General features: G+C 53.8%; 3 protein-coding genes across 11 annotated transcripts; all 3 read left to right on the top strand.

Annotated features, from left to right (window-relative positions):
• The first annotated feature begins 6,603 nt into the window (after window positions 1-6,603).
• Window positions 6,604-26,157, top strand: GRAMD1A (GRAM domain containing 1A). Of its 2 annotated transcripts, XM_081107449.1 has the most exons (19): window positions 6,604-6,785; window positions 12,715-12,925; window positions 13,013-13,033; window positions 13,473-13,557; window positions 13,698-13,801; window positions 13,879-13,974; window positions 14,810-14,890; window positions 17,828-17,940; window positions 18,083-18,233; window positions 18,770-18,968; window positions 19,975-20,115; window positions 21,229-21,347; window positions 21,421-21,563; window positions 22,158-22,261; window positions 22,340-22,513; window positions 22,608-22,695; window positions 23,794-23,901; window positions 23,985-24,105; window positions 25,706-26,157. In XM_081107449.1, the coding sequence occupies exons 1-19, from the start codon at window positions 6,778-6,780 to the stop codon at window positions 25,796-25,798; spliced, it is 2,160 nt and encodes a 719-aa protein (XP_080963575.1). In that variant the 5' UTR covers window positions 6,604-6,777; the 3' UTR covers window positions 25,799-26,157. The 2 variants fall into 2 exon arrangements, with proteins under 2 accessions (XP_080963575.1, XP_080963576.1); XM_081107450.1 differs by lacking the exons at window positions 6,604-6,785; window positions 12,715-12,925; window positions 13,013-13,033; window positions 17,828-17,940 and having other exon boundaries at window positions 13,065-13,557.
• A 2,766-nt stretch (window positions 26,158-28,923) lies between these two features.
• SCN1B (sodium voltage-gated channel beta subunit 1) lies at window positions 28,924-40,692 on the top strand. Of its 5 annotated transcripts, none has more exons than XM_081107453.1 (7): window positions 28,956-29,329; window positions 30,753-30,800; window positions 30,938-31,104; window positions 31,830-32,070; window positions 39,289-39,430; window positions 39,919-39,990; window positions 40,078-40,692. In XM_081107453.1, the coding sequence occupies exons 2-6, from the start codon at window positions 30,776-30,778 to the stop codon at window positions 39,983-39,985; spliced, it is 642 nt and encodes a 213-aa protein (XP_080963579.1). In that variant the 5' UTR covers window positions 28,956-29,329; window positions 30,753-30,775; the 3' UTR covers window positions 39,986-39,990; window positions 40,078-40,692. The 5 variants fall into 5 exon arrangements, with proteins under 5 accessions (XP_080963577.1, XP_080963579.1, XP_080963578.1 ...); XM_081107452.1 differs by having other exon boundaries at window positions 29,273-29,329; window positions 30,709-30,800; XM_081107455.1 differs by lacking the exon at window positions 28,956-29,329 and adding an exon at window positions 29,683-30,260.
• A 1,380-nt stretch (window positions 40,693-42,072) lies between these two features.
• On the top strand, window positions 42,073-59,730 carry HPN (hepsin). Of its 4 annotated transcripts, XM_081107459.1 has the most exons (13): window positions 42,073-42,541; window positions 43,095-43,164; window positions 48,720-48,821; window positions 48,904-48,945; window positions 54,715-54,844; window positions 54,917-55,039; window positions 55,184-55,224; window positions 55,465-55,630; window positions 55,730-55,920; window positions 58,414-58,509; window positions 58,702-58,844; window positions 59,005-59,169; window positions 59,384-59,730. In XM_081107459.1, the coding sequence occupies exons 2-13, from the start codon at window positions 43,149-43,151 to the stop codon at window positions 59,420-59,422; spliced, it is 1,254 nt and encodes a 417-aa protein (XP_080963585.1). In that variant the 5' UTR covers window positions 42,073-42,541; window positions 43,095-43,148; the 3' UTR covers window positions 59,423-59,730. The 4 variants fall into 4 exon arrangements, with proteins under 4 accessions (XP_080963585.1, XP_080963584.1, XP_080963583.1 ...); XM_081107458.1 differs by having other exon boundaries at window positions 54,715-55,039; XM_081107457.1 differs by having other exon boundaries at window positions 59,005-59,718.
• Window positions 59,731-60,948: the final 1,218 nt, after the last annotated feature.

Below are 60,948 nucleotides of genomic sequence, written 5' to 3' on the forward strand. Positions count from 1 at the left end.
AGCCAATATAAAAGAATTAAAAACCTGTTATTCTATTGATATGAAGTTCAGAAATAGGCAAAACTAAACTAGGGTGTTGGGGAACGTGCACTCAAGTAGTAAAACTCTAAAGGAAGGGATTATTACAGAAGTCAGGATGTTATTTGGAGGGTTCGATTGGGGAGGACTTGGGGCATCCAGGGCTGAGGGCAACATGCTTTTTTTTTTAACCAGGTGTTTCCTTTATAATTATACAGTGAGTGGTATGTATATTTTATGTTCTTTCCTGTGTGTATTAGCTATCACAAAAAGGCTTTTAAAAACAGAAAATACCAAATGAAAAAAAACTAACAAACCATAAAAGAACTTTTCAAGAAACTTTATTTTTAAAAAGTACCTAACACATGATGGTAATAGTTGCACAACAATGAGAAAGTACTTAACACCCCTAAACTCTAATCTAAAAATGGTTACTATGGTAACTTTTATGTTATTGCATTTTATCACGATTTTTAAAAATACCTAAACACACAGAAGTGACATTAAAACATACTAATAGCCCAACCTGTGTGGCTCCATGGTTAAACAGCAACCTATGAACCAGGAGGTCACGGTTCGATTCCTGGTCAGGGCACATGCCAGGGTTGTGGGCTCGATCCCCAGTAGGGGGCAGGCAGGAGGCAGCCGACCTATGATTCTCTCTCATCCCTGATGTTTCTATCTCTCCCGCTCCCTTCCTTTCTGAAATCAATTTTTTAAAAATATGTTTTTAAAAAAATACCCAACTACCTGGAGAGTGACCCCAAGTGAACATTTTGGGAAACTCCTTATTGTAAAGATACCAGTTGCTGGTTATAGGGTAACAATTAAATTCCAATTGTTGATTTTCCCCTCTTGGAACTTGACAAGCTGACTTTGGTGAAGAGAAACAAGATTGAAGACTTGCTTTACCAGATATCAAGACTTACTTTAAAGCTAAAGTAATTGAGGCAATCTCTTATAGGCCCAGGGCTAGACAGATCCATGGAACCAAGCTGAGCACACAGAGACAGACCTGCACAGGTGAGGCATGCGTGGGACGCTGGCTAACCCAGGAGTTACCCAAGAAGCACACCAGGAATACTCAGGGCAGCTCTGGTCATCAGGGCAGAGAACAAGAAACAACCCTGTGTCCATGGACAGGAATATGGATAAATAAGTTGTGTTGTATTCCCACAACGGGATATTGTGCCCCAGCCAAAACAGATGAAGTGTAACTATCTACACCCCTATGGATGATTCTTAAAAATAATGTTGAGTGAGAAAAGCAAGTTTGGTATGATTCCATTTTATAAAGCACAAAAGTAAGTAAAACTAAACAATATGTTGTTTAGGGATGTATACCAATGTGATAAAAACTATTAAAAATGTGAGTGGTGCTCTAGCTGGTTTGGCTCAGTGGATAGAGTGCCTGGGGACTGAAGGGTCCTGAATTTGATTCCCATCAAGGGCACATGCCTGGTTATGAGCTCAATCCCCAGTAGGGGGCATGCAGGAGGCAGCCGATCAATGGTTCTTTTTTATCATTGATGTTTTTATCTCTTCCTTTCCCTTCCTCTCTGAAATCAATAAAAAAAAATATATTTTTAAAAATGTGAGTTCGGGGGCGGGGGGGAAGAAACAAAAAAAAACCCCACACAAAAAACGCAAAATAAAAAACAACAAAAAATAAATAAAAACAAAATAATGTGAGTGGATGATATCTGTCTGATGAACGAAGACTCTGGAGGGAGGCAGAGGGGAGGGGCACATTTCATGGTGTGTTGTTTCTCAAATTGGGTGGGTGGGAGTTATGAGGTTCATGTTGCTGTTACACTGTGCCACTCACATCTATGGTACAGACATATTTTAGTATGTGGCGATTATTATGTAATAAAAATGAAAAAGTCAGAGAGAAGTGCCTGGGCCTAAGCCCTGGGAATAAAAGTGAGATGGGAGGAAAGCCAGGCCCTGTGGCATTTTGGAGGCTATGAGAACCTCCCAGAAGGTAGAACACTCTCCCGGGTTCCAGGTTCCAGCTTCCGAGAGCAGGGCAGGCAGATAAGAAGTGGAAAGTGTGTGGGATTTGGATTTGGCCACCTGGAGGGTCTCTAGGCTTGGAGGAGCAGTTCTGGGAGAGCAGTGGAGAGAGAAGCTAGGTTGTGGCTGGCTGCCAGGCAACAGAAGGATGGTCAGTAGAGGCCTAGGATGAAGACAGCCCCTTCCTCAACAGGGCAGTCAAGAGGGAAGGGCACTACCTTCAGCCTCCTCTATGGTACGAACACCCCCACCCCCACTTTGTCGTTTCTCCCGCTGGCCAGAGGGGAACATGACGCCAGTGGACATGCTATTCCAATTGGCAAGGTCACAGCTCTCTGGCCCAGCCAGGACTCCTGGGGGGAGGGAAGAGCCTGTTCTTTGCCCTTACCCTGGAAGTCCAAACCCCGCGAGGACAGAAGGAGGTAGAAGCCGTAAGGTAGGGGTATTGGGGTGCCTGCAAAGGACCCTGGGGTCCAGGCCTGGCCTGTAAAAGTCTTCCGTGAACCAGGGGAACCCTCTCTGGGTCCCACAGTCCTCCTTCCCTATTCCCTGGTAGCTGGGTGCCAAGACGCCCTTCTTGTAAGGACAGACCGACTGATCTGACCTCCCCAGACGCAGGCAGCCTCCAATATCACAGCCGCAACCGCAGAAACTGACCCGGCTTCCTCTCATCTGAGGAGGCCGCAGCCCAGCCCAGCCCAGCCCAGACACCCTCCCGTTGTTAGTCTTGGGAGGGTCAATTGCTGAGCAAACAGGGAAGGGAAATGCTGGATTCTGCCTCTTGATCAGCCGTTACCCAGGCCTGAGGCCTCTGGGGCCCCTCAGGCCTGGCTCCTTCCTGGCCCTGTGTGTGGAAGGGAGCTGGGTGGCGGGGTTTATAGAAAACCCGGGGCTTGGCCTTGGTAAATACTCAAAAAAACAAACAAACAGAAACACCTGGCCCTGAACAGGTTTCATGAACATTCACTGACCACTGACTGTGTGCTGGGCCTAGGCTAGGCCCTCCATATGTCAGAACTGCTCAGCCACCCTAGGGTGTCAGCATCAAGACCTTTAGTTTCCAGAAGAGGAAATGGAGGCTTGGGGTCATGCAGGGAGGACACTGGCAGAGGTGGGAATCCCACCCAAACCTCTTTGATCCCCGCATAGTGCTCTGCACCTCAGCTCATCTCCCCTTTTGGGAGGAGCAGAGCTTGGACAGGACCTGCTCCCTTCACCTCTCTTTTTCTCCCCCAGAGACCACACCTGCTGTCCAAGGCCCCAACAAAGCAGACAGAGACCTTCCCATGGCTGAGCTCTTGCCCCTGCTCCCTGGGGCGCCCCTGCTGACCCAGAGTCGAGACCAGGACTCACTTGTCCCCCCAGCCCAGTGGCAGAGCCAGCAGCCACAGGATGGCAGGGCTGAGGAACTGGCCTCTGAGCCCTGGAGGCTTCTGGAGGTGCCCTCCATTCAGATAACACCATCCAGTGATGGGGAGTCGCCCCACTGCACCCAGGCACTCCAGCACCTGCAGCTGCTGAGGACGCCAGACCTGGAGAGTCTGCCCCAGGACAGGTGAGACCTGGGTGGTGGGGCAGGAAAGGACTTTTCTCTTTCTAGAGCAGCGGTTCTCAACCTGTGGGTCGCCAACCTGTGGGTCGCGACCCCTTTGGGGGTCAAAAGACCCTTTCACAGGGGTCGCCTAAGACCATCGGAAAACACATATATAATTACATATTGTTTTTGTGATTAATCACTATGCTATAATTATGTTCAATTTGTAACAATGAAAATACATTCTGCATATCAGATATTTACATACGATTCATAACAGTAGCAAAATTTATGAAGTAGCAACGAAAATAATTTTATGGTTGGGGGTCACCACATGAGGAACTGTATTAAAGGGTCGCGGCATCAGGAAGGTTGAGAACCACTGCTCTAGAGACTCATGCTCAAGCGTGGGTTTCCTGTGGCTGTCTGCCCAGGTCGGGGCTGATGTTCATTAGGAATGTGTCCTTAGCCTGACTGGAAGTTGTAAAGTAGATGCACAAACAAAAAAAGGCAATTGAGAGAACACATTGGGACAAGCAAACCTGAGCGCAGCTGAGCACCCAGTGTATTTCAAACTATGGATCGTGACCCATTCAAAGACCATGAAACTGATGTAGTGCGTTGCAATTGGCACTTTTATTTTCCAAACAGAATTAGGATAGAATTGGAAATAACACAGCATACGAGGCATAGTGAGTAAGTATGGTTCCTTACAACTTTTGTGACATTACATATATGTCTAAGTGTGTATGGAAGCCAATATAAAGGTATTTCCTGCTGCAGCTCACAGGTAAAAAAAAAAAAAAAAGTTTAAACAAAACTTTTGCAAAAGAACACTATTTCTGGCACAAAGAGACAGGAAGTGGGAGGTTCAAGGCTACAGGGGAAAAGAGGAAAGAGCTACATTGGCCCTGAAGAGAAATATCCACTGTGGTTTCTTCCACTCATGATAAGAATTAAAGTTTATGAAGCAGAGCTCTGTGTGCCAACGTGGACAAATCTCAGACACTGATGCTGGAGAAAGCAGGTTGTAAAATGATACAGTAGGAGCCCAACTGTGTATCTTTTTAAGACATTTAACAATAGTACATATTATATTGCTGGTAGATGCATCCCTCTGTGGAAAAGGATGGAAAAGTGCACAGCTTCAGGGTAGTATGTACCTTGAGGGCAGAGGCAGAGAAATAGGGTGGGATCTGGGCCTTTGGCTGTAACTGTAATCACTTATTTCTTTAGAAAAACATGAAAGGGTCTGAAGCAAAAATGGCAAAATGTCCACATCAATTATATATGGGTGGTGGGGACACAGATGACTGTTATATTTTTTCTTGTTTGAAACAAACAGTCCCTAATTAAAAATGTTAAAATATTTCAAAACAAGAAACAGGCCAAGAGGGTAGTGAGACAGAGGGAGACGATGGAAGGGGGGTCTCTCTGAGATCTGAGGGTGAGAGGCGAGAACTGGGGGGAGAGCTTCCAAGCACAGGAAACTGCAAGTGCAAAGTCTTCGGGGGCAGGAACCTGCCTGGTGAGTTAGAGGAACAGCAGGGAGGCTGGGGGCTGGAGGGAGTAAGGGGGGTGGTGGTGGGGGGGAGACAGGTGACGTCAAAGTGGTGTCTTGGGCATTGAGGCGAGGGCTTCGCTTTTAGCTGGAAGAGGTGGAGCCCCAGGAGAGCGCAGGGACCTGAAGGGGCTCGCAGGCTCCCTCCGGCTGCCTGTAGGGGGCTGCCGGTGCGGGTGGGACAGGAGCAGGAGGCAGGGAGGAGGCTGCAGTCTCCGGGAGGCAGAGGGTGGAGGCCGGGCCGGGCTGGGCGGTGGAGGGGAGAAGAGTTCAGATTCCGAGTAGATTGTGTAGGTGGAGCCCGCAGTTTGCTGAGAGATTGGAGCGGGTGTGAGAGAAAGAGAGGAGTCAGGACAGGCTGAAGTTTGGGGGCCGCCGTCCCCCCACACGGAGATGCTGAGTCGGGCTGTCTGGAGGCTGGGGAGAGGGATGGGAATGGAGTTTTTCAAGAGGAAGGGACAGCCTCTCCTGCAGAGGGGTGGGGAGCATTCTCTCTGCGGGTGCGCCGGGCCAGAGGCTGTGCGGTGGGACTCCCATTCCGTGTTGTCCCGCAAAGGAGTGCGGGGCCAACAGGCTCGGGCGGCGGCGCAGAGCGGCGCGGGTTGGGCCGCAGGGCAGGGGCGCTCTCGCTGCGGCTGCCGGCGGGGTGACTCGGCCTCTCACTCTCCATCTTTGAGGCCGGGCTTCCCAGTCTGTGAAGGGCGCTGCTGCCCTCCCCGCAGAAGCAGTGGGTCCCCAGGACGGGGCCGGTAGCTCCCGGTCACCGCACGATCCGCGCCCGGGAGGCTGGATTCCGACGGCCCGGCTGACAGCCGCCGGGCGCTAAGGGGTCCCCGCGCCCCGGCTGGGGCCTCCCGAGGACAACCCTCCCCGGCCGCGATGCCCACCCGTGCCAGCCGCCCGACTCCTCGGCTTCCCACACCCTCCCTCCACCCGCAGCCCCGCCCCGCCTCTCAGGTTCCCCCCGGGGGAGGGGAGGCTCCCGCCAGGGCGCCCTTGGAGCTGGGGACCCTCCGGCCCCAGGGGAGAGAGTGGCCGCCCGTGCCCAGGCAGCTGCCATGCGGCGTTTCGTTTGGACCAAGTCGGCCTGTGTTGCTCCTCTCTCCTCGGGTTCTCTCTCTCCGCCTCCTCTTCCTCGCTCTGTATCTCGGGCGTCCCAGCCGCCTCTCCACTTCTCGGTCTCACCCCCCCTCCCCGCGCCCCCAAGTCCCTCGGTCTCCACTTGGCCCTGCGGCCCCCAGCGGCCGCTGCCCCTCGGCCGGGACGGGCACCCCCGAGTCTCCCTCTCCCCGCCCCCCGCAGCGGCGCGGTCTCCGGTCTCTAGGCCCCGCCCCCCGCTCTCCGCCCCCCACCCCCACCCCGCGGCCTGGCCTCCAGGCCCCGCCCTCCGCCGGGGCCACCCCCTCCCTCCGGCTCCCGGGCCGGGGGCGGCGCCGTGACGCGCGGGGCGGGGGCGGGCAGGGGTGCGTGACGCTGCGGCGGCCTCCGGCTGCGGAACCCTTTTGTGCGGGCGGCGGGCCGGTGGGGCGGCGGCCTGGAAGGCGCGGCGGGTGTGCTGCCGGGACGCCCAGCTCGGCCCAGCCCCGCTCAGCCGCCCGCCCTGCCCTGCCCTGCCCCGCGGCCGGGCGCGCCCGCCGCCGCATCCATGTTCGAGTAAGGACCGGCGGGGCCGGGGGCGCCGGGGCCGGGCGGGGGCGCGGCCGGAGCCCAGGTCCCGCAGCCTGGGCTCGGGGGGCGGCCTGGTGGGGAGGGGCTCGCGGTCCTTGGGCGCACGCGGGACTGAGCGCCGACGGCGGGGCGCTCCGGCCTGGCTGCTGCCGCCCAGGAGCGATGCGCCAGGTTGGCGGGGCCGTCGCAGCGGGTCCCGGGCTGATTCCGCGGGAGCGCGGCCTGCGGGGTGGGCCCCGGCCCGGCCGGCTCCTGCCGGGGAGGCGAGGCGGGGCGAGCTCACCCGGGGCTCTGGACTGGGCTGGAGGCGGGCAGCTCGCAGGCCCCGAGCAGCCCCTCCGGGTCTGAGCCTCCGCCCACCGTTCTGTCGCGGGTCTGTTGGGGGGTGGGGGTAGGGACTTCCAGGTAGCGGGCCGACCGCGTGCCTGGCCCCTCCGGGGTCCCGCACCCTGATGGGCCCGGTGTTTTCGAATAATCGTAGGGAAAGTTTGTGTATGGGCGTCAGTGTCCTAGCGGGTAGGCCGCTGTGATCCTCGGGCCGCGTGTGTGTCTTTTGCCCCGAATTCCTTGTGTTCCTGTAAGGTCCCTGCGTGTGTCTGATTGTGACTCTGCGTGTGTGTCTGGGGCCCAGGCTGTGGCCCCGGCTTCCGTGGTTGTCCGTGCGACGTGTCTCATCCCAGCAGACGCTGCTGTCAGGTTGGGGTGGGGAGTAGGTGTGCATGTGTCTAGGTGCCTCGTGCAGACAGCTGTGACCCCCCCCCCCCCCCCCGTGTGTGTGTAATTTACATCTGATTCCATCTGTGGCTTCAAGTGTCACTATACGTTGACCGTGTGTGTGACTGTAATGTGTGACCATATGTGTCTGAGGCTCTGTGCTCTTATGACCAACCATCTGCCTCTGAATGTGTCTATAATTTACCTCTGACCCTGTTCACTCTTTGTGCAAAAGTCAGTTACCTGGGTGTCCAAGCATGGCCACACATGTATGATTCAGACTCTCTGGGCTTGTGCCTATAATTTACCTCCGATTCCATCTTGGTGTGAAGGTTCCTGTGTGTGTCCATTTGTGACTTTGTTTTATGTATGCGCCTGGCCTTCCATGTGTGCAGCTGGGACCCTCTGGGGCTTTGTGTGTGTGAAGAGCAAGAGAGAGAGACCCCTGGTGACTCTTAGTGGGCCTGGGGCCCTCCCTCCTGAGACCTTGCAGTACACTTGACTATTTGGAACAATAATCACAACTGCCATTGTCCCCTGGTACAGCTTGTAAAGCATGTTCCCTGCACTGTATCAATACCTGGCCTCCGTGTTGTTGAGATGGGGCCACACCCCTGGGGCCCCGTTATTCTGAGTCCTAGGCGTCTGTGCGGGTGTCAGGGTTCTCTGTCAGCAGCAGCAGCTGACGCCTCCATCCCTTGCCGTGTTAGGCAGGCCCTGGCTTTGTCTTCCCCACCACATGGCGAACACTGTGACTTCATTTCCCTAGGTTGTGCATGTGTTCGCCGGGGTCCTCTGTGACTGTCCTTTCACTGCCTGCCTCTAACTGGGAATGTTGTTTGCTTTCAAGTCTTCTCTGAGATGTTCTCGTAGCTTTATGTGTGAATGTGATTTATCTGGGACTTTCTATGGTTTTCTGTAACCCTCTGCAGCCTCATGTGTGTGTGTGTGTGTGTGTGTGTGTGTGTGTGTGTGTGTAACTTCTGGGACTTTGTGGCTGCAGCATACTTTACTGCTGTGTGTAATTATGCTGGGACTCGTGGCTCTGTGTATGACTAACACACCTGTGGTACTACTGCTGGGAGGGGGTGTGGAGAAGACTTCTTGCCGCTGTGGAGAAACGCAGTTTGCCTGGAGCTCTGGGCCTGTTTAAGCCCAGGAAGCTGGAGGTGAGGTGTCTTCAGTGGCAAAAACCCATTTCTTCTTAGTCCCCGCCCCATAACGGTACTCCAGCCACTTGGGGCTCCTCCCTCTGTCTGCTGCAGCCTGCCTGGTTGGGCAGCCTCAGGGCTGTGTCTGCCCTTGAGCACTTCCTGTTCCTCCTGCTAAGGAGCCAGATCTGGGAGCACAGGCCCGGCCCTGCTCTGTCTGTCGGTGTTAGACCTGTGACAGGTTGAGGAGGGGTCTGCAGTCAGACCAGAAGGGAGAAGATGAGGCCGGGGAGGGATGTGGTCACCTTTCCTTCAGCCCCATCCATAGCTCACCAGTGCCCTTAGGGCAGGGGTGGGCCAACTTTTTGACTCAAGGGCCACAATGGGTTCTTAAACTGGACCGGAGGGCCGGAGCAAAAGCATGGATGGAGTGTTTGTGTGAACTAATATAAATTCAAAGTAAACATCATTACATAAAAGGGTACGGTCTTTTTTTTTTTTTTTTTAGTTTTATTCATTTCAAACGGGCCGGATCTGGCCCACGGGCCGTAGTTTGCCCACGGCTGCTTTAGGGTGAAGTCCAAACTCCTGCCGAGAGCCCACAGCACCTGTGGGTGGGCCTCTGCCTTCCTGTCCTCCTTCCCCAGCCCCACTGACCACCTCACTCTTAAGACCTGCTTAGCTCACTGTTCCTGCTCCCTAAACAGTCTTCGTCCCTTTGCCAGATCTCTCTTTTTATCCTCGGGGTTCAGCCTAAGTGTGCCCTGCACCCCACCCACCTACTTCGCCCTCCTTTATCACTGTGGTCCTCCAACTTGAGCACGCATCAGTCTCCTGGGCCCCATCCCATCTCTGATTCAGTAGATCTGCAGTGGGTCCCAGAGCCTGCATTTCTCACAACTGCCAGGTGTTGCTGGTGCTGTTGGTGTGACCAGTGTCAGTGAGATTATCATCCTCGTTTACATGTTTCCTTATTGATTATTCCCCAAACAGAACATCCAGACCTGCAGGCAGGGATTATACCTGGTTTGCTCACTTCTGTGTGTCCAGTGCCTAGTGCATGGCAGGTGGTCAGTGTGTAGTTAGAGAGTGAATGATCAGTTTGGGGTCAGTTGTGCTGAGGTGTCTTGCCATACTTGTCAGGCTCAGCATAGCATCTTCGACACAGGTGTGCTGGGGCAGTGGCAGTGGCCATGTGCTCCATCTCAGGCTGACAGTCCTTAATGATCAAATCAGAGTGCCTTCCATGTGGTGGGCTGTCTGTCTGTCCTCCAGACAGCCCTGTGAGGTCGGTACTGTTATATTCCCATTATACTCAAGAAGAAACAGGCACAAAAAATCGTTCAGAAAGCTTTAGACACTTACCCAAGGTCACCCAGGGAAGTGGCCAAACAGACCAGCTTTGGCCTCAGCCCTCAGAGGATTGGGCAAGCCATATACCTGGTTGAATCCAAATTCTGGGCAGGATGGGGGAGATGAAGAGGTGGGGAGGAAGGGTTGGGAGGTAGGAAGTGTGTTTTAAATAGAGGAGAAGGAAGGTGTCTTGGAGACATGTCCATTGAGCAGAAAGCTGAAGGAGGCAAGGGAGCCTTGCAGACATCTGGGAGGAAGGGCATTTGAGCAGAGGGACTAGTCAAGGCTGGAGCTGGGGAAGAGTGAGTGAGGGGAGAGGCAACGAGAGCAACCAGCCCTGGGCTTTAGCTGGAGTGAGGTGCAGCAGAGGAGGGCTTATGAGGAGGGCCCTGACCTGCCCGTGGTTCATAGGCTCCCTCTCCCTGCATGTGGGGGGAGAGGGATGGAGCAGGGAGACCTAGGGAAAAGGTGGCTTTGAAAGTTTAAGAGGAGTGGTGGTGGCTTAGGTCACCATCTATTTTACTTATTTACTTACTTATTTCCACAAATTCATTTCACACGTACAGGGGACATGACTGCCTACCCTGGTCCCTGTCTTGAGCCATCCTGGGAACAGAGCAGTAACCAAGACAACAGGGAGCTTACAGATCTGTGGGGGAAATGGAGTTGTCATCACACAGTGACAGCATAGAGTAGTCAGGGCTAGGATGAGAGAAGCATATGCAGAGTGGTTAGAGCTGGGATAGGGGCTGTGGGGGGCAGTGTCCAGGAGGGAGAGGCGTGGAGCAAGAGTCCTGAAGGATGCATAAGAATTTGCTAGGCCAAGAAGAGAAAGGATGGTGTCTGAACAGAGGAAAAGAGCATGTGCTAAACCTTGGAGACAGGAGAGAAGCTTGAGGAGCCCCGGGGGTTGAGGAGCGCCTACCTCCTTCCCAGGGAGACCGAGTTCCCCGTGTTGGAACCCTGCTCTGAATTGAATGGACCAGTGGTTTGCTGCTTTGGGCCTCAGTTTCTTCCCCTGTGAACAGGGTGTGTGTGTGATAGTCGCATCTAATGCACAGCGTGTTGGGGGAGAGTACATTCATCATATGCAGCTGGCCATGATATTGGGTCCTGACTCGAGTCCCTTTACAGTTCCCCAGCTGACCCCACAGCCCTGTGGCCGTTTGTGTTTATTCTGTCCTCTGAGCGCTCTGCTTGTTCTGGGGCTGTCTCCCAGCAGCAGTCTAACCCTCCGAGGCAGGAGCCTCCTCCAGTGGTATCTGCTGCTCCCGGCTCTGGGCAGCGTTCAGGTTATTCACGTAGTCACCAATGTCTATTCAGAGTTCACTACGTGCCAGGTCCAGTTTTGGGTGCTGGGGGCACAGTGGCAACCAGGACCTCCTAAAGTTCACAGTCTGGGCGAGACAATGAACCAACTGAATAAGTGATCAGGGGGAGTTTAGATGGTTGGGTGGGGCTGGGGGCCACTTGAGGAGGGCCACCAGGGGAAGACCATTTGGGTGGAATAAGACAGCTGCTTATGCTGGGCCTGTGGAAGGATATACGGGCACAGGGAATAGAAGTGCAGAGGCTGGAATGGGGGAGTGACAGGGACAACACTAGGCCTTGGGTGCAAGGTAAGGACTGCTTTCAGCTGAATTGAGTTGCAGCCTGGTGAGAACTCAACCAGGAGGGCCCTGTCCTGACCTGACTCAGGTTCATAGGCCCCCTCTGGCTGTGTGGGGAGTAGATTGTAGGGGCTATTGGTGTGCCGGAGGCAGAGCCAGGGCGCTGGAGGTGGGGAAGTGGGTATATAATAGAAATAATGGAAATAGATTTTGGAGGTGGGACTTGCTAACAGATTAGAAATGAGGGGGAGCAAGAAAGAAAATGCTAGGGTTTTTAGCTCAAGCAACTGAGTGGAAAGTGGCTGCTCAATAAGTATTATACGAATGACTAATAAGTTAATTAAAAAAAAATAGCAGGTATACTGAGAGTGCACTGTGTGCGAGCTCTATTAGAAGCACTGTGCATGTATTGATTCATTTAATTCTGCAGACAGCTAGATGAGAACATGTATTTCTCACCCTTGGGTCACTACGTGAATAACCCGAACGCTGCCCAGAGCCGGGAGCAGCAGATACCACTGGAGGAGGCTCCTGCCTCGGAGGGTTAGACTGCTGCTGGGAGACAGCCCCAGAATAAGCAGAGCGCTCAGAGGACAGAATAAACACAAACGGCCACAGGGCTGTGGGGTCAGCTGGGGAACTGTAAAGGGACTCGAGTCAGGACCCAATATCATGGCCAGCTGCATATGATGAATGTACTCTCCCCCAACACGCTGTGCATTAGATGCGACTATCACACACACACCCTGTTCACAGAGGAAGAAACTGAGGCCCAAAGCAGCAAACCACTGGTCCATTCAATTCAGAGCAGGGTTCCAACACGGGGAACTCGGTCTCCCTGGGAAGGAGGTAGGCGCTCCTCAACCCCCGGGGCTCCTCAAGCTTCTCTCCTGTCTCCAAGGTTTAGCACTCTTTGTACCCGAGGTACAAAGAGTTAGGGAACCTGCTCTGGGCCATGCTGCTAGGAAGTAGAGTAGAATAGATGGGTGGGGATCAATGGACTGGTGGGCAGGCCTCCCAAAATAGGCCTGTCTCCATACCCCGGCTTGTTTTACCCCATAACCCCTTCTTCTTTCCCTACCCCAGTACCACCCCCCACTCTGGCCGGAGCACGCCAAGCAGCTCCCCATCTCTCCGTAAGCGGCTACAGCTCTTGCCCCCAAGCCGACCCCCGCCTGAGCCAGAACTAGGCACCATGGTGGAGAAGGGGTCAGATAGCTCCTCAGAGAAGGGTGGGGTGCCTGGGACACCCAGCACCCAGAGCCTGGGCAGCCGGAACTTCATTCGCAATAGCAAGGTTGGTGCAGGCCCAGGCCTGGTGGGGAGAGGGGTGGGAGGTGGGGAATCCAGGGGCTTGTTCTGATTCCACTCCTTTCTCTTGCAGAAGATGCAGAGCTGGTACAGTGTAAGTGTTGGGCAGAGGGACTTGCTGGAGGGGGGGGAGGAAGGGAGGAGACAGCAGTCAAGAAGTGGGAGCTGGGGTCAGCAGACCTGGGGTCATACCTCTGTTGCTACTTATGTGCTGTGTGACCTTGAGTGAATTGCTTAACCTCTCTGGGCCTCTCTCCTTGTGAAACAGTCCCAATCTTCCAAGGCTGAAGGTCACTATGAGTCAATGATGGTGGGTATGTGACATAGAGCCTGGCTTATGTGGAAATCAGTAGATGGGAGCTCTCATCATGGTTACTCTCATGTTACTGGCAGTGGAAGCCAGTGTGAGCTAGACTAGAAGCCTCGGAGAGCCTGTCTGGGACAGCAGAGACTGAGGGGCTCCTGGGAGAACAGTGGGGCAGAATTGAGAGTATGAACCCCATCTGGATTCACACCTCCCAAACTTTCCCCAGATGCTGAGCCCCACATATAAACAGCGGAATGAGGACTTCCGGAAACTGTTCAGCAAACTCCCTGAAGCCGAACGCCTCATTGTAGGTGAGGCCTGATGCCCACCTAGTCTTGGACCTGACCCTGAGCTCCCAGCTCTGCCCTCCCGACCCTCCCCGCCTGGGTGCTAGCCAGGCTAGCCGTGTGACTCAGGTGTCTGTCTGCCCATCTCTCCCTGGCCGCCTCAGATTACTCCTGTGCCTTGCAGCGTGAGATCCTCCTCCAGGGCCGCCTCTATCTTTCCGAGAACTGGATCTGTTTCTACAGCAACATCTTCCGCTGGGAGACAACAGTAAGCCAACACAGGGATGAGAAGGGGCCTCAGGGCAGGGAGGGCTCTGGCCCCTTCTGACGCACCTGTCCTTCTAGATTTCCATCCAGTTGAAGGAAGTGACATGTCTGAAGAAGGAAAAGACAGCCAAGCTGATCCCCAATGCCATCCAGATCTGCACAGAGAGCGAGAAGGTGAGTGAGAGGACCTGCTGGCAAGGCCATGTGGTCACTGATCTTAGCCAGCTCCTCCCTTCTCCCACCACCAACGCCCTGTATTTTCTGCACCCTGATCTGTGCTTGGTCTGTGGCTTTCTCTTTGTTCTTCCTGCCCCTGCCCTGGCCAAGGCTCCCATCATCTCTGACTGGATCTCAGCACCAGCCTCCTACTTCCTTAGTCCCTGCAGTCCATCCCCTCACACAGCTGCCGAGACAGGATTAATGGTAAAATTCTCCCCCCACGTATCTGCAGCTCAGATGTCCTCTCTCCTTGAAAGCCTTCCCTGACACTCCATTCTGTCCTCACGATCTTGCCTGATGGCCCCAAGATGGCTGCCTCACACCCACAGCCCAGACAGGAAAGGAAGAAGAAATGTGGCCGGAACACACACACACACACCACACACACACAGACACACACCCGCTTCACAGCAGAATTCCCTTTGTGTTTTATTGGCCAAAAAAAGATCAGCTGACCACCCTACTGGGCAAAGGCAGCTGGGAAAGTACCCTGGGCTCCTCCCCCTCACAGCCCAATAACTCAGGACTGACCCCATCTGGAGATGTGCCTGTCTCCTGCCCTGGACTGTGAGCTCTGGGGACGGGGGCAGCGTCCGGCCCAGGGACCATCTCCTCATAGTGACTCCAGCGTCCATTGCCGAGTTGGGCACAGGATAAACATCCTGTGGAATGAAGGAAGGAATGAATGGATGGATGTACATCAGGGTGGAGATCAGGAACGGAGCTGGATGGGGATGGAGCGTCCCTCCATCCTTCCTTGTCTTTCCCACACCCCATCTCTCTCCTGCAGCATTTCTTCACCTCGTTCGGGGCCCGGGACCGCTGCTTCCTGCTCATTTTTCGCCTCTGGCAGAATGCACTACTTGAAAAGGTGGGCCTGGATGAGGCCTGGGTGGGGGGTGGGGAGACTTATGGGTGGGCCACGGGGACCATGGAGCCAGGGGTGCCAGAACCGCAGGACCGCTCAGCTCTTCTCCATGAGTATCTGGCCCCACATATTGGCAGCTTCCTCCATAGGCACCATGAGGGGCCACCATGGGCTCTAGCACCAGACCTTGCTCACTAGAAATATGCATCCATGGCCCCTTATTCACCATATTGGTTTTATATATGTGGCAGCAAAATCTGATCTGAGCTAATAATGTGGTTATTCTCCTGTGTGTCAGCACTGCATACTCGAACTTTCTGCCACGATGGAAGTGTTCTCTGTCTGTGCTGCCCAGTAGGGTAGCCACTGGCCAAGAGTCTGTTGAACTCTTGAAAAGTAGCTAGTGTGATTGGGGATCTGCACTTTTAATTAATTTAAACATAAGTGGTCATGCGTGCCTTTTGCCTAGCACAGGTTTAACTCTCACTATGACTATTCATGTGTTTCAGGACAAAAAGTTATTACTGTGCATGACTGGAGTCCAGCTTAGATGTGATCAATATAAAGTTATAGTGTCCAATATAGAATCTGCCAGTGACTCTCGAACTTTATAATTTCAGAACCCTTTACACTCATTAAAATAATTGTAGACTCCAAGAACGTTTGTGTGAGTAGGTTATACCTAGTGAGATTTACTATATTAGAAATTGAAACTGGGACGTTTTTAAGCATAAGAATACACAAGCACGCATTGCATTAGCCACCAGAAAAATGACAGCATGGCCTGTCATAGCCTCTGGAAAAGTCCATTGTATACTCATGAGAAAATAAAAGTGAAAAGATCAGTAACATCTTATACTACTAGTAATGCTTATTATACTTGTGAAATAATTTTGACCTCATGAACCCCCAGAAAGGGCTCAGGGGACCCCCAGAAATCTTTGGGTCACACTTTGAGAACCTCTGACATACACTGCACTGGATATTAAATATACTAGTTTTTATCATGGGCACTATACTATCATTCTTAAATCCCAAATCTTAATTTTGAATCATATCTTGCCCCAAAGGTTTTGAGTTAGGGACTTTAAATTTTTACTTACTGCAATCTGATAGCCTATTGAGTGCTATCTGAGCCGGCTCTCCTGGAATGCCCACTGTGGTTGCATAGGTTTACATAGGATGCATTTGGCTGCAAGTGACTGAAATGCCAACCAAACAATGGTTTAAGAAGCAGATACTGGATTATTTCATAAGGTAATAATAGCTAACACTTCTGGTGCTAAGTGCCAGGCACTGATCTGAGCAGAACATGAATTAACCCACTTAATCTTCAAACCACCCTATGAGGCAGTATGGGTTATTACCTTTACTTCACCGGTGAGGCATGGAGGGATAGACTTGCCCCTGGTCACATGGGCTTTTATGTGACAGTCACGTTCTGGACTCCACTCATCCACTGCGTCACCTAATGCTCATGTAATGACAGGTCTGGAGGCAGGTGGCCCAGGGTGGGTTTGAAGGCTTTCCTATGTTATCAGGATCCCAAGCTCTTGTCCATTTTTCCATACTCTCATCCTCTGTGTGTTAATGTTTTATTCACATGCTTGTTGCCTCGTGGTTACAAAGTGGCTGCTATAGCTCCAGGCATCATGCCCTCATATAAGTGTCCTAAACATGAAGGAGAAAAGGGGTGAATAGAAAGTGGAATTTCCTTTATCAGGGAGGAAAAGCCTCCTTCAGCAGATTTCTCTTTCTATTTCTTTAGCTAGAACTGGGTCACATGACTGCCTTTAGTTGCAAAGGAAGCTGGGTTTGTGGCAAAGGAAAGATGAATTGGCTGGAGAAGATTTTCACCCCAAACAAATCAGAGTTCTGCTGGCAGGGAGGGAGGGTGGCTAGATGTCAGGTTGGCATGGCTCAGGGTCTGCTGCTGCTGGCTACAGCTCCTTGAAGGCCCAGACCCGCTCCTCCAGCAGTGCTGCGCTCACGCCTGTCCTCTCAGGGGCAGCTCCAGCCACTAGGGGCAAGCGTGCTGGGGCAGGGGCTCGAGACGGGGGACAGCACAGTGTCAAAGTCTGTAAGAAGGGGAGGACAGAGGAGGGTGCCAAGCTCAGGCCCCGAAGCCAGATTGCCAGGGTTGGAGTTCCAGCCCCATCACTGAGGAGCTGAGGGACCTGGATAAGTCACTGAACCCCATCTGTGAAAGGAATACTGTCCCTACTTCATAGCAGCCAGAGTTGGGCACAAAATAAGTGCTAGTCAGTGTCATCTCTTACGGGGCAGGGTTGTCCAGTGGTTAGCTCAGGGTGCTAGACCAGCCCCTGGGATCACATCTCAGCACTGCCACTTGGGCACCTCTGTGCCTCAGAGTCATTGTCTTAAAACGACGATTATTGCACCAACTTTACAGAATTGTTTTAAGGACTCAGTAAGTTAACGCGTGTGAAGGAATGGGAATGCCTGGCGTGTGGTAACAGCTCAGTGAGTGCTGCTGCTGTCATTGTTACTGTTACTACTGTTTTGTTATTGTCATCTACCCCTTCTGGCCATGGGCAGCTGAAAGGCCGGGGCTCCTGAGGACCCTGGAGAAATGGGTGGGGGCAGGACAGCATGGGGGGTTGGAGCAGAGGTTCTGGAGGCCGGCTGGGTTTGAATCCCTGACCTCGTGCGCATGACTTCTCCTCCCTGGGCCTTGTATTCTCCTCTGTAAACTGGGACCCTTGACCTGTAGCTGTGTGAATACTGTGAAAACTGAGGGCAAAGTCCTGGGCATCCTGACTCCTCCTCCCCAGGGCTGCCCTGGGCTGAGATCCAGGATGGAAGACCATGCTGCCCCGTGTGGGCACTCGGGGAACTGCTGAGGCTGGTGGGGACGGGTGGGGAGGGCTCTGGCCTGGGAGAGGTGGAGGCCAGCCCCCTTACGTCCTGCCTGCCCAGACGCTGAGTCCCCGCGAGCTCTGGCACCTGGTGCATCAGTGCTACGGCTCAGAGCTGGGCCTCACCAGCGAGGATGAGGACTATGTCTGCCCCTTGCAGCTGAATGGTCTGGGGTGAGTCAAAGGTTGACAGCTGGTTCCGGGGTTGGGGGAGACAGGAGGGGCTGCGTGCAGAGCTCCTGGATTCCTGGGTGGACCGAGGTGGGTGTATGGGGCTCGGGGATACAGTGACCTCATCCCCTCCCTTTCATTGCAGGAGCCCCAAGGAAGTAGGAGATGTGATTGCCCTAAGTGACATCACCCCCTCAGGGGCAGCCGACCACAGCCAGGAGCCAAGCCCAGTGGGTTTGCGCCGTGGCCACATCACCCCCAACCTTTCCCGAGCCAGCAGTGATGCAGACCATGGGGTGAGCAGGAGGGTGAAAGAGAGAGGAGGGCGCTGAGGGGAAGAGACAGGCGAAGGTTAGAGGTGCTGTTGGGGAGAGGGACAGGCTAGGGGGAAAGGAGGGCATGGTCAGAGGGGCAGAGAAGTGGATGGAGGGGTAAGAGGGGATGGATGGAAAGATAGGATGGAGCTTGGGAGTGGGCAAGGAAACTAGGGGCAGGCAAAGGAGAGACAGAAAGATGGAAAGAGTGAGAGACAGAAAACGCAAGAGAGAGAGATGGATGGATAAGTTAGGATATAGGCAAGGCATGGACAGGACAGACGGATAGGTCAGGCATAAGAAAGCTTATGGCCCAGGCATCCAAGATAAGCCTGGAAGGGGCTCTCAGCCCTTGTCTTGGTGGCCCTAGGGCCTCTGCTATAAGCCCTCCATATACATGTGACCTCCAGGAATTGGTTTTCTTACAGTCTTGAATTCTAATGGCCGATGTGGGCACACAGGAGGCCCTCAGGCTGGGATGGAGGTGGGACAAGGCTGGATTAAGCCATTCTCTGCAGGCAGAGGAGGACAAAGAGGAGCAGACGGACAGACAGCCAGATGCCTCTTCCAGCCAGACAGTGACTCCAGTGGCTGAACCCCCAAGCGCAGAGCCCACCCCACCTGATGGACCCACTTCCTTGGGCCCCTTGAACTTGCTGCCCAGTGAGGAGCTGTTGACGGACACGAGTAACTCCTCCTCATCCACGGGGGAGGAAGGTGAGGCAGGTGGCCTGAATCATTTGTTTTAGTCGCATGTGACAACCTTACTCAGTCTGGTATAAACAAGGATTTGCTAGCTCAGTGGACAAAAAAAAATCCAGGGAGTGGGCAGGTGAGGCATTCAAATGGTGTTGTTAGACACCTGGTATCTTCAGTTCTGCTTTAAAGGTAGCAGGGCAGGGTGGATAGGAGCACAGACTCTGAAGCCAGATTGCTAGGGTTCAAATTCTGGCCACAGTGGTTCCTAGCTATGTAACCTGGGCGAATTATTTAACCTCTGTGAGCCTCATTTTCCCCATCTGAAAAATTGGATAAGCACTAATAATATTCACTTCGTAGGGTTGTTGTTAAAAGAATTAAATGAGTTAATACGAGCAAAGTGCTTGGGCCAGTTAGTATTAGCTATCATCATCATCATCATCATCATCATCATCATCATCTCCATTTCTCTGCATCAACTTCATTTCCAGGCAGCTTCTCCTCTTGTGGGAGCAGAGGGAGCCCCTGCCCTGCTCCCGAGAAGCCTGGAGAAGGAAAAGATGCTGCCCAGTGGCTGTCCTGACAGCTCTGGGGTGGGCTCTGAGCGGAGAGCGAGCCAACGCCTGAGCTAATCAATGTGGCTGCCTGAGGTCGCACACTCCCCTCTGAAGCCATCCCTGGCTGCTTGGGATCACACATATCCCTGAACCGATCACTGTGGCCAAGAGCCACAGGCCAGTGAGCCTGTGATGGCTGGAAACGCAGTTGGCTGTGCCTCTGTGATTGTCCTGGTGGCTCTGATTGTCTGGGCCTAGGGCACACGCCACCCTAAAGCCACCCCTGGGGCACAGGGGGCCGAGGAGTGTGCTGTGTCACAGGGTCCACTCTGGTCTAGGAGGCTAGGCCCGCCCATCCACTCCACAGGCCAGGAGTGGGGGGAGTGGTCACCACGGAATCCGAGGAACCACTCTGAGAAAGGAGGAGTGCAGGGGCCTCATTTGCTGCCCTTGTGTGTGGCCCACAGACCTGGCCGCCCTGCTCCCCGACCTCTCCGGCCGCCTCCTCATCAATTCCGTCTTCCACGTGGGTGCCGAGCGGCTCCAGCAGATGCTCTTCTCAGACTCGTCCTTCCTGCAGGGCTTCCTGGAGCAGTGCAAGTTCACAGGTCAGGGCTGAGGTCCCCAGGCACAGGGAGGGTGGGGAGGACCAGCCGAGACAGGCACTGCTGTGCAGGTGGGGTGTGGTAAGGTGCGGGGGCTAAAACAGCAGCCATGAGACCAGAGTGGGCTGCCTCTTACTCGCAGGGTTCCAGCCTGTCTGTGCCTCAGTTTCTTCTGCTTGATAGAGGTATGATAATAGTACCTGTCTTAACAGGGTCTCAGGAGAGTTAGATGAGTTAATACTAAAAAAGTGCCTAGAACAGTAACCGATAGTACACATTTCATAAATATGATGTAATGATCATACATTTAGTGCCCACTCTATGCAGAGACCAGGACAGATGTACCTAGAATCTAGTAAGAATGAGAGGAAATAGATTCTCACACAAATAGGGTGAGTGTCAGAAGGGTAGCTGAGATCTGAGAAGTATCTGGAAAGGCTGCTGGAAGGATGTGGAATTGAAACTAAGGCCTGAAGGAGGAACTTTTCCAGGGAAAGGAGAGGAGGTGGGGGACAGGGACCCAGGAAGCCTGCTGATGCCCTCAGGCTAGAGGCAGGCACTGTGAGAAACGCCTTGAGGCTGGGCCCCTGTGGCCAGGTGTGGCACGGGAAGCCACAGCAGCAGGTAAAGTGCAAGGGTTGACCATGAGACCAGCAGAGGAGTTCAGGAGTCAGATGGGGGCGGGAGTGTCCAGGCCCAGGGCTCTGGGGAGAGCCTGGAGGACAGTTGGACCACCCCTGAGATAGGGCTCCAGAGGATGGGCAGGTTTGAAGGGATGCTGAAGCCAATGTGGGGTCCAGGGGTCCAGGGAACTTTCTGGAGAAGGTGTTCAGGAGGTCACAGGATCCTAGGTCTGAGGCTTAGGGGAGAAGCCAGGACTGGGACAGAGAGGGAAACTGAGGCAGCAGGAATGGATGAGATGGCCTCAGGAGAGGTGAGAAGTATAGGGAGGGGAAAGGTTCCAGCCATCATCAACATATAAGGTTTTAAACGTCTCAAGGAAGGTGTAGGCACTAAGGTGGGGACATGGAGGAAGGGCAGGTTTAGGGGCAAGGCTTACAGCCTATGGACAAAGGGCTGGAGAATAGTTTCCTCATTCTGCTCTTCCTGCCCCAGACGTGACCTTGAGCCCCTGGAGTGGGGACAGCAAGTGCCATCAGCGCCGAGTGCTGACCTACACCATTCCCATCAGCAACCCGTTGGGTCCCAAAAGCGCCTCGGTGGTCGAGACGCAGGTGAGCCAACAGGTGGCCAGCTGGGTTGGGTGGCCAGGTGGGGCAGCCCTGACTCCCTCCCTTGTCCCTGCAGACTCTGTTCCGGCGCGGCCCACAGGCGGGCGGGTGTGTGGTGGACTCGGAGGTGCTGACGCAGGGCATCCCTTACCAGGACTACTTTTACACTGCCCACCGCTACTGCATCCTGGGCCTTGCCCGGAACAAGGCCCGTCTCCGGTGAGCAGCTGCCTCCACCTGATGCCCTGGTGGTTCCAGAGCCTCTACACCCCACTCTCTCCAGCCAGAGTCAGCAGCAGAAAGTTGGTTGCTACCCTGGCAGGCAGAAGTGTTGGTCCCTAAGGGGCCAGGAACATCAGAGGTGTTTGGCCTGAGCTTCTAAGGATGGCGCTGTTGTTGACCAGGATGGGGAAATGGGGAGAAGTAGGTTTGGGGAAGATCAGGAGCTCAGTTGGGGACGTGTTAAGCTCTCTTAGACCCCCATGTAGAGGTGCATGCAGCAGCGAGATGGAAGAGGTTCAAGGCTGAAGAGGGTATTAAGCCTCAGTTTGGGTGGGCAGTGCTGACGCAGCACTTATGGATGGGAGACTTGCCAAGGTAGTGGGTAGACAGAGAAGGGTTTATGGGCTGACTGGCCAGCGCTTCTGGTGAGCAGGGATCATGGGGAAGCCATGGGTGGGTGGGGGCAGGGTGTCTGATTTGTCTATGGGTGTACGGCCCTCTCTGAATTAGGGGGAAAGCACCCCCAGGAATGGGGCGGGGCAGCAAGGCTGGAGTCAGACCCTGACCCCTTACCTCATTCCTCCACCCCAGAGTGTCCTCTGAGATCCGCTACCGGAAGCAGCCCTGGAGCCTGGTGAAGTCTCTCATTGAGAAGAACTCGTGGAGTGGCATTGAGGATTACTTCCACCACCTGGGTAGGGGACAGAGCCGGACAGGACTGGGGAGGGGGCGTGGCCAGGCTCAGACCTGCAGAGCGCTCTTTGTGTCCGCAGAGCGGGAGCTTGCCAAGGCCGAGAAGCTATCCCTGGAGGAAGGCGGGAAGGACGCCCGGGGATTGCTGTCAGGCCTGCGGAGGCGGAAGCGGCCCCTGAGCTGGAGGGGTCACGGTGATGGGCCCCAGCACCCGGACCCAGACCCCTGCATCCGGGCTGGCATGCACACCTCAGGTGTGTCCCTCAGGCCTGGGCAGGGCAGGCGGAGGAGGGGGGCCCCTGGGGAGGCCTAGATGAGTCTCTCTGACTCCGAGTTGCTCTCCCACAGGCTCCCTCAGCTCCCGCTTCTCAGAACCGTCCGTGGACCAGGGTCCCGGGACAGGCATCCCCAGTGCCCTGGTGCTCATCAGCGTTGTGTGAGTAAGGAGGCTGGGCTTTGGGGTCAGACAGGCCTGGATCTGCATCTTGTCTGTGAGACCATGGCCTCACTAGGCCTCAGCTTGAGTGGGAGTGTGTGCTCACCTCATAGCAAGGATAAAAGGAGTTGCTGTCTGGGATGTGCCCTGCAGAGCTCCGTGCACAGTGCGCTGCTCTGTTTATCGTGGAGAAGCCTTCCTGCTGGGAGAGGGACGCCCCGGGACTCTGGGAGGTTAGAGGGACCTGACCTCCCCCAGGGGGCAGGGAGGGCTTTCTGGAGGAGCAGGTACCCAAATGAGGTGAAATTAGGTGAACCAGGAGAGATGCAAAAGAAGCAATTATGCTACACATTGTGTTCATGTTTTCTGTGTCTAACCCTAAGCTGGATGATGCTGGGGACACAGTAGTTACCAACAGCTCTGGGGGAGACAATCCTGGCACCAGACCACAGTGAAGGGGAAACACAGGCAGAGGGGACAGGCCTGGGATGGGAGGGCCTGGGAGGCCAACGGAGGCTTCCTCCAGGCGGGATCGGTGGGCAGTTAGGGAAGGCTCCTGGGACAGAAGAGGACTCCTGAGCTGAGGCCCCAGAGGGTTAGGCAGGGAGACCCACATGCAAAGGTCTGGAGGCGTGGGGGGCAAGACACCGAGGAAATGGAGGTGAGATCCTGTGAACTTTAGGGGTGAGCATCAGATCGCACTCAGCCTGTCTGGGCCTGGGGCTAGGAGGGTGGGGTGGGTAGGATGGGCTGGGCAGTTCTCATTTCTTTGTTTCCCCTCACTGCCTCCTCAGGATCTGTGTGAGGTAGGGTCCTGGCCCTCCCCTCCCCTCCTTTCCCCTCCCCTCCCCTCTCACCTCTGGCTGCAGCTTCTCTGTTCTCCGCCCTTGGCTCTCCCAGGGAAGTGATTTGGTGGACGTTTAAGGGTGTGGGCTTCAGACCGGATGAGAACCCTGACTTGGCTGCTTCTACACTGTGTGACCCTGGACGTGTCTCCCCCTCTCTGCGTCTTAACTTCCTCCTCTGTAAGGGGGGAGTCGTTGTGTCCTTTCAAGTTGTGTGTGTGCCCAACTCGTGACCTCTGTCCCCTGCCCCCAGCCTCATCGTCCTCATCGCCCTCAACATCCTCCTTTTTTACCGCCTCTGGTCCCTGGAGAGGACAGCCCACACCTTCGAGTCCTGGCACAGTCTGGCCCTGGCCAAGGAGTGAGTGGGTACCCTGAGGGGGTTGGGAGCTTGGGCAGGTTGGGGGAGGCCAGAACTCCACTTAGGCCCTGTTTCCCCAACAGCAAGTTCCCCCAGACGGCTGCAGAGTGGGCGGAGGTCCTGGCTCTGCAGAAGCAGTTCCACAGCGTCGAGGTGCACAAGTGGCGGCAGATCCTGCGGGCCTCGGTAGAGCTCCTGGACGAGGTGCGGCCCGAGGCTGTGGGACCCTGCACTCACCCCCAGGAGGCGGCAGGTGCCTCTGGGCCTGTTTCTTCCTCCATAAAATGAGGAGGCCATTTGTAGTCCCCCACCTTCCAGGGTTGCCCGAAAAATCAGCAGAATGGAAAAATAGAATGTACTGGCTCTCATCCTGGGTCCAGCTGCTAAATGGCAGTAAGAATTGATCTCTGCTACCATATTTTGACTGCCCTGCCCCCCAGGTTTGGCTTAGTTTTGGGCATCCTCTCCCCCAGGATGACCAGGTGGTACCTGCAGCTCTAAGCTGACAAAGGAAAGTGCTCACTCTCACCGGCTGCTGGGGTCACGTGCCCACCCCTGAACCAGTCACGGCGGCCAGGGGTGGGCCAGGCTTGGTCCCTGAGTCCCTCCCCGACTTGGGGTGACTAAGGGATCACATAAGGGTGGGAGAAAAGTTCTCCAAAGGATACTGGGGTCTCACCTCTAGAAAGGGTACCCCATATACCCCCTATAGTTCAGGGACAGCATCTATTCAGAAGGCCAGGCTTAAATTCCGGTGTGTGACTTGGGGCCTTGGCTTTGTCCTCTGTCAATGGGATAGTAATTGACGGTACCTCAAAGGCTGTTATGAGGATTAAATGAGTTCAAATTGGAATAGTGCCAAGTTCATAGCAAACACTGTGTTTGCTGTTAGTACTGCAATCCCAGTGCTAGGCACACAGCAGGTGCTCAATAAAGTGGTGGCTCAGCACAAATTTGAGACACCTGGGGTAAGTGCCCAATGTGGGGAGCGGGTGTGGGAAGCTGGGGAGCAGCTGGCGTTGGCTGGGCACCCAAGGGTATCTGAGTGTAAGTTGGTTGGTGACTGAACATCGTGTCTGGTCACTATGGGCCATAATGCTGAGGCTTACTAGGGGCCTCATTGCACCCTGAAATTATGCTTGAACAGATACGCTCACTCTGGGAAAGGCCATAGGACAGGGTAGAGGGGTGTGAAACTCAGAGAGAGGAGGGCAGAGCCTCGCCATCCTCAGCTAAATTCTTGTTATTTTCCTCTCGCATTGCTATGGGCACAGAGTTGACTTTTCAAATGTATGCTAACAGCAGACACTGATCAAGCTGGGCTGTTCTCAGAGTCAAAATGACCAACTGCTTTGCTTCTCATGGCCAGCCCCTGAGGGAGGTGCTCCTATCCCCCCCTGTAATAGGTAGGGATGCTGAGGTATGGAGCGATTCAACTTGCCCAAGGTTGCGCAGCCGGGAATAAGAGTAACACGTGTGCCAGGTCCTAGGTGTTCCCCCGTCAGAACCCTGAAATAACCTGGTGCAGCGGGTATGTTACTGACCCATCTTGCAGCTGAGGCACCTGGGACGGGTAAGGGGCTTGCCCAAGGTTATTCAGTAAGTAGCAGAGGCCGGACTTGAACCCAGGCCATCTGGGCCCCTTCCATCTGCTGCCTGTAAGAAGTGAAGCTGGGTACAGGATGGCTCCGCGTGTGTAACACGGTGACCCTGGCAAGGGGACATGGCCTCTCTGGACCTTCAGTTCCTCAACTGCAGAGTGGGGAGTGCTATCACCCCTCCCAGCATTCACCTCTTCCCCCAGATGAAGTTCTCGCTGGAGAAGCTGCATCAAGGCATCACTGTGTCAGACCCCCCCTTCGACTCCCAGCCACGGTCCGACGACAGCTTCTCCTGAGGACGCCAGGTCACACAGTCATTCCCCCAAATGGACAGATGGACACAGAACCTCGGTGACCACTGCTGGCACGGTGTGAGCACCAGGAACCTCCTGCCCACCCATCCCAGTGGCCCCGCTAGGGGCCATGCAGACATGGGGACCACAGAACCGAGATGCACTTTAGACCAGCGTGTGCGAGTCCAGCTGCCTTTGCCTGCCCAGCCAGGGAGCTGGCCTGGTCTTTGGCAGGCCCCCTGCTAACTTATTTTGCCCTGCCGGGGTTGTGGGGGCACCTCCTGGGGTGCATGATTCCCTCAGCTCTGGGTTTAATGTATTTATTTGGGCTGACAGAGTCCTAATAAAGGGTTGGAAATGGCCGTGGCTGTGCCTATGGAATGGGCGGGAGCCTCCTGTTGCACTCGGATCCCATGCGCCAGGGAAGGGGGTCTGTCCATTTCCTGGGACGATAGTCACTGACATGACCTGAAATTCCCGAGCATCTCACACAAGCTGTGCATCATCAGGGCCCAGTGTGGGGCTCCTAGGACAGACTAATGCCTGGCGGCCTGGGTTCGGATCCTCCCTCTGGTACTTAAGCAGGCATGTAAGCTGGAGCCGGTCAGGCTCTTCCAGCTCTAGTTCTGTCTTCTGCCCAGTGGGCGGAATAGCCCCCGTCTCCCAGGGTTGTTCAAAGTGAGTTGGTCTCGAACTTAAGCTGTATCAGAATCTCCTGGAGGGCAGATCGCCAGACCCCCCAGCAAAGTGTGATTCAGCAGGTCCGGGGTGGGCCAGCAGCCTGTACTGTCAGCAGTTCCTAGGTGATTCTGATGATACTTGTCTAGGGATCCCACTTTGAGAACTGCTCTGTGAGGATGCAAGGAGTTAATAAATGTGGCCATTTACGATAGGGTACTAAGTAATGTTACTCAGAAAAACGAAGGGGGAAGAAGTAACTCGTGTAGTGAGCACCAAGTGCATACCAGGCTGATGTTCTTAATTTAATTCTTGCCTTGGCTCTATGAGATGGAGACAATTAGTTACATGCTTGAGGCCCTTCAGTAGGAAGGCAGGGACTGTAGGTCTGGCCCCTGGTGGCTCCACATTTAGATGGAAGGTCCTAACTTCTTCAGGACCCCACTACAGCCCACCCAGATGAGGCTATCTGAACCCCTGTGTTACTGATGAGGAAATGACTAGACTTACTGACTAGAGATAGTCTCTGGTCCAGGTAAAACCTATCTCTTACTGACTAGAGATAGTCTCTGGTCCAGGTAAAACCTAAATTTGTCCACTCAAATCATGTGCTGGTTCCGGAGTGAGTAAGGGATAAAGAGAGACCTTCAATATGTCCCAATGAGGCTGTAAGAATTTTTGTAATTGGTGGCCTGGGGCAGAGGACTGGAGGAGGAATGGGACAGGCAGGATGGACCACAGGTAGGGAAGAGCAGAGTCAGCCTCTCCTATCCTCTGCTATGTGGTCATGGCAAGTTACCCACTCTGAGCCTCAGTTTCCCATACCTGTAAAGTGGGCACAATGGTAATACCCACCTTATAGGAAGAATTATATGAGTTAATGTTAGTAAGTGCATAGAGCAGCACCAAGCCCATAGCAGGTGCTCAGGGAACATCTGTCAGTAGGTGCCCATGTCCCAGGCCTAAGACCTGTCCTCATTGTGCCTCTGCCTACCACCCCTGCCAGAGGGAAAGCTCAGAACAGCAAGAAGGTTATTTTCTGTAGGGGAATTTCACAACCCAGGAAGTAAATGCTGGCACAGAGGCCCAGACCACAGAAGTGTCCGATGTCCCTGGCTTCCTGTCCCTCTGCCACAGGTCTGCCCCACACCCTGGTTCCTCTTGGCCAGCAGGGCTAGGCCAGGGGGTTTCTGGGACCTTTCCCCCCACCCCTGAACTGGTGGTCAGGACCTGAACAGTGACCCCCACATCCCCCAATCAGAAGTCTCACCCCCACCAGAGTCTGACAGCCTATCCTCTCCATTTGGCAGAACTTACTGACAAGACAGGCCACCTGCCCTCATTGGGCAGGATTCCAGATCTGCCTGAGGCCAGGGGCATGGCCCTAGCCGAGGGAGTGACAGCCTCAGTTTCCTCTTTCTGAAATGGGGCTAATAATAGAACTTGCTGCACATGTTTAGGGGTTAGAAATGGATTCGGCATATCACAAGGACTCTGGCATTGGCACTTACTTATTCACTTGACAAATATTTATCAAGCACCTACACTGTGCCTGGCACAGTTCAGGGTGCTGGAGACAGGTGCACAGGACAGTGTCCTCACCCTGGGGACGTATATTCCAGGACTGGAGTGACACACGGTGAACAGAGAAACTATATACAGGAAGAGTACAATGTCTGGTGACAACGGCTGTGAGGGGAAAATTGTAACAAGTAAAGGAGGTCAAGTAAGGAAGGGGGAGGCAGTTTCCCTGGAATGGACAGAGACCTGACGAAGGTGACATTGAAGCCAAGAGCAGTAGGAGGGGCTGGTGTGAGCCTTGTGGATACTTGGGCGAAGAGTGGTCCAGGCAGACAGAGGGGCAAGGGCAAGGGCTCTGAGGTGGAAATGAGCTTGGTGTGTTGGAAACAGCAGGGACCTGGGCAGCCAGCTTAGGCATGGGAGAGAGAGGAATACAAGATGATGTCAGAGACAAAGGAGGGGGCATCCTCCTGAAAGATAGCACCCCAACCTCCCAGGGTGTCCTCTGGTTTGGATCCAGGATGTTCCTCCTGTTTGGGAGGGGTCTGGAGTATTACAGGTGGTCCTAGCCTGACACCTCCCCATGACCTGTCCTGATGCAGGGATCACTTGGTGGTCCAGCAAGACGCTCTTGATCCCATGAGGATGATCTCTATAATTTGAATTCTTAAGCCCTGCCCCCAAACTGCCTTCCCAGCCCCCTTGTGATTCTGGGGGTGACCTTTCCCAGACTCTGATGCTGGGGGTTCCCAGCATCTTAAGGGGCCGGACACCCAGACCATGCGCCCTTGCCCAGAAGCCTTGGTCCCTGAGCCATCCGGAGAGGCCGGTGGAGCGGGCGCCTCCCGGGCCGCTGCGGCAAAGGCTTGGCTGCCGCGCCCTCCCCCCCCCCCCCCGCGGTGATTCATCCCGCCCCCTCCCTCTCCCTCCTCCCTCGCAGGCCGCCGCGGCTGCAGTGCGCAGGAAAGCGGGGCCCGCGCCCAAGCGCCCAAGCCTAAAGGGGCCTGGGTCCGGGCATCTGGCGGATGCGCCCGGCTGCGCGCGCCAGCGCAGCAGCCTGACCAACAGCAGCCACCCGCGCGGCGGGGATGCCCGGACGCCGGGCCCCGGGGCTGGGCCCCCGGCGGTAACCGGAGCGGGGGGGCCGCGCCCCCCCTCCTTCCCCCACCTCGCTGGTTCCAGAGCCGCAGCTGCTGCGCCCGCGCGCTCCCGGGGACATTCTAACGGCCGCCGGGCCCGGCGCCTCTCGCCCCGCTATTAATACCGGCGGCCCGGGAGAGGGGCGCAGCGCAGTCATGAGGACGCTGCTGGCTTTCGTGGTCGGCACGGCGCTGAGTAAGTGGACGGGGGGCGCGCGGCGAGGGACACAGCGGGGCACGGCCAGGCGGCGGGGTCGCGCTCGGGACCCCGGAGAGTGGGGCGAGGGCCGCTTCGGCCCATCCCCCGGCCTGGCTGAGTCCCTCAGAAGTTGTGCGCGCCGGGCGCGGGGCTTGGGGGGAGGGTGAAGTTGCGGGTGGGCCAGAGACCGCGGGGTCCCGCTGGCACGGCTTCGCGGCTTCGGGTGCCCAGCTGGGGGCGAGGAAACGTGGAGTCAGCTGCTCCCGGAGCCCCGCGGGCTGCAATGTGACACCCACGCCGCAGGGGGGGCTAGGGGTGGGGGAGGAGGCGGCGCCCGGAGGCTGAGGCTGGAGAGATGGAGAGGCTGAAAGAGAGAGTGACAGGAGAGGGAAGGGGCGGAAGACGCAGAAGGACCCGGAGTACTCTGGAGTGCTCCACTGGGAGACGGGAGGTGGAAGTAAAGGGGCAGAGACGAGAGAGATGCAGAGTTTGACAGAGAAAGAGATTGAGGAGCGTTCATCTGAGCTGCAGAGAGAGCAAATTAAAAGAGGCAGAAAGAGATGGAGACACGGGTAGACACGGGGAAGAATGGAGCTTAAAAAGGGACAGGGAAAGGTGGAAAGAGCGCGGGAGAGCGAACAGAAGTGGTGGGACCATCAGAAAAACCCCTAGAGAGAGAGGGGGGAATCAGAGACAGTTATTCAGGAATGTGGAAAGGGACAGCAGAGTAAGGGGGCAAGAATAATAGAGGAAGAGACAAAGAGAAAGGCCCAGAGCTGGAGCTGGAGGCACAGCATTAGTTAGTGACCTGTGTGTGTGGGGGGGGGGGGGGGGGCGGAAGGAGGTAGCAGGTAAGAATGTGGAGGAGGGACCCAAAGGAACTGGAATCCGCTGGAAGTGCAAAGGCTCTGAGGCAGGAAAGAGCTTGGTGAGTTTGGAGAAGCTGATAGGAGGTGGGAGCCTGAGGACGGAGGCAGGAGCTGCCGGGGAGGGGGTGGATGATACAGGAACTGTGGGACTGGGGATTAGGAATGGAGTGTGGGTCTTCCCTACTTCTAGGGCCCACCTCTCCCTTTGAGGCCTTGCCTTTTCCCAGCCTTCTCTAGAGCTGGCTGGTTTTGCGGAGCAATAATGGTGGAAATGACTGCCACCTTGAACTTCTAACCCAGCTGGAATTTCAGACCCGCCACTGAGATGTCGCAGTACCCCAGACAAGTGGCCTTCTGAAGAAGGGGTACTTGGGCAGCACATACTCAGAGTTACTGAGCACAGTAACAGCCCCATTGATTGGGGCCTCCTGTGTGCCAGCCCCCTGCTGTGTGCCATCCCCCCCCCCTCCCCTTTGGGGTCTTACCTAACTTACGGAATCTGCTCAGCAAACTCCAGAAGCAGAGATGATTGCTCCCCTCACCATTCACAGAGGAGAACTGAGGCTCAGAGAAGATGGGTGACTTGCCAAGAGCACACAGTAAGTGGCAGAGCCAGGCTGTGTCGGCTCTGTCCATTCATCATCATTTTTGAGGGGAAGCAGATGGTTTCCGAGGGGCCAACAACCCACGAGCCTCGCATGGCCTAGGGTGACAGGTGCCCCTGCTGTCCCCACAGTATCCTCCGCCTGGGCGGGCTGTGTGGAGGTAGACTCGGAGACGGAGGCTGTGTACGGGGAGACCTTCAAAATTCTGTGCATCTCTTGCAAGCGCCGCAGCGAAACCACCGCTGAGACCTTCACTGAGTGGACCTTCCGCCAGAAGGGCACTGAGGAGTTTGTCAAGGTGTGTGGGAGCCCGCCCCGGGGCGTGGGAGGGTGAGCGTAGGTGTCTGAGTGCGGGCAGGATTGAGGGGCTGATTGTTTGCTTTCAATAATGTGCTATTCTTGATGACCTGGATTCAAGGTCCCGCTCCACCACTGGCCAGCTGGTGGCCTTGGGGAGACCACCGAGCCTGTCTGAGCCTTCGTTTTCTGCTCTGAAAAGATAGGGCGGTCATGGTGCTCGGCTCGTAGTCTGAGTGAGGACTGGCTGAGCTGATGCACCTGGCCCACGTTGGCACAGTGGAATTATTTTGTACCAGCAGAATGTTTGGGTGGCCGTCATAGAGGAGAAGCAGAACGTTTTGGCCTCCTTTACACGATGTGTGCTTTGAATTACAGCTGAGGGGGCGCCGTACACTTTTAGGGCCCACTGGAGAATTAGGGTCTACAGCAGCGGGGCCAGGCTGCCTCTGTCCGAGAGTGAGGCGGATGTCTGGAGACCGGGGGAATTGTAGGAACGAACAGTGGCTGGGGGAGTGAAGGGGAATGCGTGTGAGTGTGTGTCTCAGGACTAGGGGCACAATCAGGGTCTGAGGCAGACCCAGGCATGACCCCAGCCCCGCTGTGCCCTCCCTGCCTGAGCCCATGTGTGTATCCATATGTCTGTCTGTGTGTCCAGGCAAAGGACAGAATAGAGGTCTAGGTGGGGGACATGAGCCCAGGCAGTGACCCCACCGCTGCCTGTAGATCCTGCGCTATGAGAACGAGGTGCTGCAGCTGGAGGAGGACGAGCGCTTTGAGGGCCGTGTGGTGTGGAACGGCAGTCGGGGCACCAGGGACCTGCAGGACCTGTCCATCTTCATCACAAATGTCACCTACAACCACTCGGGTGACTACGAGTGCCATGTCTACCGCCTGCTCTTCTTTGAGAACTATGAGCACAACACCACCGTCGTCAAGAAGATCCACTTGGAGGTGGTGGACAAAGGTGAGTCAGGCCCTGCCTGTCTCCCTCCACTGGCAGCCAGATGGAGGGACAGATGGCAGGTATGGGACAGGCGGGCTGCATTCTGGGCCAGCCAACTGCCTACGGCAGCAAGGGGAACAGCATCTCTTTCCCCAACCCCAACTTTGGCCTCCATTTCCCTTCAATTCATGGAGATGTCACAGAAGGCCTCTCCCATGGAAGTTCTGGGTGTGGAACCTTTGCTGTCTGTGCTGTGTGACCTCTGGCAGGTGTCTTTCTGTCTCTGAGCTGAAGGGTTTGTTCTGTAGGAAACAGGACAGTAATGATATCTACCTTTCAGGATGTTGTTTGAAAAATTCCTATGTTCCAGGGAGGTTGTGAGGATTGAGTGATATGCTGGGTGTCAGCTGCTGGCATGCCTGTATGTGGGGCCATGGTGGCAGTTCGGCTTGTCAAATAGCCTGAGAACCGCCTTCCCGTGTCACCATGGGGGAAGAGATATGAGTGCATCACCTAGAGTAGTGCTCCTCCAATTCTGCACACAGCCCTCCAGGAGTCTTGCCAATGTGTGGATCCAGACCCAGCAGACCTGCTGGGCCCAGGGACCATTTCTGAAAAGCGCTCAGACAAGACAGGTGCTGCAGGTCTGAGGCCACCCTGGGTAGTAGGATCTAAGATGTTTTTGAACCGTTTCATCATTTTGCCCTCAGTTGCCTTGGACCCCTTCTCTGAACCATATTCTGAAGGATGTAAGTTGGAATTTTCCAGGGCCCTCTGAGCCATATCGGCTTAGAGAGTCGGGGAGATACCCCAGACCTTGGACCACCAAAAAGCTGTGGCAAAGATGTCCCTTGGGGCCCGCAGCACACACATACCATGATGGGCAATGTGATCGTCCTTCCTTTCCCCAAGACAGGCCTCAGCACCTCATGTAGATGCAGACCCTCTGGGCTGGGGCTCTTACAGATTGGGGAAGCCCAGGCTCAGGGAGGTAAGATTTCATGGCCAAGGTCATGGGGCTGGGACCTGAACTGGAAGCCAACCAAGCCTCTGTGACTGCCGTTTCTGCTTTGGCGTGACTCACTGTCTTCACAGTGATCTAGCAGCCCTGCTGGTGTGGTTCAGTGGCTGAGCATCGGCCCATGAACCAGGTGATCATGGTTTGATTTCTGGTCAGGGCACATGCCTGGGTTTCGGACTCAATCCCCAGTAGGGGGGTGCAGGAAGCAGCCAGTCGATGTTTCTATCTATCTCCCTTCCTCGCTAAAATCAATAAAAATATATTAAACACACACACACACACACACACACACACACACACACACACCCCAAAGTGATCTAGCAGAATTCAATGCAGGAGACATATCTGAGCAACTCTTTGGTGTAGGACACCATGCTGGGTGGGCAGCCACTCACACAGAAGATGGGGCCCCGCCTGCATGAGTGTGGAGAAAGTGGAGTGGCTGTGACAAAGATGCCCCCACATACTGTGACTTATAATCTGTGTCAATCCTGTCTCTGGAATCAATGCTGAGATGAGGGTCCGGAGGGCAGGAAGGTGCCGTGATCCCGTCAGGCACGTGGTTCTTTCCATCTGTGGTCTTGCCTGGCTTAGGCTGCCGCCTCATCTTCCTGGTGGAGGCTGGGCTCAAGCACACCCGTGGATCAGTAAGGTCTCTCTTTTTTAACATTATCTACCATATTGCTCTACTCTCAGACTCTATGTTCTTAACAACATCTATCATAATAGAGAGCTCTTTATGTTGTGTTCGCAGAGCCTATGGTTTCAGCATTGCCCCCCCCCCCCATTCTCTAGTGTTTTTTATCTACTCTATTATAGTATTGCCTTTTAGCATCACCCACTATACTACAGTGTTTTATATTATACTCTACTATACTATTTTAACATTACCTAGCATACAACAGTATTTTTTATCATAATCCATCACACTAAAGTATTTTTAACATTATCTACCACTAGTAGCCCGGTGCACAAAATTCGTGCACATTAAAAGGGAATTAATTGCCTTAACTGGGTTGGCTCAGTGGATAGAGCATCAACCTGCGGACTCAAGGGTCCCAGGTTTGATTCCGGTCAAGGGCATGTACCTTGGTTGCGGGCACATCCCCAGTGGGGGGTGTGCAGGAGGCAGCTGATTGATGTTTCTCTCTCATCGATGTTTCTAACTCTCTATCCCTCTCCCTTCCTCTCTGTAAAAAATCAATAAAATATATTTTTTAAAAAAGGGAATTAATTAGTGGAGATATTTTAATATTGCTCTTTGCCCTTTCTCTATAATAGAAGTGTGAGAGATGAAAGGAAATGAGTAAAATGTATATGAAAACAATATATAAATTTATTAATAAATAAACAGTAACAAGGATATAACAACAGAGGCATGATATAAAAACGACAAAAACATGATATGAAAACAACAAAAACATGATATAAAAACAAGTGATGCAAACAATGACTGATAGAGTGATTAAACTTATTCTAATATCTCCCTGTACACCACAGTAAGAGTGAAAACACTTTCAGAGTGCTTGACTAATTTCCCTTGTGATGAAGGACTTAGAACTTTAACTGTAACATCACATGCTCTTCAAACTCAAGAGAAAGCAACATATAACTGACCATGTGCAAAAACGGGTTCAGGTAGGAATATGCCTACTTTGTCTAGAGTTTGTCCTTGTGATTTATTAATAGTCATCACAAATGCTGGCATCACGGGAAACCGTCGTCGAATCAATTTAAATGGGAGGCCAGTGTCAGATGGGGACAAATTAATTCTTGGAATCAGAACAGCCTCTCCCTCTGCAGATCCTGTTAATACTTCAGCTTCGATAGTGTTAGGTCGTAATCTTTTGATAATAAATCTGGTACCATTACAAAGACCCCATTTTCTATTGAGATTTCTCAATAGCATGATGATTGCACCCACTTTCAATTTTAATTTATGACACAGCATTCCCGAAAAAGTAATACTATTAAGAAATTCGATGGGAAATTTTTCCTTTTCAGCATCATCTGTGGAATCAATGGAATCCTCACTCAGATATGTGTGAAAATCTCCATCGAGTATATCCAAAATTTCTTCATTTAATTTTTGAACATGATCCTTTTTTGGACAAAGAATTGCACGTTTAGATATATGTTTAATATTATCTATAGCAGTGGTTCTCAACCTTGGCTGCACCTGGGAATCTTTTTAAAATCCTTATTCCTGGGCCTCATCCTCTGGAAATTGTTTCTTTGTTATGGGGTGGGGCCACAACATTAGTAACAAAGAAGCAGAATTAAAACTTTATTGTGGGGAGCTGCTACAGTGTTTTGGACAGGTTCAAGCCTTGGACTGATGAGAGGGCACAGTCCTCTCATTGCCACGTGCAAGTCCCAGCTTGGAGGGCAGGGCCCTCCCAGCACAATTATAGCCAATAGCTGTAGTTGTAAGCTTGAACCTATGGTCCGAACGTGTGGCCCCACGTGCCTGAGTGATATAGGCTTGATAGAGTTCAGGTGCATGTAGTTGAGTAGGATTGAAACCCATGAGAATGTTGTAAACATCTTGGTCACACCCTTACTTTGCCTCGTGGCATCTGCTATAAAATAAAGGCATGGCTGTGGGCGTGGTTGCTGTCTCTCAGAGAAGCAGCGTCCCACCGAGACCCGGCTTTCATTCTCTTGTCTGTCTTTTCTAAGCCTTTCAGCTGCCCCGCTCAGGTTCACCCTTGGCCATGCTGGCGCGCAGCACACTTTAGAAAGATCTGCCTCCACGCTCAGAGGGCAGGTTCCTGCCTCAAACCCCGCCTGTACAGGAAACAGCTCCGGGAAACAGCTCCAGGAAACAAACAGCTTGGGGGAGGGCGCAGCCGTTGCCAAGACAACCCCTGCAGGATTGACTTCCTTCTGCTTGGTCGAGGTGGTTCCTCTGGACGTGAAGAATGCCACCCATGGTTTTTATATAAGTAGATACTATCATATTTTTATCATTCCCTACCATGCTGTTGTATTTTAAAATATCAATCATATTGTAGTATTTAAAAATTTTACTTGTTATAATATATTCATCACCCACTATATTGTAGTAATTTTTAAATTTTTTGTTAATCCTCAGCAGAGGATATTTTCCATTGATTTTTTTTTTTTGATTTTTTTTAGAGAGAGTGGAAGGGAGAGGGAGAGACAGAGAGAGAAACATCAATGTGAGACACATCGATTGGTTGCCTCCTGCATCCTGACCAGGGCCAGGGATTGAGCCTGCAACTGAGGTATGTGCCCTTGACCAAAATCGAACCCAGGACACTTCAGTCCACAGGCCAACACTCTATCCACTGAGCCAAACCAGCTAGGGCATATTGTAGTATTTTTAACCTTACTCATCACATAATAGTATTTTACTACCCATAATATTATTGTATTATTGGCATTGTTGGCCATGCCATATCCTTTATTTATTTATTTATTTATTTATTTATTTATTTATTTTGGTGTCTGTGTGTAGAAACTGTTGAAAATTTCATGTTAGTTTAGTCTTTTTCTAAAATATATTTTTATTGGTTTTAGAGAGGAAGGGAGAGAAAGAGATAGAAACATCAATAATGAGAGAGAATCATTGATCAGCTGTCTCCTGCACGCCCCCTGTTGGGGATCATGCCCACAACCTGGGCATGTGCCCTGACCGGAAATCAAACCATGGCCTTCTGGTTCATAGGTCGATGCTCAACCACTGAGCCACACTGGCTGGGTCATATTCTTTTTTATTTTAGTTACTCTCTTCCTGCAGTTTCAACATTACCTATCAGCCTACGTTGCTTCCTGGTAATAACTGCTAAGGAATGAACTGAGTCATTTCTAAAGGAGGGGCAGTGGGTGTTGGTGGTGAGACCTTCACTGTCTTGGCAGAGGTACAGAAGCTGGTAGGAGGCATCTGCGGCCCCCACGGGGAGTGGGGCTGGCAGATGGGAGAAGAGGGCTAATTCTATTTGGATATATCAGCCAAGTGTAAGTGAATCAGGAGTCTTTGGCTAGAAATAAATGATCAAGTTTATTTAAAAGTCTTCAGGTTTGCAAACTGGAAACACAACTAGACAATACCCAGAGTGTTCTGAAGAAGAAAGAAAAGCTAAGAGCTCTCGCAGTAAGAAGTGCATTCATGAGAAAAACCAGTCCTACCTTCCAAGCCTCTGGGTTAACCCGAGATGTGATTTCCCAGGTGTCTGGTGGTCTGGATAATGGATGTAGTAGGTCTGGACACGTGAGCATTAGATCAAAAGTTTACGTTTCTAGACTAGCGGAATCAGGAGTAGAATCATTTCCTCTGCCTCCACCTACTTGATTTAGTAATTTAGCAGCTTGAGCACAGTGATTTCAGTTGATTTCCTCACTCTTTCCTCAGATGTGCCCAGTAGGAGTGAAGAATGTCTCGAGGTAGAGCAGTGTTTGAGGCTGGTGAGAAGTCCGGCCTGTAAGATTTGGGGTTTTTGAAGATATCAAAGGTCTCCCCAGAGAAGGTGCCTCTGAGCTTCTCTGTGACCTTGTGCCTCACTTTCTCATCTGTAACGAGGGAGAACGGTGGTCCTCCACCTGAGATGTCTGCGTGGGTCGGTGGAGATGGCACGTTCTGTACAGCAGCTATTACCAAGTCTTTCTTTGGCTGTGGAAGCTTTACAGAGCAGATAGGAGCTCAGGCCCTGCATCAGTTACAGTCGGGGTTGAATCCTGGCGCCGAGTCCAGCCCTGGCTGTGCATTCTTGCTCAGCACCTTCCCCTCTCTAGGCCCCAGTATCCTTGTCTGGAAAATGAGCTATAGAGCAGTGTCTGTCACTGTCCTCATCAGATTGGAAGAGCAGGAGGTACAAAATTACTTAAATCCACTTGGGCATTGAGTTCCTGGAGCAGGGTTGAGAATTCTGGTGATATGAGCTGTATTGAACATATATCAATCAACTCAGTGTGCTTCCTGAGGTCAGTTGACATGGGAAACTGGAACTGTCTCTACCTTTGGGGTTGTTTTGAAGAGTCAGGGAGATGCTCAGATGAAGACCAAAGCACAGAGCCTGGCTGAGAGCACATATTCACTGCATGAGATGCATTCATGAGATCCTTTGAGTGAATGAATGAATGAATGAATGAAGTGTGAAACCCTGTCCCCACCTCCTCCTGTGGGGAAGTAGGGGAGAAGCATCCGGCCCTGTACCCTCCCTCGCTCTGGCCCAGAAAGCAACAGTGCCATCTGCGCGGGCGAGCAGCAGGAAGTGCGCACTGACAGGGAGGAAGACCACATGGGCCCAGTGGGGGAAGATGAGGTCCTGGCCAGCCAGAGGAGGGGCTGGGGATGCAGACACCTGCGGAATCTGGCCCAGGATGCCACAGTGGCCTTCAACTCTGGTCCCCTGGCTAAGTGCACTCCTGTTACAGTTTAAATTTAGGCCCGATGAAAGGAGCCAGTGCTGTGGAAGGACAGAGGGTTTCCGGAAACAGCGCAGTAGCCAGTGCTTAGACAGTGTGTCTGTGAGTGCAGCCAAGCACCTGAGGGATTTGACTGCCATTTTCTCTTCCCAGCACCCTGTGAGAAGGCATGAGAATTCTCGCCCTCATTTTACAGGGAATCAAGGCCCAGAGGGGGAGAGTCACTTGCCTAAGGTCACACAGCTACTAAGAGGCAAAGCCCTGACAGTCTGGCCCTAGAGCCCCTGCTCTTAAGTACCATGCTGTACTGCCCCAATAATAACAGTAATAATATTAATAATAGAACACATTTATTGACATCTATTTGTCAAGCACTAGTCTACGACTTTTTAAAGCCTTTTTAATTCTACATCACTCTCACGAAGGAGATAGGATGATCAACTTTTTACAGATGGGGAAACTGAGACCCAGAGAGGTTGAGGCACTTGCCAAGGTCACACAGCGGGCAAGTGGCAGAGCCTGCATTTAAACCCGAGCCTTCTGGTTGCAGAGCTTTAGCTCTTGGGCACCTCCAGCCACCTGACTGACACAGATGCACCCTCAAGTTACACAGGAAGGCAGGATGAGGTGATCCTGCAGCCCATCACAGCTGGTGGCGAACCACAGTAACAGTGATGACACCAGGGAAGCCCCACATTGCCACGTGCAGACCAGGCCCAGGGAGGTCGAGCCACTGTCCCAGCTGGCACACAAGCTTGAGGAACTCAGGCGGTCATGCCTCCTGAGCCTGGCCTCAGCTGCCACTTCATCCTGCCTGGCCCCTGCAGCCAACAGAGACATGGCGTCCATCGTGTCTGAGATCATGATGTATGTGCTCATCGTGGTGTTAACCATATGGCTTGTGGCTGAGATGGTTTATTGTTACAAGAAGATCGCTGCTGCCACAGAGGCTGCTGCGCAAGAAAATGCGTAAGTGGGGTCAGTGAGGAGGGGGGAGGCAACCCAGGACACCCAGACGGGAGCAGGAGTTAAGTGGGGAGGGGAGGGGAGCAACCCCGGGCACCATCTGCCAGTTGTCCCTAGAGGGGGGCATTTGTTATCAGAGATGGGAGAAGGCCCCAGCACCCTCCTCTCTCATACTCTCAGCCCCACTTCTTTTAGGACTCAGGGTTCAGGCCCAGCATACTGTCCCCCAAAGATATAGGAGTCCAGGCCCCAGCCTCTTTCTTCCCCAGGACCCAGGAGTTTGAGCCCCCAGTCCTCTCCTGCCTCAGACTCAGGACTCCAGACTCCAGCCTGGACTTCTTGTGGGTCACTAGGAGTCCAGCCTGTCGCCCTTCCTTTCTCTAACCCCGGAGCCCTGTGCTCCTGGGGCAGAGACCAAACCCTCCTCAGTCTCCTGGCGGTGGGCCAGCCTGATGAGGGGGTCACTGTCCACCTGGCCTTTGCTCCCACAGTTCGGAATACCTGGCCATCACCTCAGAAAGCAAAGAGAACTGCACGGGTGTCCAGGTGGCTGAATAGCCCTGGTAAGGTGGCTGTGTGGGCAGGGGCTGGTAAGTCTGGGAGGGGGTCAGTTCACTAGGTCCCTGATCCTGTTTCTCCCTCACCTTTAGGCCCTGGGCTCCTCAAGGAAGAGCCAGCCCTAATGGGGAACTTCCGGGCAAAGCCTGCCCCCAATGGGGGTTGGCCATTCCTGGGCCTCCACAGCCTCAGAGTCCTGCCAGCGGAGCTGCTAGGGGGGGAGGGACAGGTGGCTTAGCTCACACCCTTAATCCATCCTTCTTCCTCCCGCCCACTTGCCCACTCTCGCCATGCATGATGGCTAAAGCAATACTGCCGCTGCCGCCGCCCCTGCTTCTGCTGCCTGTTTTTTTTTGGGGGGGGGGCGGTAAGGGGGGCAGCGGCTCCGCACCCCTCCTTCTTGCTGATTTGCACACATTGGCCGCTCAGACACGCACTGTGGGGCCCAGCCCCTCCCTGCCCAGCAGGGTCGTGAAGGCCAGAACGGTTTTGCGCAGGGGGTTCTGGAACCCTCTTCAGCCCTCACCGACATTTCCCCCCCTGCTTCCTCTGGCTGGACCTGGGGTCTCCTCTCCTGTGATGCTCTCTTGCCCAGCCCACCCTCTCTCACCAGCCTTGGACTGTGGCCACTTAGAAAGTGGTCCAGACAGCCTCGTCTCTCTTTACACCAGTAGTTTTGTTCGTGAAATAAAGATTCTTGGACTTGATTTCTAGTCTCTCTCGTGAACCCAGCCGCCCTCTACACCCACCCCCAAATCCAGGCGCCTCAGCTTTCCCCGGGACCTGCCCTCCCCACACACATTCAGGGAGAAGGATGGGAAGGAGCAGTGGGCGCAGTGTCTCAGGCGCAGCGCCTGCCTGGAAGCCCAGCAAGTGCAGCCACTTAGTACTTGATTAATGTGGGACTCGGGGTGTCATTAGCTCGGCAGTCACCGTGAGTGGGAGGGGGCCTGAGAGGGAGCCAAGGAGGCCGCGCGGGCGGTCCTGGTTCATTCCGCATAAACGAATCAGGAGGCTTTGTTAAAATTAAAAGCGGCAAAGTATTGGGGTTTGCAAACAAACACTATCGTGTAATACCCAGCGTGTTCCCAAGAAGAGATGAAAATTGAGAGTTCTTATAGTAAAAAGTACATTCTTGAGGGGAAAAATCAGTTCTGCATTCTTGGCTTCTGAATGGATCTGAAGTTGTGATCAGATGTCAGGGGTCTGGGTACATGAACCGTCTTCCCTAAGTTCTTCAGGGGGCGGTTCTAGGGTTTCTATCTCCAGCCATTGATGCACAGCTGAAAAGTTCAAAAGTTCTAGTTCCAAGTGTAGTCAAAGCAAAAAGAGAATTGTTTCCTTATACCTTAACCTAACTGACTTCAGACATTTAACAGCCCGACTATAGTGACTCCATTTCATTTCTTCACTCATTCCTCAGCAGTGTGGGTCTCTCTGGAGTGGTGGGAGTTGGAGGGGGAAGGAGGGAGAGGGGAGGGAGACGGGGGGCTGAGTGGGGTGAGCAGGTGCGTCTGATTGTGCGAGGACAGCCTCGCCGGGTGAGAGCTGTGGTCTGTGTTTATGTGGCTGTGCACAGTCAGGTGTCTGGCTGTTTATCTGGACCTGGGGTGTGACGTGGGTCACTCTTGACCACTAGTGTGACAGTGTGTATTTGCCATTGGTCACTTCCGGCCACTTGGCTTGGGCCTCAGCACTCAGTGCTGCCTTTTCCGGGCCAAGCCCCCTTCCCCCTACCTAGGACTCTACAGGCTCCAGAGGTCATTGCTGCAGGCAGCAGAGAGGCTGCCAAAGCAAACCAGCCCCCGTGACTTGTAGGAAAGCAGCTGGGGGAGGAGGCTGGTGGTGGTGGTGGTGGGGGGGGTGTATGTATAAGCAGGGCAAAGCAGACGGGCTGGGCAGGGGACTTGGGAAGGGTCAGAGGCTGGAGCAAGAGTTGGGGCGGGGGAGGAGTCCGGGGAGGGAACTGGGGCAGGGACAGGGACTACCTTGTTCAGGAGCTGGACAGGGGGTGTTGCAAGGGGCCGGGGTGGACAGGGACAGAGTTAGGCCTGAGCTGGGGTAGGGCGGGGGCTGGGCAGGAGGCAGGAGAAGGAGCAGGGCAGTTGGGGCACTCTGTCTGACTCCCTCTAATTCATATCCCCATTCTTTAGTCTTCTTAAGCAACCCCAGCCTGCTCTGTCTCCCCAAACCCGTGTACCCAGACCAAACCGGCCCCTACTCCCACCTCCCCTGACTGGCACACCTGGGCCCACCCCTCAGGCTGGAGGGAGGCAGGTGGCTGGGCTCCCCTGGTCCAGCCCCTGCAAACCCTGCCCCACCAGCCAGGTGGCCTCTGGCGCTGCCAATCCCTTTGCCCGCCCCTCCACACCCCTTTCCCCGCCTCCTGCCCAGCCCCCTCCTCCTCAGGTGAGGCAGCCAGGCCTAGCAGGCCCCACGCCGCTGCCTCTGCCTCCTGGCCGCCGCTGCGGGGCCACCATGCTCCTGCCCAGGCCTGGAGACTGACCCTCAACTGGCACCATCTCTCAGCTTCGCCCCCACCGGCCGGACCCCAGGGTAAGGACCAGGGCCCTCAGTTCCAGTCGCCAGGCCAGGGTCCCCTCACTCCCACCCAGCCCAATGCTCCCCTCCCAATTGAGGGACTCCCAGGGACCCCAGGAGTGGGCTCTCTGACTTCTCTCCAAGGGCCTTGGAGCAGCCCCCCCTTCTTCAGATTCAGAGATTGGGCCCCAGTCTCCTGCTCCCTCAGAACTAGGTGTCCTGCCCCTCCACCCCTCCAACCTCATACCACGGAGTCCTGGCCCCCCAAACCATCTTTCCCTAGGGCCCAGGGTTTCAGGCCCCCACTCCGCCTAGGAATTGAGACCCTCAGTCCTCTGTCCTCCAGGCTCAGACATGGGAGCCCCCAGCCTGCACATCAAGGTGTCTCCCTGGCCACCGGTCAGACACTGACCCCATCCTTGAACCCAGCCTAATCTGCGTCCGTGATCACGGCGTGCTCTGGCCAGGGCCCAGGTCCTCCAGCCTCCCTGGATGGGCGCCTGGGACTGGGGGCACTGGAGCTGGGCTGGGCTCCCCAGGCCCTGCCTTTCCGTTCATCTCCCCACAGGTCCTGCCCCGGCCCAGGAGGTCAGCCGGGGAATCATTAACAAGAGGCTGTGACATGGCGGAGAAGGAGGGTGAGTCCCCCTTTCCCTGAGCCCCAGCTTTAGCTCTTCCTGACGCCCCTCCTTCTGTGCTTTCTTCCCAACCCTCCACCCCCTTGGAGCCCCCTCTCTCTGGCACTCCTCCTGGGCCCATCCCCACCCCCTCTGAAGCCTTCACCTGATTAACTATTAACCACATGTTCTGTGAGTCTGTGCCACCACCTTCCCACCTGCTACCCCGCATGACCTTCCGGCTCTTGCCTCAGTTTCCCCTCACCTCCCAGCAATTCCTCAGCTGGCCCTGGGCCTCTCCTTCCTTTGGGGCTATGGTGGGGAGACTGGCTGTGGCGGTTAAGGACACAGACTCTGGAGTTGAACCTTTGGGCCTGAGGTTGAATCTGCTTCTGCCACTTTTTTGTTGTATGATCTTGTGCACGTGACATCATTTTTCTGGACTTCAATTTCCCCCCTGGGTCAGGCATGGGTCCTAATGCCACATGAGGTTGTTGGGAGCAGGGACAGCAGCAGGGCAGGGCGTGAGGTTGGGAGCAAGATGATGGCGGGGGCTTAGCGTGTGAGATGTACGCTGTTAACCAAAGCTCACGACAGAGGTCAGCAGACTTGGAATCCCAGGGATCTGAGACCCCCACCAATTCAGACATTCCTCCTGCCGCCTGGCATTGTGGGCAAAAGGGCAGAGGGAGGACTTTGGACCTGGCAGGTTAGAAGGAGAGGGGAGAGAGCAGAGAAACTACTCCAGGGCGATGGGAAGAAGCCACTGCCGAGTGGCTGGCACTCAGGGGCTCTTGGCAGCCCCCAGCCAGGGCTTCCCACAGCCTGGATATGTCACCCTTCTCCACGCGTGGGAGCCAACTGGGGGCCCGGAGGGGCGGCTCTTCCTCCCCGCCCTCGAGCTGGGTGGACTCCCGCTCTTCCTCCTGGAACCAGGCTAGCTGGGTTCGGTCCTAGGCAGGAGTGCGTTCTAGCTTTAAGGCCCTGAGCAAGCAGAATGCCTAACTCTCTGGGCCTCAGTCTCTTCATCTGTAAAATGGAGATGGTACTCATGCACACCTCGCAGGGTGGTGTGAGTATTTAATTCAGGAAGTGCTGAGTATGTCGTCTGCAATGATCAGTGTGAATCCCTGGCCTCCTTGGGTCTCAGTACAGTTAGCCACTCAGACCCAACCATTCAGCGGTGGCCAGAGTGCGGCCAAGCTTCCAGGGGCTCAGGAGGAGGCACTCCCTGCATTCCAATAGTCATACCACCTGGTGAGGTGTGCAAGGGTATCATCTCTATTTTGCAGACGACATTGGGAAGGATGGTCGGGTCTGGGTACAGAGAGAACTGAGTCACAGTGGGCTCCAGTGCGTCCTCAGTCAGCTCAGGCCCTGTCTTGGGGGGCAGTCTGGCTGGAGGGTGTGGTCAAACCTGGACACAGATGCTGAAAGGTTGTGGTGCTGTGCTTACTTGCTGGGTGACCGGGGGTAGGTGGCTGCACCTCTCTGGGCCTCTTTTCCTCACCCATAAGCCAGGGTGGGGATAACTATGGTACCTTCCTCAGGAACAGTTGCAAAGACTTGAGGATCTGCAGGACAGGCCCGTGCGTTGGCATGCGGGTTGAGAGCCATTGCTGCCGCCGTGGCTGCTCGGCTTTGTGTTGGGCCCAACTCGAGGGCCTTGGTGCTCCTGGGGACTCAGCCTTGGAGGTGATATCTGAGTTGACACTCGTGATGAGGAGGGAGTAGCAGGGTATGCCAGGCAGAGGGAACAGCCTAGCTCCGTGGTCGGCAAACTGCGGCTCGCGAGCCACATGCGGCTCTTTGGCCCCTTCAGTGGTGTGGCTCTTCCTAAGCCTTAGGAGTACCCTAATTAAGTTAATAACAATGTACCTACCTATATAGTTTAAGTTTAAAAAATTTGGCTCTCAAAAGAAATTTCAATCGTTGACTGTTGATATTTGGCTCTGTTGACTAACCAGTTTGCCGACCACTGGCCTAGCTAAATGTCGGCAAGTAACAGACTGCTGGGGGCGCGGTGGCACATGGCTGCTTTGGGTATTCCTGGGAGTAAAGTTGAAATGGAGCTGATTGGGTGATGAGGTGTGTCAGTGGGACTGAGGTCTGTTCCCACTGTTTTTGAGGAGGGGCAGGCAGATGCCTGGGTGTGCTGGGTCTCTCCACAAGATGGCGCTGTCATTCATTGTTTCTCTTTTCTAACTGATATCTGTAAGTCCTGTGGTTTCAGTTGTTTTTTGGAAAGGCTCTCAGGTTAGTGGAAATATATGTTCAACTCTCAAATCTCCAACAGCCGTGCTTATGTGCTAGGGTTGCTGGCGCCACAGGGCTGAGGGCCTTGGACTATGTCCTGTGGAACATTGGGGAGTCACGGAGAGTTCTAGGGAAAGTAACGACAGGTTGGGTTTGATATTTAGCAAGAGCCCCCAAGCTTCCATGTAGAGGCTGGACCAGAGGGGGAGCCTGAGTCAGGGGCAGGGAAGGAGCAGGTGGACAGGAGACATTCAGGAGGCCTGCAAGCTGGGGACCTGCAAGCTCTGACGGGAGGAAGGTGTCCTGCAGAGGAGGGGCAGCCTGAGGATGAGGGCCGCAGACGGGACCTGGGGATTTGGGGAGACATGGAGGCCAGTGTGGGACCTGAGGTGTGAAAGGCCTAGAGGATTCCAGGAGGGGACGTCTAAGAGGCTGCAGGACCCTAATCTGCAGGAGTGTCCCAGCCCAGGACAGAAAAGGGAAACTGAGGCTGTGGAGGCGGGTGAGACAGACTTGGAAGTAAGGAGGCATGAGGTGGGCGCGGGGAGAGACCATGGCCTGCTCTGTGAATTCCAGATTTCAGAGATAACTAGGTCAGGAGATGGAGAAGGCACTGTTGGAGAAGGAGAAGGAAAGGCCTTGGGTGTCCCAGAATTTAAATGAGGGGCCTTCCATTCAGGAAGCTGAAGTTGGGTCTGAGGGGGACTGAGACCTGAAGCCGTCAGCTGAGTGGAGTCTCAGAGACAAGGAGCCAGAGACGTCACTTGTGAGGGTTTTACAGACAAATGGTGGGGGCAGAAGGAGGTGCCCCTGCAGCAGTGCAGAGCAGAGCCTCTGGGTGAAGTCGGGGTGGGGTGGGGGGGCGGGGGGCTGCTCACTGGTCTCAAAGGCCTGTGGCTCCCATAGCATCACGACCAGGATGGCCCTCTCTCAGAGCGAGGGCGCTGCCTGTCCGCCAGAGGCACCTGTTTGGGGGTTGCTCGAGTCCCCGGAACCAGAGGGCATGGAAGGAGTCTCTTCCTCTCGCCCTCGGAGACATGGGTGACAGCTTCCTGCCTTAGCAGGCACAGCAGAGTGCGGCTAAAAACAAAGGAACCAGGACGCCCACCAGAACCAGGAAAATGCTTGGGTACAGAGTTGGGAGTGGGCCCGGGAGGCCCTCCTGAGACATGGCGAGGTCTGCCAGCTGGCCTCTGTGGAGGGAGGGAGTGTTCTCTCATGCCTGACGAGAATGCTGGGCTCTCACATTCTTAAGACACCCAGACAGTGGCCCATCCCAGGAAGGTCCTGAACCACTTCCCGCTCTGTTCCAGGTGCTTGGCTGGCCCTGTGCCTATTGGCCAGACGACCATGCCACAGATGAGAGAACGGGGTCTCTTGTAGCCCTGGGAGTGCCTTGCAGATGCCAAGGGCAGTAAGGCACATGCCAGGCCCAGCTGAAGGCTTTCAGCAGCCTTTTCTTTCTGTTCCTTCTGAAATGCCTAGCAAAGGGGTTGGCTTTTAATCCCCAGGGGCCCTGCTGTACAAGGAATAAAAGCCATCTTCTCCTCAGGCCCCAGCCTCCCTGGCTGGCCCCAGCTTTGGTTCCACTGTCTTCCCCAAGTGCATGCCATTCTGGCCATGTAAGTGGCCTCTCTTGCCCTCTAACAGATCATGCTTATTCTTGCCTCAAGGCCTTTGACTATGCTCTTCCCTCTGCCCAGTGTTCTTCCTTAAGATCTTTGCATGGCTGGCCTCACCCTTCAGGTCTTAGCTCAAAAGTCACTTATTAGGGCCGGGCTTGTGTGGCTCAGTGGTTGAGCATCGACCAAGAGGTTACTGGTTTGATTCCTGGTCAGGGCACATGCCTGGGTTGGAGGCTCGATTCCCAGTATGGGGCGTGCATGAGGCAGCTGATCAATGAGCTTTCTCTCTCATTGATGTTTCTATCTCTCTATCCCTCTCTCTTCTTCTCTCTCTTTCTCTCTCTCTCTCTCTCAAATCAATAAAAAAAAACAAAAACACAAACCCGTATTTTTTAAAAAATCACTTGTTAGGGAGGCTCTCCTTGAGCACCCTGCTGCCCCAACATGCATTATTTCTTTAGTCTTTGCCACCGCTGGAAATTATCAAGTTCATTTATTGTCTACTTGTTTACTTCCCCCTCACCTTACACACATGAGGATGTGAGCCCCATGGCCAGCATCTCATCCGTCTTGTTTTGAGATGTGTCCCTAGAGCCTAGAATGGTACCCAGTACACAGCCGCTGCTCAACGGGACAGTGAAGGAATAAGGCTCCGCTTTACCAACGAGAAGCCCGAGGCCACAGAGGTGAAGGGCGTTGCCAGGGCCGCACTGCTTTAGTGACTGAAAGGCACTTTCTGAGAACTCGCTATATGCCAGGGACTATGTACCGGGAGAGGTAGCACGGCTTAGTGGTTATGCATTTGAGCCCCAGCTCCAAACCTTCCCAGGGCTCAGGACCCAGCACTGACTCTTGCTAGCTGAGTCACTTCAGGCATGTGATTCTTCTCTGGGCCTCAGTTTCCCCTCTCTGAAAAATGGGACTCATAACTGAGATAAGGACTGAATAAATTAATGCATTTAGAGCAGTACTTGGAGCGTAATAAGCATCTGATAAAAAGTTTGGCTATTATTATTTAAAAGAACTTTGTCATTCAAAAGTATTGTTTTTAGAGGTGAGTACTAGGTGGATGCCCGTTAAATAGGTGAGGAAACTGAGGCGCAAAGAGGTGATGTCACCTGTCCAAGGTCTCAGCTAAGAGTGGGGAAGGTTAGTATTTATAAGTGAGGCTGGCAGGTTTTCAAACTTAAGTTCTTAACCTCCAGGGGCAAACTTGACCTTGGAGCTGGGTTCTGTGGGGAAAGTCTGGTACCCAGGGACAGAGGGTCTGGAACATTAGAGAGAAATGAGGCAGTGAGGGAATGCCAAGCAGCAGGGAAGAAAGCTGCCAAGAGGGCAAAGGTCAGGAGTCACAGCCCCCAAGAGGCTCCAAGAACGTCTGGGAAAGTTAGCAGAAGTGAGAGGTCCAGGAAGAGATGTCCCAACGTGATGACGGAGCTAAAAGCAGTGTCACTGGGGGAGGAGAAATGCCAGGAGTGTAGGCAGCGAGGGTGGCAGCTGTCCCAGCCACTCCCCTTCCCAGCTGCAACCCTTGAGGAGCTGGACACCTGGCCATCCTCGCTGCAGGGCAGAGGCAGCCCTGCCAACTGGGCCTGGTAGGCTCAGACATGTGGGGGAGACCGAGCTGGCCCTACGCGCAGACCCCACCCTGATGAGGATGGCCTGGCAGTGGCCCCAGCATGGTCTCTGTTGCAGGTGGCCGGACTGTGCCATGCTGTTCTGGATCCAAGGTAGCAGCTCTCACTGCAGGGACCCTGCTGCTCCTGACAGGCATCGGGGCAGCTTCCTGGGCCATTGGTGAGAGCGGCCCCCTGCACCTCTACCCTCCCCTGCCCCTGCGGCCCCAGCCTACCTGCCCTCACCTCTGCCTTCTCTGCAGTGACTGTTCTACTCAGGAGTGATCAGAAGCCACTGTATCCGGGTGAGTAAAGCAGGGCCCTCTGGGGCGCCCGGGAGGAGCCTGTGCTGGGGGAGCTCCGTGGAGGGGGTTGGAATGAATGCACTCGTGCTGAGTGCTTGTCTGGACCAGGTGCTGCTGAAAGCAATGCACTTGTCTAACCCAGTGTTTTCCAGGCTCTAAATGTGTTACCCATTAATGTATCATAAAATTAAATCAGTGAGTGGAAAATCGGATTTTAAAACGTATGAAGTAGATGAGACTAGAAAATATTCGAATGAGTCTCTCTCGTAAGAAAACTCTTGCTAATCTTTTATTTTGGTTTTATGAGGGTGGGATTGTTATTCTCTCCATTTTAAAGATGGGGAAACTGAGGCTCAGAACCATGGCATGGTTTGCCTCAGAAAACATAAGTTCAAGGCCACATCACGATGGAAAGCGGGGTTTTTTTGTTTTGTTTTGTTTTGTTTTGTTTTTAACTGCAGAGCGTAGACAAAACATGTCTGAGAGGCACGGTATGAAACCAGTGAGCTCTTCTCGCTCCCCTAGAAGGTAGCTTCTGTTATCCCCATTCACAGATGTGGAAAGTGAGGACCAGAGAGGACACACAGCTGGTCAGTGATGGGACCAGGAGTAGCTCTCAGACTTGCCTGATAGCGAAGTGTCTGCAGCAGGCAGGAGAGAGTGACCACACTGATAACAGGCACAGAAGCTCATTGTGGAAGGAATGAATGAACTGCCCAAAATGCCAACTCCCAGCTGCCTTTTCGTGGTCCAGGACAGCACGAAGGAAGGGCAAGTTGGGTGATGGGATGTCTTTTTCACTCCCACGCGCCCCATCTACTTCCATAAAGGACTCAGCTCACATTAAGAGAAGAAATGAAAATCCAGACAAGGGAAGCCAACATCAGTGCTAGTTGTCATAGCAGCACTTACATGTGCCAAGCACAGGCCTTGGGCTCTACAGGTGTCCATTCATTAAATCCTCACAACAGCCCATTTTAATATGGGGAAACTGAGGCACACAAAGGCCAGGCGATATGCTGCAGGTCACAGAGCTAGTAAGCTCTGGGGTCTGGAACCCGGCCGCTGGATTCAGCTCTTATGCAGAAGCTCTACGTGCTATGGCTCCTCAAGAAATGGGAGCTGCCATAGTGAGGGCTCACATATGCCAGGCCCTGGCTGTGGCCCTTGCACAATAGCCTGGTGAAGCTGGAGCTATTTTCATCACCCCAGGTGGGGAAACTGAGGCCATTGAAGTGCATTGACTTGCCCAAGACCACATGTCGCATCAGGGGCAGGGCAGAGGGATCGTGCCCCTGCCAAGTCCCTCCATGGCTCCCCACCACCATTGGGCTCTCAGCAGGGCTTTCTACGCCCTCACTTCACACTTGCCCCTGGCACTCTCATACCCTTGAAGGACCCTCCTGGCACTATAGCCTTTGTTCACCCACCTCTTTCCAGCTCGTACCTAGAGGCAGGTTTCAGGGTTCTGCAGTGTCACTGCCAAGTGGGGGCCCTGGCAGAGTCTCCATGTTCTCATGTATAAGCTTGGGGTGAGAATTAGAGGACATAATGATCCAGGCAGGGCTTGGCTCTCAGCCAACTAGGTAAACAGTGGCTTTAACTTCCCTGAGCAAGGCCTTCCCGCACTCCCAGACCGCCTGTTCCCCAAGCCCGTGGCCATCCCGCTGCCCGGGTAAAACTCTCCTCACACTCACAGTGGATTATTTACTCCTGGAGAATTTTAGGAGGGCAGGGCATTTTTTTTTACTGCCCCAGACAGTGTCCTGAACATGGTGGGTGCTCAGGAATTCATTTATTTTTAATCCTTACTTGAGGATATTTTTCCACTGATTTTTTAGAGAGAGTAGAAGAGAGAGGGAGAGTTTGCCTCCTGCATGTGCCCCGACCAGGGCCTGGACCTGGGAGAACTAGATACGTGCCCTTGACCAGACTCGAACCCAGGACCCTTTGGTCTGCAGTCCGGCGCTCTATCCAACGAGCCAAACTGGCTAGGGCAGGAAATCTTTGCTTAATGAATGAGCACAAATACAAACCGCTAAGATGAACTAACTTGTCCTGGGCTTCACTGAACGGAAGGCAACAGGCCACAGTTCTGACCAGCTCAGGCCAGTGCCCGCACCCTTGCCCTTCAGCTGTACTTGGGGTTTTCAAAAAGTGTTGGGAAATTACAAAACAAAAAACAAACAAAACATCCCCACAAAAAAATAAAACTATACCCTTGCCTCATTTTTCTGGGGTTGTCACACTTGTAAATATATCAGGCAATTTGGTAAGCAAACAAGGTGACCCAGGACACACTTTGCATTGACTAAAATGATACAAATGAGAATAAGAATTTAAAAGTGAGAGAAAGAGTGGCACAAAATAAGGCCACTGAACTCTTCTAAATTATAAGGCATTTTCTATTTCTTCCCCCTCCACCTTCCCTAAAACACAATCACAAAGTGATGTTTTCCTATAACCTCATGCTTTTTGGAAATCACATTTCTGGAGCACTTATTTCAAAATAGGAATTTTACTCCACCCCACTTGGTATTTCAAATCCAAGTCTTGGTCTTGGAACTCAGGGGGCGGTGGGTACCACCCACCAGAGGTGCCGGGAACCCCCTGCTCAACCCCAGAGCAAGGGGCCATGATTAAAGCAAGCAGGCAAGCCAGGAAACGCCTTTACAAATTTTTTTTAATTTAAATATACCGGGATGACATTGGTTATAGACTTCAAGTGTGCATTTCTATGAAAAATGGCCTGTATATCGCATCATGTGTTCATCACCCAAAGTCAGGTCTTCCTCCGTCACCATATATTTGACCCCTTTGCCCTTTACTTACCCCCCAACCCCCTTCCTCTGTTAACTACCATATTGTCTGTGTCTGTGAGTTTTTGTTTGTTTATCTTGTCTGTTCGTTTGTTGCTTTTAGTTTTATATCCCACATATGAGTGAAATTATATTGTTCTTGACTCTGACTTATTTCAGTCAGCATGACATTCTCAGGATCCATTCATGTTGTTGCAAATGGCAGCATTTCATCTTTTCTTATTAGCTCTTAGTCTGGGCTGTGGGTGAGTGTATTTGGGGTGGGGACAAGGAAGGGTCTCTGTTAGACCCACAGAAGGAGCAGGGGGTATGCAGGTCAGCAGGCCTGGTTTGAAATCCTGGCTCTGCCAGTTTTTAGGCCCCTGGAAAAATACATTCTTTCTGAGGCTGTTTCTTTTCCTTTTAAAAATTATTTATTTTTATTTTAAAATCTTTTTTGTTGAAAGTGTTACATATGTCCCCTTTTCCCCCCATTAACCACCTCCAGCCCTCCCTCCTCCCCGCCCCCACCAGGCTTTCAGAGGTTGTTTCTTCCTCTGTAAGATGGACATAGAAATGGTCTCTGCCTCCCGGATGGTATGGGAGAGAATATGACACATAGCATGGGGCCAGCCCATGGACAACCCCAGGAAACGTAGTATGATTATTTCTGCGCTATTATTGTTTCACCCCTACGAGGGGAAGTTGCCTAAGAGGCCGTGTAGGGCAACGTTAAAAGCTTGGGGTTTGGAGTCACTGGGGCCTGAGTACATACCCTCTCTGCCTCGTTTGGCGATGTGGGGCAAGTCACCCTGCCTCCCCAAGCTTCCCCTCACCCATGTGGAAAATGGGGATGACCTTTGTGGCCTCGGGGCACAGTGATGGACAGCATGTAGCATAGCGCTGGTGCACAGTAGGTCCTCAGCAGGACAGGGTTCTCCCTGGAAGTCCTTGCCCAGATCTGTGGGGCTTGGGGAAGACTGCTCAGCTTGGTGTCTCACTGGGTTTTCCCTGACAGGTTGTGAAAGTGACTTTCACCAGAATCAGGGTCCCAGAATGTGCTCTCAGAACAGCAGTCATGTGGAGGCAGGAGAAAAGGAGAGGCCCACAACCGATCTTCCCCCCAACCTACCTCCCGCTTTCCCCATCCCTGTCAGTGGCAGCTTAGTCCTTCAAGTGGCTCAGGCCAAACACCTTGGAATTGCCCTTGTCCCCTCTCCTTAATCCAATTGTCCCCAAACCCTGTGGGCTCCACCTGTAAAATCTGTCCAAAATCTAAATTCTTCTCCCCCTCCAGTGCTCCACCCTGGCCCAGCCTCCATCCTCTCCCTTCTGGACATCACAGCCACCTCTGTCTCCTGCTCCTCCCCACACCCCCGCCCTGTTCTCCACACACAGCCAGAGGGAGCCTGTGAACCCTAGGCAGGTCAGAGCCCTCCTGGCTCAGATCCTCCCCAGGAGCACCTCACTCCTGGTAAAAGCAAAGTCCCTAGAGTTGATCCAGTCTGTCTCCTGCCTCACCTTCCCCTCGCTCACTTTGCTCCAGCCTCCTTGCTATTCCTCAGCCCCCAACCCCCAGCCTGAGAATCTTTGCACTTGCATTGCCTTCCCTTGGCCTAGTTTTCTGTCCCCTCACTTTTCTTCACAACTCTCTTTCTCACTTCCTTCAGGTCTTCGTTCCCTTACCACTTCTCGGGAAGCTTTCCTTCCCAGCTATTGAAAATCGCAGCCTCACCCCAACCTCACTGCTCATACCAGCACCCTGATTCTGTCAAAGCTTGATTTGTCTCCCTGGCCCCTTCTTTGGTGACACATGATCTATTTTCCTTATCTGTGCCTTTTCTTATCCATCTCACCTATTGGCCTTGGAATGCCACAGAGCAGGGGTTTTGTCTGATTTGTTCACTGCCTAAACTAGAGCCGGCATGTACTGAGTGGGGAATGTAAATAAATATGACTAAGGGCTGTGGCCTGGCTTAGGGATGAACAAGGGTCCTCTGGCCATGTGTGGGGAGCGGCCTGTGAGGAGGTGAGAGGACAACAGCTTTCAATACCCCCAGCACCAGGCAGGAGGAATCCGCCCAGGCGCTGTTCAGCCCTCCTGTGTGTCCCTGCCCTGCCTCGTCTCCGTGTGAAAATGTGCCTGGTTGGGTGGCGATTATTGTTATTTCCCTCACCCCAGACTTTGGCTTGGTGAGGGCTGTCTTAGTCATCTTTGTGTGCCTAGCATCGCCCCTCTTAGGACTAAGCATGAAGTATGAGTCTAGTTAAAGCTTAGTTTGGTGAATGAATGAGTGAATGAATGAATACTACATCCTCTGCTTGGAGAATTATGCACTTTAATATACTCAAGTCCTACAGGAAAGATAGCTATCCTTTCCTCTTTTTTAAATTTAAGACTATAGGATGTCTTTAAATATTTTGGCAATCTGATGTATTAGTCAAGGGTCTTCAGATGGCCAAAGACAGAAGAAGAAAAATAAACTGGTTAAGTGAAAAAAGGGAATGATTAACTCAACCACTCCTGGGGGTTCTTCAAGCCTGGCTCCATCAGGAGCTTAAAACTATTAGCAGAAATCTCTTGGCTTTCCTCTATGTTGTCTTATTTGTCCCTTCACGTGGGCAGAGATGGCCCAGCACGTGCGGCCTCACACACCATTCCCTTGGGGACTGGTTGAAACAGTTTCCCTTTTTCCAAATGTCCCAGCAAAGTCCCAGAGTTACAGCACGTGAGCAGCCAGCTCAGGAAGTCCTGTGGACAGAGGCACTGCCCTGCTCCCAGCAGGCCAGCCGAAGTCCCAGGGCGGCTGTTCCTGGGTCTAATTTGTCACGTGCTCTTCCGGACACAGGAGTGTGGGGGGCATGGGGTGCTCTGATCGGCCCAGCTGGGACTCGGACTAGAACACATGGCGGAGCACAGCCAGGAAGGCTGGGCAGGAGGCGAGCGTGTGGCCGTCCTGTCTCCCTGCAGTGCAGGTCAGCCCAGCAGACACTCGGCTCACAGTCTTTGACGAGACGGAGGGGGCGTGGCGGCTGCTGTGCTCTTCGCGCTCCAATGCCAGGGTGGCGGGACTCAGCTGTGAGGAGATGGGCTTCCTCAGGTACTGGGGTGCCCCTTGGAGGGGTGGCAGTGGGACGGTGGGAGGAGCAGGCCTGACCCCTGCCCTGCCCAGGGCACTGGCCCACTCGGAGCTGGATGTGCGGACAGCGGGTGCCAACGGCACGTCAGGCTTCTTCTGTGTGGACGAGGGAAGGCTGCCCTACGCCCGGAGGCTGCTTGAGGTCATCTCCGTGTGGTGAGGAGGGCAGTGGGCAGGTGGGGGCACACACCCTGGCCCCGCAGCTCCCAGGCGCTCCTACCTGCTCTTCCTCACTTTCCTTCTCTGTCTGAACTGGCCTCTTTCTGTTTCTCTCTGTCCCCATCCCTGTCTTTCTTACAGTGACTGTCCCAGGGGCCGCTTCCTGGCTACCATCTGCCAAGGTGAGACCCTGACACTCAGAACCCTCTTCCTGAGACCAGGGTAGGACCATGTCCCCCAAGGATGGGTCCATGTCCCCTTCAGGTCTCCCAGGGCAGGGCCTTGTCCCATCGGACAACCCCAAGCAGGCCGTATCCTCTTAGGTCCTCCAAGGACCAGGTCGTGTCCTCTCAGACCTCCTGGGGCAGGGCTGGCCCTGAGGGCTTCCAGGCCCCCACTCCCCCGACTCCCCTCTCTCACAGACTGTGGCCGTAGGAAGCTGCCCGTAGACCGCATTGTGGGAGGCCAGGACACCAGCCTGGGCAAGTGGCCATGGCAAGTCAGTCTTCGCTATGATGGAGCGCACCTCTGTGGCGGGTCCCTGCTCTCCGGAGACTGGGTGCTGACAGCCGCCCACTGCTTCCCTGAGTAAGTGACCCCCATGGCACTGAGGAGGGTAGCGGGGGCAGCGAGGTCGGGGGGCTGTTCCCAGGCAGGCTGCCACCCTCCCCTCCTGTTCCCTGGTAGGCGGAACCGGGTCCTGTCACGATGGCGTGTGTTTGCCGGCGCTGTTGCCCAGGCCTCGCCCCACGGCCTGCAGATGGGGGTTCAGGCAGTAATCTACCATGGGGGCTATCTCCCCTTTCGGGATCCCAACAGTGAGGAGAACAGTAACGATATCGCTCTGGTCCACCTCTCCAGCCCCCTGCCCCTTACAGGTAAGTCTGAGCCCTGGCCTGGGGACTCCTGAGGCCGTGAGGTGAGAGGAGGGACCAGGGGCCTAGTAGTCCATGGTGATAAGGGAAATGCTCTTGGGGGACACAGGCGGGTGCCCACCAGGTAGGAATGGCTAGTGCGGCCGCTTTGTAAAGTCTGGCCGTTCCTCAGAAAGTGAAACATGGAGTTGCCACGCGACCCAGCGATTCCACTCCTGGAGGACGCCCCAAAGAAATGGAAACGCGTGTCCACACAGGAGCTTGTGCACATGCATGCACAGCAGCACTGTTCGCAGTGGTCAGCAGGTGGAAACGACCACATCTGTCCTCTGACAAATGGATAGAAACGTGGCCAATCCATACAATAGAATACTATTTGGCCATAGAAAGGAGCAAACATTTCTGTGATATGCAATGGCCGACCCTTGAAAACATTCTGCTAAGAAAGAAGTCGGGCCAAAGGTCACTGTGTGATTCCGTTTATGTTTCTGTCCAGAACAGGTACCTCTACAGAGAAAGAAAGCAGATTCGTGGTGGCAGGGATGGGGATGAGGAGGGGAGGGGTGACAGCTAAGGACACAGGGTCTCTTTGGGGGCGATGACAATGTCCTAAAACTGATTGTGGTGCTGGATGTACCTTCGTAGGGCCCGCATGCTACTCAACATCTGTGAACCCACTAAAAACCATTGACTTGTGCATCCTAAGTGGGTGAATTGTGTGGTATATGAATTATATATCAAAAACATTTTTTACCCAAAAATCCCCCAATCAAATGAAATGAAGATAATGTTTTAAATATATGGATGAATCAGGCCGTTAAGAGACATTCCCCCTGCAGCTCTCCAGGACATTCCCATGCTCCCAATGAGGAGGACTCACGTGGGGCCAGGGTGTCTCTGACACTTCTCCAGGCTGCCTGGCGGGCTGAGGGCAGGCCTTGGGCTTCTGCTTTCAGCAGGCCATCGTGTGTAATAATAATAAAAACCATGGTGGTGGCGATGGGCCTCCAACAGGCACCAGTCGGATAGAATAGTGAAATAGTACAATAAAGTGATGTGGTGATGAGAGGAATGAACACAAACACTTGCACGGCGCCTTCTCTGTGTCCGGCCCTGTTCTCAGGGTCCTGTGCACAAGCTCATTCAGTTCTCACCGCAGCCTGGGAGGGTGGGTCCTTTTTAAAAAAAAATTATTTTTTTAATAAATCTCCCACCATTTTAAAAAATATATTTTATTGATTTTTTTACAGAGAGGAAGGGAGAGGGATAGTTAGAAACATCGATCAGCTGCCTCCTGCACACCCCCTATTGGGGATGTGCCCACAACCAGGGTACATGCCCTTGACTGGAATTGAACCTGGGATCCTTCAGTCCGCAGGCCAAGGCTCTAGCCACAGAGCCAAACCAGTTAGGGTGATGGGTCCTTTTATCATCCTGTTTTCCACCTGGGGAGAGGTCCCAACAGAGAGAAGGTAAATAATGTCTCAGATTCCCACAGCTGGCAAATGGCAGAGATTTGAGCCCAGGCCTCCTGGCACTGGAATCAGCCTGCAACCCCCAGGCTGTGTGCCAGGGAAGCCAGGACCATTTTGTGGTTTGCATTATACTTATTTTTATGGTTATTTTCTTTTTAATGATTCATGATACTGGTTTTCCATTTAAGGGAGTGATACATGTTCTTTTTCCCCTTAGAACAAAATAAAGTCTCCTCTGTAGTGAAAAGAGTGAGGGATTGACAGCACTGAAGTAAGGAAGTGTCCATGAGGCTTAGGGGGTGGGGTGAGAACGACTTGGGTTTAAAAAACATGGCTGAGGGGTCACAGCTGCAGCGTCAGACGCAGGTCCTTGCCAGCTGTGTGATCTGGGGCCTGCGGCTTTACCTTTCTGTGCTTCAGTTTCCCTCATCCGTAAAAAGGGCTTCCTAGGATTACTGACATGATTGAAAAGGTGAATATGAGTCCTGGCCAGTGTAGCTCAGTTGGTTGAGCACCCCGTGCACCAAAGTTTGCAGGTTTGATTCCCAGTCAGGGCACATGCCTGGGTTGCGGGCTCAACCCGCAGTAGGGGGTGTGTAGGAGGCAGCCGATCAATGTTTCTCTATCATCATTGATGTTTCCCTCTTTCCCTTCCTCTCTCTCTAAAAATAAATAAATAAAAACATAAAAAAAGAACGAGAGAAAAAAGAACACGGGCCTGAGAATTGGGCAATCTGGGTTCAAATTCTGGCTTTGCCAGTCATTGTGAGACTTTGAACGAGTGGCTTGGCCTCGTCCCCGCTTCTGTGAAATGGGGTGAGCGTCCTCCTCCTCCCTGGGCTGATGGAGATGAAAGGAACTGACACGGGAAGGTGCCTGATGCCGAGTGAGCTCTCAGGAGACAGCAACTGCTGCTGTAGCTGCTTTAAAGGACAGAGGAAAGGGTGTGTCAGGGGCACTGGAGGCAGCTGCACAGACACTGGTTCCAGGTAGGGCTGGACCAGCGTGGTCTCTCTCACAGAATACATCCAGCCCGTGTGCCTCCCAGCTGCCGGCCAGGCCCTGGTGGATGGCAAGATTTGTACGGTGACTGGCTGGGGCAACACGCAGTACTACGGTGAGTCTCACCCTCTGCCTGGGAAGCCGCCAATAGGGAGACTGACCTGGGCCGGGGGGGAAGGGCAGTCTGGCAGGTTTGGTGCCTCTTAGCCCTGGGCCATAGGGACACAGGAGCCTGGGGTGGGCACCAGGAGGGGAGGAGGGTGTGCATGCTCACCAGCTCTCCCCAGCCTTGCCCGCACACCCCCAGGCCAACAGGCTGGGGTACTCCAGGAGGCCCGAGTCCCCATAATCAGCAACGATGTCTGCAACGGTCCTGACTTCTACGGGAACCAGATCAAGCCCAAGATGTTCTGTGCTGGCTACCATGAGGGTGGCATTGATGCCTGCCAGGTGAGGGATTGTGGGGGACAGCCCCTGACTCTGCCACTCTAGAGATGGAGACACAGGGCAGTGGGTGGTCCGGCTCCTACCTCAGGGCCAGATGACTCCGTGACCACAGCCCACGGCCAACCGAAAGCACCTCCAGCCTTGCCTCCCCTGCCCCCACCAGGGTGACAGTGGTGGCCCCTTCGTGTGTGAGGACAGCATCTCTCGGACCCCACGTTGGCGGCTCTGTGGCATTGTGAGCTGGGGCACTGGCTGTGCCCTGGCCCAGAAGCCAGGCGTCTACACCAAAGTCAGTGACTTCCGGGAGTGGATCTTCCAGACCATAAAGGTGAAAGTTGGGCCCAGATGGGGCCAGAGGATACGAAAGTCTGGGACTCTCACTGGGGAAAGGGAGGCAGGGTTTTCTGGAGACCTTTGCTCAGGCCTAGAAGAGGCACCCTGTGGAACAGAGGGGCTTCAAAGGGCTTCCTGGAAGAGGAGGCTAGTCGTGGGACTTTCAGGGAAGCCTCTCAGACCTCAGAAGGCCCCAACTGTCTCCCCAGATTCACTCCGAAGCCAGCGGCATGGTGACTCAACTCTGACCTGACCTCTCCTTGCTGCAGACGCCTCGAGGGCCCGGGTTAGCCTAGGTGGCCTCAGCCCCACATGGTGGGATCCACCCTGGGCCTGGGCTGGAACTGTTTCTTCTTGGGCCCAGCCCACAAGTGCAAGGATACCTTCCCTCCAGGGTCCTGTCTTCCACGGTGGCGGGCCCACTCAGCCCTGGGACTACCTGAGACTCACCTTCCTGACCCGCATGTAAATATTGTTCTGCCATCTGGGGATCCCATCTAGGTATCCCTGATGAAAAGCTGTTCTTTAAATAATAAAATTGGTTTTGATTAATGTGGCCTCTGAGTTTGCAAATGTAAGAAGCAATGAGGATATTTTGGGGGAAGGAAACAAGGAATTAGGGCCTGGACCAAACCAGGCAGGGACCGTGACCCTCTCATTCCCACTGGCTCAGGAGAAAAGAATTGATTCGTAACTGGAGATGTCCTGAAGCATCTGGCTTCAGGTACTGTTGGATCCAGCTGCTCAAATATTTTTATCAGAACTGTGCCTGTTTTCCTCGCAAATCTGCTTTTCTCTGGGTCAGCTTCACATCCAAGCAGCCTCCCCTACAAGCAGAGACAGAGATGCCCCGCTCCCCCCCACCAAAAAACAACAAACAGCTCTGCGCTTACACACCATAGACCACTTAGTGCCGGTGGGAAGGGAATGCTTCTTTCCTAACAGCCATAGCGAAAAAGCCCCAGGCCTGCTCTCCCTGGACAGATTTGGGCCATATGCTCATCTCTTATCAAGTCACTGCACACCTGACACATGAGCTGGGAGGGAGGTTTGACCCTCAAGAACTACGTGAGTGGGAGTGGGGGGTTCCCAAAGGAAAATGGGTTGCTATTTCCAGAAAAAAAGAATGTAGATGCCCAATAAGAAAAAAGACATCCACCTTTGGCCAACACAGGAAAAGGCCCTGTAGGATGGAGACAGGAGCACCAGGCCCTGTGAGCACAGCCTGAGACCCCACCTCTTCCTTCATCCAGGCTGGAGGTTGGGTCCCAGCTTCTGACACCCACTGTTTTCTAGAGTGTCTGCCTCTCTTGTGGGGGCCCACCAGGGGGCGCTGCTGCCTCTAAACTGTGAGAAATTAAGGGCCTTTTTGGCTAGTCTTGCCCACTGTTGCTGAAAACCAGATATTCTGCAGGACAACGCTAATTGAGTGCAGGTTTCCCGTAACTTTCAATGGCAACAATTATAATGTTTTGCCCATCAACTACTAGCCCCCAAACAATTTCCTAAAACATTAATTGACCTCTGAATAACTCACTATCTTGGAAAATGCTCCAAGCATCACTCGCTGCACATCAAACTGTGCATGGTTGATCCCCACCCTGCTTAGTCCATCGGAGCACCCAGGTACCTGTCTGGTTGGCAGAGCTCCACGCAGTTTTTCCAGATGCCTGCCTGTGGCTGGCAGTCTTAACCATCCTGTTTGAGGTGTAATTGAAGACCTGACTCATGTGGCTTTGTTAGAAATGCATTGAGTTACAGGACTGTGACTATA

This window comes from Myotis nattereri (assembly GCF_964212035.1).
Source record: "Myotis nattereri genome assembly, chromosome: 15".
Lineage (NCBI taxonomy): Eukaryota > Metazoa > Chordata > Mammalia > Chiroptera > Vespertilionidae > Myotis > Myotis nattereri.

Excerpts from the sequence above, each read along its gene's own strand:
- GRAMD1A (XM_081107449.1), top strand. Across the intron at positions 13,975-14,809 it reads TCTGCACAGAGAGCGAGAAG|CATTTCTTCACCTCGTTCGG; the intron begins GTGAGTGAGAGG and ends TCTCTCCTGCAG. Across the intron at positions 22,262-22,339 it reads GGATTACTTCCACCACCTGG|AGCGGGAGCTTGCCAAGGCC; the intron begins GTAGGGGACAGA and ends TTGTGTCCGCAG.
- SCN1B (XM_081107451.1), top strand. The coding sequence starts at position 29,290 with ATGAGGACGCTGCTGGCTTTCGTGGTCGGCACGGCGCTGA. Across the intron at positions 29,330-30,937 it reads CGTGGTCGGCACGGCGCTGA|TATCCTCCGCCTGGGCGGGC; the intron begins GTAAGTGGACGG and ends CTGTCCCCACAG. Across the intron at positions 32,071-39,288 it reads CTTGGAGGTGGTGGACAAAG|CCAACAGAGACATGGCGTCC; the intron begins GTGAGTCAGGCC and ends TGGCCCCTGCAG.
- HPN (XM_081107456.1), top strand. Across the intron at positions 55,040-55,183 it reads CTTGAGGTCATCTCCGTGTG|TGACTGTCCCAGGGGCCGCT; the intron begins GTGAGGAGGGCA and ends TCTTTCTTACAG. Across the intron at positions 58,510-58,701 it reads GGGCAACACGCAGTACTACG|GCCAACAGGCTGGGGTACTC; the intron begins GTGAGTCTCACC and ends GCACACCCCCAG.